This window comes from Staurois parvus, unplaced genomic scaffold, assembly GCF_062004578.1.
Source record: "Staurois parvus isolate SC_StPar_1 unplaced genomic scaffold, SC_StPar_1.0 ptg000106l, whole genome shotgun sequence".
Classification (NCBI taxonomy): Eukaryota; Metazoa; Chordata; class Amphibia; order Anura; family Ranidae; genus Staurois; species Staurois parvus.
The window spans coordinates 2,104,485-2,165,432 of record NW_028317902.1 but is presented as its reverse complement, the minus strand read 5'-3'; the positions used below and the strand labels follow the sequence as shown (position 1 = coordinate 2,165,432).

At 42.5% G+C, this 60,948-nt stretch overlaps 1 protein-coding gene across 1 annotated transcript; it reads right to left on the bottom strand.

Annotated features, from left to right (window-relative positions):
* Positions 1 to 9,155: 9,155 nt before the first annotated feature.
* STX6 (syntaxin 6) lies at positions 9,156 to 40,029 on the bottom strand. The gene is made up of 8 exons (XM_089671477.1): positions 39,829 to 40,029; positions 31,695 to 31,864; positions 27,645 to 27,739; positions 25,596 to 25,658; positions 22,961 to 23,083; positions 18,179 to 18,285; positions 16,775 to 16,869; positions 9,156 to 12,825 (listed from the first exon to the last, which is right to left on the bottom strand). Exons 1-8 carry the CDS (start codon positions 39,861 to 39,863, stop codon positions 12,749 to 12,751), a joined length of 765 nt encoding a protein of 254 aa, XP_089527603.1. The 5' UTR covers positions 39,864 to 40,029; the 3' UTR covers positions 9,156 to 12,748.
* Between the last annotated feature and the right edge of the window lie 20,919 nt (positions 40,030 to 60,948).

Here is a 60,948-nt window from a genome sequence, read left to right as displayed (position 1 = left end):
CCATTAATACCTATAGAAGGATCCACCAAGTACATCACCTCACCAAAGACACTTCAAGCTTCTTACCGAACTTCCAATAAAATTACTTTTAATAAACCATTCTCCACCTTTTTCCTGCTCTTTACCAGCGTGACTTGTGCAAAAAATAAGGACTAATATAGTGTGATATTGCTTATAAACAACACTTGAAAATAAAACATAAAACCACTCACCACCAAAATAGTGCATATCCCTTTAAATGATACAGATCCATGACATGCTAGTGTTTAACTGCTTCCCAACCGCCCCATAGCAAAAGTACTGCTATAGCACGACGCAAAATCATATATATATATATATATATATATATATATATACACACACACATATATACACACACACATATAATCATATACATATATATATGTGTGTGATTTTGAATTTTCGGGTAGGGGACACGCGCTGCCTACCTGCGCCGCTGTTGGCTCCTCGGCATGTCAATCGCCGATTCTCGGCCAAGATTGTTGGCAGAGCTGCCAGGGCAGAGGTCTGTATGTAAACAACAACACAGATCTCTCCCCTGTCAGCATGAACATGCTGCTTTGCATAGACCGCTTCCATAGCATCAGAGGGATCTCATTGTTAAAAGGCATCAGTCAGGAGACGGGTACAAAAGAATTTCCAAGGCATTAGATATACCATGGAACACAGTGAAGGAAGTCATCATCAAATGGAGAAAATATGGTGCAACAGTGACATCACCAAGAACTGGATGTCCCTCCAAAATTGATGAAGATGAGAAGAAAACTGGTCTGGGAGGCTGCCAAGAGTCCTACAGCAACATTAAAGGAGCTGCGGGAATATCTGGCAAGTACTGGCTGTGTGGTACATGTGACAACAATCTCCCGTATTCTTCATGTCTGGGCTATGGGATAGAGTGACAAGACGGAAGCCTTTTCTTATGAAGAAAAACATCCAAACCCAGCTACATTTTGCAAAAACACATCTGAAGTCTCCCAAAAGCATGTGGGAAAATGTGTTATGTCTGATGAAACCAAGGTTGAACTTTTTGACCACAATTCCAAAAGACAAGTTTGTCGCAAAAAACAACACTGCACATCACCAAGAGAACACCATACCCACAGTGAAGCATGGTGGTGGCCGCATCATGCTTTGGGGCAGTTTTTCTTCAGCTGGAACTGGGGCCTTAGTCAAGGTAGAGGGAATTATGAACAGTTCCAAATACCAGTCAATATTGGCACAAAACCTTCAGGCTTCTGCTAGAAAGCTGAACATGAAGAGGAAGTTCATCTTTCAGCATCACAATGACCCAAAGCATACATCCATATCAACAAAGGAATGGCTTCACCAGAAGAAGATTAACGTTTTGGAATGCCCTGCCAGAGCCCAGACCTGAATCTGATCAAAAATCTGTGGGGTGATCTGAAGAGGGCTGTGCACAGGAGATGTATTAGTTTAAGGGTGTGCTCACTTATGCAACCATATTATTTTAGTTTTTTTATTTTTACTTCCCTCCACCTAAAAGATTTAAAATTTTTTGTTCAACTGAGTTGTATAGTTTATCGGTTACATTAAGGTGGAAAAAGTTGTGAAATGATTTATCTTTGTCTCATTTTATTATTTCACAGAAACATGACATTTTAACAGGAGTGTGTAGACTTTTTATATCCACTGTATGTACTTACAAGCAGTGTAAAAACACACCTGAAACCACTTCCAAAATGGCCGCTGCTGCACTTCCAGCATCCACAATTGCGTCAATTCTGACGTTACTTCCGACCGGTTTTGTCATCAAGACTTCTTCCAAGGATGTTTTCCTTTTTTCATTATTTGAATTTTAATATCGTCTTCCTGGTTGCCAGGTTGTGAGGTTAAATGAAAGGTTTTTTTTACCTGATGCATGTCTGTCATCATTTTGGGAGGTAATATACCCACAAAGTCCCTTAGTACAGGGGTTAAATTTCAAGTCCAGACCTACTAGCCGGTCACAAAACTTACTCTCCACCAGTTGCCCCACCTAACCTTGCCCAGGTCTGCCCCAAATCCCACCCCCAACCACGCCCCCTTAAAGCTTATGAAATTAAATTTCTTTAGAATAAAGAGTCCAAAATATAAAACTGTACACAGTAATGTATATCCCCCTCCCCTGTACTCCATTATAGTGATATGACATGTATACAGTATGTATATCCCCCCTCCCCTGTACTCCATTATAGTGATATGACATGTATACAGTAATGTATATCCCCCTCCCCTGTACTCCATTATAGTGATATGACATGTGTACAGTAATGTATATCCCCCCTCCCCTGTACTCCATTATAGTGATATGACATGTATACAGTAATGTATATCCCAGCTCCCCTGTACTCCATTATAGTGATATGACATGTATACAGTAATGTATATCCCCCCTCCCCTGTACTCCATTATAGTGATATGACATGTATACAGTAATGTATATCCCCCCTCCCCTGTACTCCATTATAGTGATATGACATGTATACAGTAATGTATATCCCAGCTCCCCTGTACTCCATTATAGTGATATGACATGTATACAGTAATGTATATCCCCCCTCCCCTGTACTCCATTATAGTGATATGACGTGTATACAGTAATGTATATCCCCCCTCCCCTGTACTCCATTATAGTGATATGACGTGTATACAGTAATGAATATCCCACCTCCCCTGTACTCCATTATAGTGATATGGCATGTATACAGTAATGTATATCCCCCCTCCCCTGTACTCCATTATAGTGATATGACGTGTATACAGTAATGTATATCCCCCCTCCCCTGTACTCCATTATAGTGATATGATATGTATACAGTAATGAATATCCCACCTCCCCTGTACTCCATTATAGTGATATGGCATGTATACAGTAATGTATATCCCAGCTCCCCTGTACTCCATTATAGTGATATGACATGTGTACAGTAATGTATATCCCCCCTCCCCTGTACTCCATTATAGTGATATGACATGTATACAGTAATGTAAATCCCAGCTCCCCTGTACTCCATTATAGTGATATGACATGTTGTATACAGTAATGTATATCCCAGCTCCCCTGTACTCCATTATAGTGATATGACATGTTGTATACAGTACTTACTCCTAGTCCCATCGAGTCCCCCGCGGCGGTGAGGGTGTCTTCTCAATGGAGCCGAAGAAGTCGGAAACCGGAAGTTGTAAACCGGAACTCGGCTTCACAATGAGGCTTGGAGCGCAGGTGCAGTCGCTCCATGCTTCATCTGTGCTCGCTGCTCGCCAGAGAGGAATTTCTCCTCGCATTTGGCGAGCAGCTTTTTCAAGCCCTGCCTTAGTACCTTTCTGCCTGTCTCAAACAGTAATTTTTTTTTAATAAGGCAGATTATAAACGGCCATGTGAAGGGGACCCTTTGGTAGTTCATACGGTTTTATTCAGAGGTAAGTACAGTAACCCAAAAAGGAAAACTAAGGAAGAAAGAGGGACGTTACCTCACATCGAAGGACATTTGGGAACTGTGTACTTTGTGCCAATGATCCAGAACAAGTAATCAGAAAAGGACTTCTGACTTCCTCATCTACATAAGGCTACATGTACAGTGGAACCGCCGTAGATGTTAACTCTACTGGCAGCAGAAAAACGCTAAATGCGGCAAAAATGTGTAAACGCAGTACTGCATGTTATATTAATTTCACTGGCCACAGTTTTTGCCATTGAAATGAAATTCCAAGCACAAAACATGGCTAGTGCTTAGGCACGTTTACACGCGTTTTTGCCACATTTGGCTTTTTTTCCCAAAATGCTCCTCTCCTGAACTCAATTCTCCTGCGTTAAGGAGAGGGACGTTTAACTGCCCCTAACCTCTGCTGCTGCTAAACTCTGGTAAAAGCCTATTTTTGCATGGACGCATAAGACTTTTATTGAGCTGAATTCAGGGGCTTTGGCAAAAAAAACCAAAAACCGCTAAAAGCTCCTAAACTCGCGTTTAGGAGCAGCAGTGTATATGAGGCCCAATTGTTCTCAGTAATAAATCCAGCCAGTAGGTATAACAGCCAGGGAACTAGCATTTTCAGAAATGGGCCATTAATGGCGGTTTTCGCATGACAAGTTACTACTATAAACACACCACCACTACCCTGACTTGCAAATATTCTACAAGTCAGAAAGCAGTAAACCCTGTGAGCTCTGTCAGTTCAATTACCGAGTCATAAATTCAGGTGATAAACCAATTCAGATTTCACAGTAGCAGGAACTCCCAGAGATAATGGCCTTCCCCAGAGAACACTAGGAGCCCCCCCTCCAGTGTCCCTTTCTGTGCAGTGAGGCCCACACACACACAGTGGGAACACTAGAGGCCTCAGGCTTGTCACATTATAGTGGCGGCCTCCTGGAGCTTTTGTATGACCCCCCCCCTCCCCCTCCCTCCATCCAGCAGACACCAAGCACCTCTCCCCCTCCCTGCACCCTGGAAGACAAAGCACCGCATACATGTCTGCCCCTTCCCCCTCTCCCCGCCATCCTTCTGCCCCCAGGCTCAGTAACCAAGATTCCTGCCTGTAGATAGTATTGATAGTCATTTGCAGAGCTGTCATGTCTGCATACTGACCTGCAGCATCAGACAAGACAACCCCCAGCAGGTTATCAGCATTCCATTACACAATGCTCATTTCCAAGTCTACAGGCACATTAATTAGGGATAACCTCTCTCTAAACTGCTGAAAATAACTCATTTATTAGTGAGGTGAGAGGTGTCTTACGCATAATGTGGCGGGAAAAGGGTAATTACTGCATTGCATTGTAGATAAGGGATCAGCCTCAGAATACACATTTGTACATGTATTATTTATCCTGAGGGCTGGACAGCCAGACTACCCTTGGATGAGGTGGAGGCGGTGGACAGAAGAACCTGCACTGGGGGAGGCCAGCAATGACAGGCACAGTATTTCTCTCATTGCAGGTTTACTTTCTGGTGCAGTTTCTCACATTTACCTTAGAAGAACCCCTAAAGACATTTTTTGGTCTTAAGCCAGCTATACATAGAAAGTCCCTGCTGAACCAGCTGAACTTTGATCCATGTATGGGCAGGCTGGTTATACAGAAGTCAATTTAGCGATCGACTTTTGTGCAACCAGCTTATTGGGTTTTTCACGATTGATCAGCACAGTCGGTTTTACCCGCCAGCACTGAATGGTGTATTCTGACCATGGGGAAGTCTTCCTGTTGTCGAAAAACAGAAAGATTCGTCCATCCAAATCAAGTATGTGGATGGGGGGGGAATAAGGCCATTTTTTTTTTCATTCAACCTGCTGGTTGAACAAATTTATGCGCTGCCTAAGGAAACCCGTTGTACCGTCAAACACAACCCGTTCAAACAAAGGTAGCCACACCGCAACCAATGTACGTGAGTGCAGCATTTATGGGGATAAATTGACATATCACCTGTCAAACACCTCTGAAAGGCAATATAAGGATTTTTTGCAGGGGTGCAGCAATCTTGCCACAGGTCTAAACTTAGCTTTACTTAGAGCTAGACAGATTAATGGCATCATTTTGCTGGCGTGGTGTTGGCCCTGGAACTATACAGGCACCATCAGATAGGAGGTCAGCAAGTCACAACTCAAGGACCCCCTAGCAACCCTTTGAAAGAATCTGAGTGTTTTTTGGAACTCCTGTTGGTAATGGCGGCTACATGGCTAATGGCCATAAAAGCAATAAAAACTCCCATGGCCATTATAAAACTGAGGGGGGGATAATAAGCAGAGGTGCTTGATAGGGCCCTTTACATGTAGGCGATCTATTGTTGTGCCTTTAATATATGCACCTTAAGGTGTGTTGTGTTAAAGTGAACCTTTCCCTTTCACCAAAATTCACACCAGCATGCATTTCTGCATGCTGATGTGAAACCATCTAACACTGTTTTCTATACCTACACTTAACTTTTATGTGTTTGTTTCCTGGTTTCCCAGCTGAGATGAACGTCATGTCGTACACTGCATGCATGAGAGGAGGTACATGATGTGAGGCATTCCATCTCACACATCTGCAGTATGACAGTACTGTGACCTGAGGCAAATGTCGCTAGTGAACAGGTAATAAGGCAGAAGTAGGCAATTGGTGACTTTAAAGTGGTTGTAAACCTCAAACATGAAATATGAACAAAGCATATCCTTCTATAGTGTGTACTTGTCTCAAACCAGAGCATGAATTGTCATTTCAGTCTGCTGCCTCTTTCCTCTGCTATCAGCATGAATCACTTCTGACAAGTTTTCCAGACACCAAGACGTAAAAAGATTACAGGGAAGGGATCTCCAGCACACAGTCTGTGGTTGACAGCATAAACTCTGCTCATGTGTGCTTTGAGAAGGGGGTGTGTCCCTTCCCTCCAATCAGCGCTCACCGAGTCGTGCAGAGTGTAACTGGAGATCCCTGCCACCTGCTTTCTGGAAGCTCAGACAAGCTGAATAAATTCTGAACTTTGAATGACTGTAGAGAATACAGCTGATAAACAGGTACAACTTATGAAGGAGGATTTGTTTCATCTCTGTGTATCACCTGAGGCCAGTCACCTCACTGGGTATATAAGGATTTACAACCAAAAAGGCAGCGTGCGAGCAGGGGCACAGGCAGCACAGGGGCTTCATGAATGATGCTAAAAATGAAGACAAGGGCACATGGACCTGCAGTATATAAGTGTTATTTAGGTTCACACAGTTATACAATATTGGTGTTTCTTTAAAGGAAGGCGGAGGTAATGTGCACTTTCAGGCAGTTCATCTCATTTGAATGGGCTGTCAAAACACTGAAAATCGGATCTGAACAGTTGCTGTGCATTGTGGTGCTCTTCAACATATGTGCATCCCTTAGGGGTGCCACTGAAAATGAATGCTACAATAATGTACCAACACATGTATGGTGCAGTTCCACACATTGTGGTAATGTGGTCTGAACAAGTCCTTATCATAACATATCTTCTATCTAACTGAACGATCTGCTTACCAGCAGTGTTAACACTGCCGGATCTGCAGCAAATTTTTCTAGTCACAGTCAGTCAGATTAAAATATGAGTGATCATGGCAGAAGCTGACTGCTAATATTCTGCAGAAGAGCAAAATGGTATATGACAGAAGTATCCATGTCTCTATGTGAATCTTGAACAATTGCATCTTCTATCTCCGCCTTTCAGTACCTGCAGAGGTTGGCCAGGAAGGTTATCAGCCTATTCCCGGGCAAGTAATTTGCAGAAGTTTAAAATAAACCCTCTGTGGGTAATCAGTATAAAGATTACCACATTAAAGAAAACCTGTCATGACATATATGCAGGCTGGCACTGATGACTTTGCTTTCTGAAAATTCTAGCTCCCTGGCTGTCATACTGGCTCCATCACTGTTGTGAGTTCTGACTTCACTTACAGCAAACCTGTCCTTAGCCACTTGCAGCACTGAAACCAGTGGACTGATTTGATACATAGACAGGCAGCATTGTCAGGAATGGCAGCCCCTGTATTTCTCTCATAACAAATCTACTGTGGCCATGTGTGAAACATTTGTTCAGAGCCTCTGACAGAGGAAATGATCATTTAGGTGGATTGCCTTATCAGAGAAAGCCTTTTGAACTATTAAGGAACTCAAGAAGGACACATTGTCCAAGTCACTACTTCACAAGTGAGGATTAGTAAAATTATCCCGATGATCATGCTATCCAAGTCATTAGTTCACAAGTCAGGATTAGTAAATTCATCTTGATGACCTCAGTGTTATGATGGGGACAGAGGAGGTGGAACTATGTTTTACTGCTAAGGGAATACCTGGCCCATGCTCCTCCAAAGCCAAGTCAGGCCTGTGAATGGAGCCTTCTCTAGGTTTCTGACTCTCCAAAAACAATATTCTACTTCTAGAAGTGGCAGCCTACAAAGACCCATGTGATGAACACCTGAAGACTTTTCTTTAGAACCTTTGTATTCATTGTTGGATTAAAATTGCCTTGGAATTGATAGTTGATGCACTTTATTCTAGGTATCAGTTCCTAATTTGCTTTGAGGAAGTTGCTGCTTGTTCAGACCTTATTCTGTTCATAAAATCAGATCTAGGCCATTGACGTCTAGTAGATAAAACTGAGCATGTTTAGCCATGACCAAATCTGCTGATGTCATGGCTTCCTGCAGCATTCTTTGGCTCAAAACAATGGCTGAAAATGTTGATTCCAAAGAGTCTTTTGATTCCAAGTCCTTTTGCAGGCCATAGATGGGTCGTTTATTGGCCGAATTTTCGTCCGCGCGAAAAATCGGCCGATAATCACACCCTTATTGGGGCCAGCCCGTCGGCCATTTTTCACGGATCTCCTCATTTATTTTCATCGGTCATGCTGGAAAATCTACGAAAAACGGCAGTTTTTCGTGGACATGGGTGGCTGCATCGGCAACGGGGCCGACCGATCTTTCGTTTACTGTCCGAACATTCGGCCGATAAATGGCCAGTCTATGGCCTGCCTTAGTTTCCCTCCCATTTTCTGGCAAACAGCTTCTTGGGGCTTTACTAAGGGAAGTCATCAAGAAGGCCACCTGTGAAAACACTATATTCTTTCTGCAAAACCATTCCAGATATTTTGTCTGCCAAAAATTGAAATACGTTTGCAGTCAATTAAATAGGGTATCTTAAACGTATGCTACTGAGGAATTTATTTTGTAGTTGTTGGTCATCTCAGTTGCAACACACAAAAAAGAATCTGTTAAAACCGAGGAACAAAAACCATGTTATAGCTAACTGGGTCAGAATTGGGAACAAAACACATATCTACTCCAGAGAACTTTCATTCTTGTGTTTCATGTGTTAGACATGGCAATATGGTGGCAAAAGGTACTGTACCTTAACCAGGAAAACTGCTCCGCCATAAAAGAAACCAGTACTGGGTGCACCCGTTGGAGAGGAAGATGGTAGCACAGGACCCAGCTTGCAGCAGCGAAACAGCAGGACAAAGCTGGATATGCAAGTATGAATTGAGGATAACCTTGCAAACAGGGATATAAAAAAAATCATCACAGGGCTGAAGCTCCTCTTTAAGAATCTAATATGATTGGTTAGATCAGAGATGCTTTGTGAAATGCTAGTGAAAGAGTAAAGAAAAAAAAAAATATATATATATATATATATATATATATATATATAAAAGAAATACACTTTATTTCACTACTTGCATCTAATGGAAATTCACAGATTCAAATCTTAAAAATATGTTCATGAATTGGAAGTTTGTAGAAGGGTCTGAAATGCATTACAGAATAACAGGATTAAATTGACTGCCACTCCCAACCGTAGAGATCAAATCTCAAAGACTACCAGTTTCATGATCTAAGCAGCAGTACACATACACAAAACAGCAGTGGTGAGATAAGAAATCTTGAGGAACCCATTGTTTTCCAACATCAGTCCATAAGTATAAAAACAAAAAACGACACACACAAACAATGGAACGGTACCTTTTAAAAAAAAACAAAACAAAAAAACAAAAAACTTAACCTGTAGTGGGAATATTAGTAGTGTGTACAGTGCTATCTTTCAGGTAATAAGAAATACTTGCTTTCTTATACCTTGGTTTTATTTTTTTTTTTCATTTATTGATCATGGGCCCAAGGCATACAATGCCAATGCTATACTATACAGAATGGACAGTATTGTGCTTTTATAGTATTGTCCCTCTGCAAGAGAGAACATTTAATTATTTAATTGACTCAAAACCACAGCATTAATAGAATTGCGCACAGCAATCACACGTACATGCACCAGAGATTCTTTCCTCAATTCTCAATCTGATGGGGAATAAGCAGATCTGAAAAAAATGTTCATACTTTGCACATGCCTTTGCAAACTGCATGCATCATTTTATATTTTACTCTTCACACACAACTCTATAAGATCAATCCTGTAGATATATGGGGAAAGGTGATCAATTGTGGAAGGTTTACACAATGCAGCTATATGGCTGCACTATACCGCTTATATGGCAATCATTACAGGAATCCACAGGTTGAAAAAAACAAGTGCAACTAATCATGCACAATCCAAATTCACTCATGCAGATCTGCCTGAAGTAGGCTTTACAGCATATAAGTCTGTATCTGCTTTGAGTGATGTTTGTAGTAAAGCTGAACTCCCGGTGGGTTAATAAAAAAAACAATTTGTGCAGGTATATGCTCATTAGAAATCATTAAGTGTATTTTTAAATGCAGCTAGTGTAAGTACCTGAATTTGACATATTAACCTCTTGCAGTACCATGACAGCAGAGCTCACGCTGGGAGTGGGATAAGTAGCACAAGGAGCCAATCAGGTGTACAGAAAGTGATATTAAAGGCATATTTTCTAAAAATAACAAACATCATACACACCTGCTATGTGCAGTGGTTTTGTACAGGGCAGCCCCGATCTGCCTCTTCTTGAGTCCCCTGATGGCACTCCTGGCCCCTCCCTGCTGCTGAATACCCCCAGAGGAAGCAGCTTGCTATGGTGGCACCCAAGCAGGCTCGCTCAAGCCAATGAGGAGGAAGAGTCCCTGGAGAGCCGAGGTTCTTGTACACCTTGCTGGATCGCAATGGAGCTCAGGTATTAGGAGGGGCTGGGGGGGGCTGCTGCACACAGGTTTTTTTTCCTCTTCATGTATAGAATGCATGAAGGTAAAAAACACTGAGCTTTGACAACCACTTGAAGTGCTCATTTGCCAACAAAGAACACGCTGTAAAAGGAGAGAGCAGAGTGACAGAGATAAACTCATCAGTCTGTGGCTTCTCCTTCACCATCCACAGCCTGAGAGCAAGGACAAGGCCAAGCCGTATTACTGAAGTGCAGTAGAAATAGTTAGGTCTTCAGGTGGCTGAGCTGTGTAAAATTTAGGATTGGAAATAAATACAAATAAACTCTTGGCAGGTAAAAAAAGTTTACATTGAGCTTAGCTTTAAAAAATAAACCATCCACTCATTTAAAAAAAAATTCAGATTGAATCCCACAAGGGACCAAACAGAGCATTTGGTTCTGTTCTGATCTATGCAGTAGTTGATGAGCTAACATGGTTGACAGCGCCCCCCTCCTTTCCCACTTCTGTCTGAACACTCGGCTCACTAGTAGACAAATACTTCATGAAGTCTGATTGACAGTAACCATCCCTGCCAGAAGGTCTTACCCGTTTCTGGAACAGGAAATAAGGGTAAATATCCTCAATGGGACGAAGACAAAAAAAAATGGGGCTTTAATGGAGCAACTTCCAAGTAAGGATTATTTGTAGACGTGGTGATTATTGTGACAAAGGTCAGTTTTTGAACCCTGACAAAAATGTTCCCACAGCTTAAACAGCCATACTTTTTAGACATTAATTCTATCTAAAATAAATCCACAAAGCAGTCAAAATAGCCTTCATTTCTAGCACCAAGCAATAACAAAGTTCCTCATGAAGCCGGCAAGTTTGTCAGAACTAGCAAGGTTTTGTTAAATAAATAGCTTCATGGATGTCAGCCAATAAAGTCTCAGGTGACGATTCATTCACAACAGCCGGTCATGTCCCTCCCATGTCCAAAGGCTCAAAAACAGATTTACATAACGGATGCTGCCAACTTTCCATGACAGTTCCCAGAGTTTGGAATAGATGTAGTGTTTGGTTCAACAGAATGTGGTTAATTACAACACATATGGTACAAACAGACAGGGACAAAACACATTCAGTAAAGACATACAAGGCAGGCAATGGACAAAAGCTTGAGGTGGAGGAGGGGTATGGAAAGTGGCCTCAGGAATTGTAAGACAACACAGCCTGCCTATCAATAAAACAGATATAAAAATAAAATCAGTAGAGTGCACACAGATTCAGTCCTATTATCAAAGTCTTAGTACAGTTGTAAAAACCGTAATCTCACTCAATGGCACTCCCTATCCAGCTGTATCATTCCAGATATGAAGCATCATTGTCATACTAATTAAAATATCAAGAGACAAAATCATCAATCTTCAGTATCAAATCTCCTGGATTTCTAATGCCATGGTATCCACGTTCCCATACTGTAGACAGGGCCTTTGTTTCTGCATCCCTGGCTCTCAGAAAGGCATCTTGTTCAGCAGATGAGGACCTCCCGTCACAGATGTACTATGTGTAATAGCAGAATGAATGTGGGCATTGTTATAGAACGTATCATACGGTCTTACAAAAATAAAGCCGTGAACCGCAATGGTACTAGCGTTAAACAGATCTTGTGGCCATGTCCAGGTTAGATTCTGCCGGAAGCTGAAGCAGGCCTGTAATTTATTCCAGATGCTAATGGTTCCTAGCCAAGCAGCTTTGCAGTACCGTCAGGTCACATGTGGTTTAAATCTCCCCTTTTGAAAACAGCACACCCCGAAGCCACAAGCCCAAGGTTTCTCCTTTGCTTATGTTCCGGCAGACAGGCAAGCTCAGACGTGTTTCCTTTGGAAAGGAAGATGAGGCAGGAACACAGAATACAGACAGCAGTAATCCAGTGTGTAAACTGCTTAGGATAAAAGCAGAAAATTGTCGGGCACTCAGTGTGTTGTAGCAAGTTTCCGAAAACGAGGGGACGCTGTAGTCCTGCACCTCCTGAAGATGATGCTGTGGCTTGTAGCCACTTGGTTTCAAAAAAATCACAAATGCCCATTTGTCACAGCAATGCCAATTCACACATTAATACACCTTAGTTCATTGTGATACTGTAAAATGTATTGTTGGAATCTCATAGAAGGAGCCAGCTTGTAAGTCACAGCGTGAAGAAAAGGATCAGCACCACGAGCAGCAGAGCAAGGAGCACAATGATGGCGCACCACTGCCGTCGATCTGCAGACAGAACATAACAGTGTTATTAAGGTGCTACATACAAAACTGAAATTACAGATCGCTTTCCAAAGCAAAAGGTTATCTAGCAAGAAGAAGCCCAGACCCAGTGATACCCATCTTCCCTGCATTACCCTGGAGCCAGGAATCCTAATACTGTGTAAGCTCTGAGTCATGATAATGTTAGGGCCTGGAGATTGGCTGCTATTTACAGAAGGCTCCAGCAAAGCAATGAAGCAGTTGTAGTGCATGGTGAACATAAGAACCAAAGGGTGTCCATTTTTTTTAAAGAGAATCTGTCATTTTCCCTAATTTGGCAAAGGGACAAAATTATTTAAAGTGTTACTTAACGCACAACAGTAAAATTAGTCTGTATATGTAGTAAAGCTTGTTATACTCACTGTGGAACCTAAGGGGTTGATCTGCTGCATTGTGTAAAAAGGCTGTTTTGATCTTGTCTTCTCTGATCCTCCCATTCTTCTGCTGATAGCACAGAGCTCTAGAAACTCTGCACATGCTCAGTTTGGTGTGCATTACTAGAGGTTTTTTTTCTTTGGGAGGGTGCATGTGATCAGCACAGGGCCAATCAGCACTGTCCAGACAGAGGGTCAGGGGTCACGGAGCCTCATGGGACAGTCAGAGAAAAATGAAAGCTCTAACTAGTGCTCAGCCAGAGAGTGATAGAAGTCACAAGACTGCTATATACTGCTGATGAAAAAAAGCACTTAGTAGTTTATATTTGCTAAAATAATAGCATTTCCATGTTCTGAGTACTGTGGGAGACAAGATATAGTGAATGCAGGGTCCTGGGTTTAGTAACACTTTAAAGTAAATGTGTCCCTTTAACAAAATGGTGGCTCTGCTCCTCTGCTTTTAGGCACCCCCAGGTGCCTAAACTTACCTATACCTTGACCTCCGTGCCCCCAATGTTATTGTCAATACTTAACCACAACCAGCATTGAAGAATGAGAGAAGTTACTACTTTCTTTTATCATGAATGGCAAGAATGGTGCCAATGTCATACTGTATTCAACGGTTTCTTTATGTTAGGACAGGTACACTTTAATGAGTAAAAAAAAGCTGAATTGTACCACACATACCATATACACACACACACTTGCTCTACATTAGACAAAATATATGCAAAATAGAGCTGCGAAACATGGCTGACTTTGTGTGTTATCCAGTTCTTGCCTTAGGCTTGCCACAGGCAGGCAGATGTCTTCCTTAGAACAGGTGGGGAGACATCTGGCCATATTCAAAAGCCCCGGGACCCAGCACAATTCCTCCTGCAACTTGGCCTACAGTACCTGCATAGGCGAGTTCTTTTTTCCGTTTTCTTTTAGAGAAAATTTAAAGATTGGTCCGTTCCCACAGAGATATGAAAAATCAATGTGTGCAATAACAAAGCATTTTCAACTGTTACAGGTGCTTAACATAGCTCCTAAAGGTCTGATCTTTGCCCATTAGGCCACTGAATCGGGGTGGGAACAACATGGCATTACATCTTGTATACAAAGACTATAGACACATAAGCCCATTTAATACCCATTTCTGCTCTCTCCTCTTTGAGTAACAACACTGCAGCAAGAATGATCAGATGTTTTTAAGTATTTTGTGGTTTGTCTTCAACTTTTTTGCAAATAAACAGGATTGACATAAACCTGTTTTTAAAGCTAGGTCTTCAAACTGTCCAGAGACCTTAGCAGTAGGCCCCATTTTTTTGTTTTGGCAGCTAAGGCATTCACTTATCCAAAAAGGAACCCAGCTCTGAAATACAGCTCTGTCCTTCCCCTGACACCTTTTATTGATTCCTTAATGTCATGAGATGTCTGACTGACCAACAGTAAGGGTGAAAGTTTCAGAACCCCCACTGTGCTTTGCAGCTTCCACAATGGAATGTCCAGGCACCTCTAGAAAGCACTGTTAAAGCCTATGGACAGTATGAAGATGCTGCAGTAATCCCAAGTTTACATTACATTACACCAGCTCACTGTGTCAATGCATGTGTGTACAGGGCTTTATTAGGACCAGGCATTTCTTAGGAGTGCTGTAAAAGTTCCCAGCTGGCTGTGAGGTCTGCAGTCACTCTGCCACTGATCTTTTTCCTATTTCTCACTTACCATGACCTGTTCTGCACAGTTTCTCTGTGTGGAGGCGGCTATCTTGGTAAAGGAGCAGGGATTTTCCCCATGCTTCCTTATGGGAGAGCTTTCCCCTGATTATTGGTGATGTAATATTCATAAATGAACAGGAGAAATGGAAAAAGCTCAGATCCACAGAATGAATGAAGCAGAAGCAGGGAGATCCTTCTACTGCAGCTTTCTCTCCAGCAAACAGAGCAGGATATTAGTAATATCACCAATTCTCGTGACACTAACAGTCAGAAGCAGAAGTGCCTAAGATGATCCCAAAACAACAGATACACAGCTGTGGGGCTTGAGGCACAGAAGTACACTACTATTTTTTAGGCACAATCTGGGGTAAAATGTATATTTCCCAGGGTACTGTTAAGGCCTCATGCACACTGGATGTTTCTGAGGCTGCTTCTAGGGATGTCAGGTGTTTTGTTTTTTTTTTTTCCTGCCTCTAAACTCTCCTGCATATTAGCTTATATTATCCATGCACACACAGGCTTTTAGCAGCATTTAGTGACAGGGGCTTTTAGAGACAGAATAAAAACCCACTGCCAGTGCATCCAACAGTAGCAGAGTTTTGGCAGAAAAAAACACTTGACGCTTGTAAACACGTGTAAACGTGTCTAAACGCATGTTAACGCCAGGCATGTTTAGCACGTGAGTGTTAATTAAATTCAATGTCAAGAATAAACTTTTACTCTGGCCAATTAAATTAATGTCCAAGCGCTTGATGCCTGTAAACGTGCCTAAATGTGTTACACACTTTTACAAGCATTAGGCGTTTTTTTCTGTCAAAACACTGCTGCTAGGAGGAAAGACTTCTAGGATAGTTAGCATAACATTCTGTGTGCATGAGGCCTTAGGGCACAATAACAATTTTTAGATATTACCTATAAGATAGTACATCTTCACTTACTGAGTTCAGGCCTATTTTAGGGATGCCTTGATTCACTTTTAGTTTTATGTACATCAACAAAGAGGGGTCTATTTTTCAATGTTTTCACTCAAGGTTTACAGTTTTTGTGTTGTAGGATTTTTTTTTTTAATTTTCAGGCATATAAACAATCAAAGAAACACAAACAGATAACAAATATCCACTTATTTTGAAATAGTAATGTCTCTACATTCCTATGATGCTATGCATGAGAGTAAAGACAGCATGCGCACAGACAAAGCCTTCAACGCACAGTACCTGAATTCGGAATATTATGCCTGTGCTACTTTACACTCATAGCAGCGCTTAGCTGCATACAGCCACCTTTACCAATTCTTGTCTATGGGTGGCTTTACGTAGCCCTGGGACATTATGGACACCAGAAATATGCAACATATGTAACGCAGAGTTCCACCCAAAAGTGGAAGCTTTGCTTGTTTGTCACCTCCCCCCTCCACTGCCATATTTGTCACTTTTTTTGGGGGGGAAGGGAGGAGTGGATACCTGGTTTTGACAGGAACCCGCTCCCACTTCCGACTCAATTCGCCACGGCGAAGTGAGCCAGAAATTCAGCCCTCCTCCTCCCTCCCGCAGTCTTCTGGGGCACTTCACAGGTCCCAGAAGACTGCCAGACCAATCAGGATGCACAGCACGACTCGAGCATGCGCAGTGGGCACCCGGCTGTAAAGCAGCAAGCTGTCACAGCCTGGTGCCCACAGTTGAGGTGCTGGGGAGAGAAGGGAAGGTGTAGGTGAGCACAGCACTGGATCCTGGGACAGGTGAGTGTGTGTGTTTATTAAAAGTCAGCAGCTACAGTTTGGCATTTCTACCAACTTTCCTATTAATATGACCATATTTCGTGGACACATTTCTAACTCACCACTAGTCATGTGAGACACCTTCGCCAGCTTCTTTAAGACATTGTCCATACGAGACTGTGCTGTGTCCAATTCATGTGAAAAGTCATCCAGCATCCTTAAGTGAAGAAAGATGACAAAGATTTTTATCTGAAAATGTTAGTACAATTTCAGGTGCACTATACTTAAAGTAGTTCTAAAGGCAGGTTTTTTACCTTAATGCATTTAATCCATTAAAGTGTTACTAAACCCAAAACAGTAAAGCCAGTCTGCATATGCAGTAAAGCATGCTTGTTATACTCACTGTGGAACCTAAGAAGTTAATCCTCTGCATTGTGTAAAAAGGCTGTTTGATCCTGACTTCTTTGATCCTTCCCTTCTTCCAGTGCCCCCCTCTTATCTCCCGATAAGACATATTGTGTGGAGACTCTCTGTACATGCTCAGTTTGGTGTGTGTGGCTAGAGAGGTTTCTTTTTTTTCTTGAGAGAGTGCATGCGATCAGCACAGGGCCAATCAGCACTGTCCAGACAGAGGCCAGGGGTTCTGCATTCTCCTAGAGCAGAAATAAAACATCTTGTACAAGCTTTAACCAGTGCTCTGCTGAACACTGATAGAAGTCACAAGACTGCTCTAACTGCAGATGAGAAAAGGTATTTAGCAGTTTATATTTACTAATATAATTGCATTTCAATGTCATGTGTACTGTGGGAGACTAGATGTCCTTGGTTTAGTAACACTTTAAGGTAAAAAAAAAACCTTCTGGGTGCAGCTCCCCCCTCTTTTACTCACCTGAGCCTCATCACACTCTAGGAATGGGAATGAGAGCCATGGGCCTCTCCTCATTGGCTCTCGACATTGGCTCCTGCTAGCCAATAAGAGGGGGGGTTGAGACACGCTTAGTGTGTGAATGGACAATGTCAATTCACAGGAGCAAGAGACTTGCTATTGGGGGCAGCTGGTTGGGAGAGGAGCCAGGACCCCGCCCCCCCCCAAAAAAAAAAAAAAAAAAGGGGGTCGGGGCTTCTCTGTACAAAACCATTACACAGAGCAGGCAGGTATAACAGGTTTGTTATTTCAACCTTTAGAATCACTTTAATAATCAGATATTGTGATGTAATTGCTACACATAACTAACAAATTTGAATATAACTCCATAATGTCAGCCTTTTGTCAACCTAAAACGGCTGATGACTTATATTGTATATTGCCCTCCACTACAAATTAACTGCAAAGTGAAAGAAAAGATTGCATGTTTATATACAAATGTATGATAATTGGTGAGTTCCAACAGTGCTTTACAGAAAAAATAGAAGATTTAGCTAAAAGCTGAAAATAACATATAGCAATGAAAATTATTTGTTTATTTTTCACTCCCTCTACCATAACAGGGCAGGCCTTCAAAGCTTCTAGTTCTTTGGACACTCACACAGCTTGTTCATCCAGCTCATTGCCAATGCGTTGTGACATATTCTTCAGCACTCCAATACTCCCAGATACCAGGTTCAATTCCTCATCCTGCTGCTCCATGATCAGCTAATGTAAATGAAGAGATGTCAAAATCAGCAGTCATACTGACATATTTAAAAACACCTTGGGCAATAAATAAACAGCCCAAAAAAAGCACTTGAAAGCCTCAGAGGTGCTTCCTAGTTCAAACATAGATTACCCATACTGGAAAAGTTTTGCAGTCCATAATTTCTTGTACAGACACCGCAGAATAACAAACACAAATTTTGGGGCCAATGGCACAGTCAGTGGTATGATTGCAAAGATCTTTTTTAGCCATCTCTAAGGCTGGCATTCTGACCACTACCATAAGTTGAAGATGAAAGAGGGGGAAGGGGTGGGATCTTTCCATTGACTACAAATGTCAGGGACACACACACGACTACTAATGTCAGAGACACACACACACACACACACACACACACACACACACACACACACACACACACACACACACACACACACACACACACACACACACACACACACACACACACACACACACACACACCTCAGCAGGGGTTTTCCAAACATAATTACAAGGGTTCCTGAGGGGTAAAAAGTTGAGTAAGGCTGGTTTAGGCAGCCCTTAACCTCCCTGGCGGTATTCCCGAGTGTAGCTCGGGGTAAAATGTCAGTGCCAAAAGCGGTAACCCCGAGCTACACTCGGGCTTACCATGCGGCGCTGCTCAGGGAGTCCCAGCAGCGCTTACCTTGTCCTGCGCTCCCGCGATGTGTCCCCTACAGCGTCCCCAGCCATCTCCTCTGGCTGATGCCGGCATCCGCCTCCTGTGTTCCGGTCCCTGTGACGCCGGCGGGAAATTTGAAAATTTTATTCAAAACAATTTTACATAGTAAAACATTGCTGTTTCAACCCATTTCACATACATTTTGTCCCTAGTGCTCTGTCCTGTCCCCTGTCTGCATTTTGACTGTTCTTTCTGCCTGGAAACTTAGAAAAGTCCATGGCGTCCAAAAAGTGTCCCTTTAGGTCAAAAGTGGGTTTAGATCAGCTACAGAACAGCGATAGTAAATCAGAACCACTTGATTCGTGGGGAAATCCGTCATCAGACACTGAAAACGATTTTGCGACTTTGCTCAGCGATGTGCGAACTTGGCGCTATATTTCAAATTTCAGTGTTTTTGGTTTGATTATATTTTTGAATTAAATGTATTATTATATTATTATTTTTTATGATTATTTATTAAATTATAATTTATGATTTTGTGTTTCAAATTTTATCATACCCGGGATGTTTAATAGACTCTTGTTCGGACAGATTTCAGTGAGTTATTCCTAAATATTACAGCCTACAATAAAAAAAACTACATATTTCCATGCAAATTAATGGTACCGCTTTCAGCACCAAAAATCTGAAATAATCATACCGCTAGGGAGGTTAAAGTGTACCTTTCAGCTCATAAAAGTGTACAAACAGTTTGTGAATCCCCACATGGTCTTTTGTACACCCAAGTAACCCCCTCATTCCTAAACGCATGCTAAACAGAGAACCTTGACATTTGGACTGACTTACATCTGTGCACCCCAGAGCTAGATCTGCCTAGTAGTGGTGTTGCTTTAGTCTATTGAACGGAAGGAGTAGAGGGAAGAAGCTGTCACTCCCTATATAGTGTGCTACTGGAGCCAGGCACTTGCGTGACACACAGAAAAATTACAGATTAACAAACATGCTTGAAATCTGGATGCCCTGTTGCTTGCTTTGCATGCATTTATGACTGGACAGTTCCCTTTAGGATGAAAGGTAAAAAAGTAATGTATCTTGCAAGGTATGTGATTTCACTAATCACAAAACCGTGAAAATACAGCTTGGCTTCATCTGCAGAGCTTGAAATAATACAAAAGAGAGAAAAAAAAATAATCCTGACTGTAGTGCTGCAGACATCTGGAACTATGGAATTATAGGCCACAGGCAGGCTATCCGAATATGATCATTATGATCTGGATGGAGTTGTGTATTTAGCCCAGTGCCCATTTCACAATGCATTCATCACAGGCACTCCACAGGAGAGGTAATCTGCAGAATAGAGGTGGATTTACACTGCGTGATACAAAACCATTCACTCTTCCCGACACAATTCTTTTAAGCATTCATTAACCCAGCAGTGCAAAAGACTTATGTCCTTCCCGCTCACTTTCTATAGGAAAAGCACAGAGGATGTCCTGGTGCTGGGCAGCACAGACTTGAAGACACATGTACAGTGATAACGAGGTATTAACTGTGAGCTCCTGCCTACTTGTCTTGTTTTCTTGTCATAGCAAGGTAACGTTTACATGGTTTTCATCTCTTTGAGAACCAATTATTAAGAATGATGGAGTGGTCTCAATAGAGTTGTTTATATTGCCACTAATGTGATGCCAGAAATTTGTGGTTGTTGGTGGGGTGGGACCCAAAGAATCTACCATTTGTTAGAACGTTGACAAACCCTTTATATCGTTTGATATCTCAATGTTAATTTTCCCCCATTTTTTTTTATTGTGCTAATTAAACCCCAGTATATTCCACCAAGCCTTTTAAATAGAACACAGCATAAGCAACATAAATCATGACTGAAGCAAAGTGGTATACAGAACCCATTAGAAACAACTTACCATTCAACAGAAAAAAAACACAAAGAAAAAACAGGCATACATAACAATTACCCATATACGTAAGCAGGGGAGGTAAGGGGCTCTTCTACATATAGCTTTAGGTATCAGATACAGCTCACAATAAGGTCACAAGAGGTGGGGACCCATCTGTGTAAAGGTTACTATACAAAGATCAATACTGTCACACAATAAGGCAAATCAATGCTAATTGATTGGCTTTGCGTTGCAAAAAAATCACATCAGAAGATTGCCATTCACATCCCTAATAATCTCTGTCTATTCTTTAGTAAGAAAAGCAGAGATAAGCCAGCACTCCTTGACATAGCCCAAAAATTGTGCATATCCAGGGAGTTCAGGATTGCTCTGGTTGCAAACAATCAGATGTGACCATGCACTCTGTAGACACCTTAGTACATCAAGGTACCACTCATTTGAGACTTTTCAGTTTTACTGCAAAACACGTAAAAAGTATTTAAACCCCAACAATAAAATTCTCTTCTTTGCTCCCTTTTGGCCTGTTAATTGTATACAGTTTTGTTATATCTACTTGATAAGTGCAAAAAAAACCCCAACACTTTTGATCATGTCACAAATTCAGGTCCTGTATTCTGTGCATTCTGCCTGTGCAATCTTAAAAGGTGTAAAACACCAGTGCCTAGCTCACTTCCTAGGACTTCAAAACACTTTCCCCAGTGTTATGAAGAAAAGAAGAGAGGTATTCCGTAGTTTGGAAAAAGACAAATGAGCAGGGCTGACAATATTCTCTCCAGTTTCAGACAGTGGAGTTACATTTACTGATGCAGCTCTGCATATAAACCAATCTGCTTTCAGGTTTTTTGTCAAAGCTTAATTGAAAAAAGCTGAAGTTAGAAGCTGATTGAATACCATTCACAGCTGCACCAGATTTGTACTCTCTAGCTTAAGCCCTCATGCACACTGGATGTTTTGATAAAGCTGGTAATGTTAGCTGTGTAAAGTCACGTTAAAAACGTCAGTTCTTCAGCTTTTTTTTAGGGTTTTTGCATTAGTGTTTAGCTGCAATTAGCACTATTTTACCACGTTTGCGTTTTTTATTGTTAGAGCGTTTTTACAGCTAAAAACGCCTCTAGAAACCCACTAGTTTTGGGTTTTTTTTCCTGCCAAAAAACGTTGATTACAGCCTATGTGTGCATGGACACATAGGATAATATGGGGAGTTTATTGACTGTAGAAAAAAAAAAAAGCGTCAAATGTCAAAAACAGCAGCTGGAAAAATTTCAAGTGTGCATGAGGGCTTAGTAAGTCAACCCACTGTGCTGTCAACGACAACAGGACGTTAGGAGCAGCATTCCGATCAGGAGAACACTTTTTTTTAATTTACTTGCAGGGTCTTTTACCTTTTTACTGCCTCTGTCTACATATGAAAACGATACTCCTGTTACTTATCATCGTGCATGCCGTAGTGAAAGCAATAACTCTAGACCCATTATTCATGGTTAACTTTAAACTGTGTCACCTATGGAAAATATAGGGTACCAAAGTTTGTTGTCATTTTATTTTATTATTTATTACAGGTACTTATATCAATTTAGGCAGCACCTTACATATATATTGTACATTCACATCAGTCCCTAACCCTCAAGGGGCGTATAGTCTAAGGTCCCCAAGTCACATTATTTGGTGGGCAAGTGCATATTTATGGCTTGACATGTTGGGTATCTATTTACTTGTGCAACCTCACCTTTTATATTTTGCCCAAAAGTTGGTTTATTGCATTTGTGTGCCCTAAAATTAACTTTAGTGTATTTTTTTACTGAAATTGTACACTTGATAAACCATTGTGCAAATATTGTGTGACAAAAAATATTGGAACTATCACCATTTTATGCTCCAGGGTGTCTGCTTCAGAAAATATATACTGTTTGGGGTTTTAACTAATCTTTAGGCCCACATGTGTGCAAAAAATGCAAAAACCGGCTGACAGGTAAAGGGTTAAAGGAACAAAATACAGGAAAATGTGCATGTGTTGCAGAGATGTACTGCATTTTTTTCATTTTTTTTTTTCCCTGACACTATGCATGCCATACTCTCCCTGTATTACAGACATCTTACCTGTTGTTGTGAAACCTGCCCCTCTAAAAATTGTGAATTTGCCGACTGGATCTCTTGGTCCAGCCCTTTATACTTGTCTGGTTCACTGTTCCAGCCCCGTCTTGTCCCTTCTCCTAAAAGTGCCTGCAAAATCACATTATAAATGGTTAGCATCTGGAGTATTAAATTCAATTACTCTTAAATCTTAATGAATTAATGTATCAGTTTGACAAAAATAAAACGTATGTAAAACCAGTGAGAAATACCGTATTTTCCGGCATAAAAGACGACTTTTTAACCCATGAAAATCTTCTCAAAAGTCGGGGGTCGTCTTATACGCCGGGTGTCGTCTTATAAGCCGGTATCGGAGGAGGAAGACGAAGACGCTGAACTGGAAGAGACGGATGACGCTGAGCTGGAAGATGAGATGACTGATGTCTGAGCAGCTGCACTGTCAGGACCTTCCATCTGCCCCTCTACAGCATGAGGATCTGGAGATACCAACCATTCCCCCATGACCAACCCTGAGCGCCCCCTTAACAGAGCACTTTGATTGGCTAAACTTACCGGTACTTCCGAGCCGGTGTAGCGGCAAGGTCTCCCATGAAGATCTGTCCCCCTTGAAGCAAGTGCGCATGTCACAGTTTTAGGCATAAGAAGCCGATCGCCGATCAACAACATTAGCATCGAGCTGACGCAGTTAACCCCTTTTCTGCTGCACCGCTGACCACACTTAAAAACACTGCTGATCCTGCGGATCACTAGCAGCCGCCTATGCTCCAGCAAGATGGATCAAAGATGCGTATTGGGGAGCATCATCGATAGGAGAGAGGACAGTTACATGGGGGGGGATTGTGACATGGGGAGTACAGTGATATGGGGGGGCCGTGACATGGGGAGGACACTAACATGTGAGGGGGTCAGTGACATGGATGGCCATAACATGTGGGGGGGGCAGTGACATATGGGGGGGCATGACATGCGGAGGACAGTGACATGTGGGCAGCCAGTGACATGAGGGGGGGGGGGGGAGGGGCCTGCTATGGGGAGGACAGTGACATGTGGGGGGGTCAGTGATATGGTGGGGCCTGACATAGGGAGGACAGTGACATTGGGGGGGGCAGTGACATGGGGGAGGACAGTGACATGGGGGAGGACAGTGACATGGGGTAGTCTTATACGGCGAGTATAGCCCAAACCCTATATTTTAACAGGAAAAGTAGGGGGTCATCCTTTACGCCGGAAAATACGGTATATAAACAGAAAAATAAAAGTCAACAAGCTCAGGGAGTAATTGTTCCCGTACTTTGAGCATATATTGGCAGCTGTCTCATGGGTTAGCTTTGCTTTCTCTTGGATTATCAGTATCACAATGCTATTAGAATAGGTTGAACTACATAGACTTTTTTGCTGGTCCTATTTACTAAAAGGTTTTGCAATATACAACTTTCTACTTTCACCAGCATAACTCAGGGAGATTTGCTTGTCTGCAGAACTGGCAAATTAGGTCAAATACATGAATGGACAATTTTTTTGGGAGACTGGGCTAAGTGTACCCCCTATGTGATAGCACTATAAAGAGATTTTAGGGGTCACCTTTGTACCCCATTAAAGATAATCAAGCACATATTATGCTTGATCAGTTTCTCTCTCAACCACAGAGGCCAGGAAATGACAACTCAGAAACTGGAAGTGACAAGAAGTTTGGCATTTCTGGCTTCATTCAGTGAACAGACAATGAGCGAATGGATGCATGCTAGTGTAAAAATCCCAACTGCAGCAACCTATGGCAGACCCTAGTAACACTACATTGAGTGGCTGCAGCTCTGGTATGCAGTTTAGGCATGGACACAGAAAAAAAGTCAGGTTCCAAGGTTAGTAATACACCAAACATTGCAACATGGTATGGGGATGATTTCAGACTAAATTTGTCAATGGACTAAGGATGCATTGACAACGCAAATGCGAGTATGCGATCAGCTGCAAGAACCACAACAGGGTTTCTTGCACTTAGCAGCAAGTAGGAAATCCCATTGAAAGCAATGGGAAGCTGCCAGATCTCACGGCTAAACATACCCACTCGTATGTAATTGCTCAAACAATGATCACATGCAAGTGATCTGTGCTGAACAGATGCAGTCTGCATCCAGGGCCGATCATTCACATGCGATTGCTGCTTGATTGATTACATGTGAGTGGGCACAATTAGCTATGAGAGCCAGCAGCATTCCACTGCTTACAATGGGGCTACCAACTCACAGCTAACCGCTGGGGTTCTTGCAGCCGATTGCACACAGGGTGCATTTGCAAGTGCGATTGCACCCTAAAAGGTGTTTTTTAAATTTTGGATAACATTAGCTTTAATAACCCTTGCTTCTTGCTGGACCTGTTCACAATGTAGTGATGTATGAGAAGACTTATAAACATGGTGAAAGCTTGACATCTACAGCAGAGCTGTCTCCACCTCGGAGTTCTAAAGCAAAGCAGACCTAGAACATTATTTAGCATTCACAGCACAGACAATAAGTCTAGTAACTTGAGAGCACAGCAAGTGATGCATACACATACTCCCTCCACAGTATGACCTAGTACTGTTCACCAAGGAGACGACACGTCACAGACTCAAACAGCTGCGAGAAAGTGCGAGCGAGCTCACCTGCCGGTTTTTCTTTTCAGCTAAGGCCTGAACAGATGGACTGGTCATCTGATCCTTCATTTCCTGCGTGGGAATACAAAAAAATTACTTTGTCAGTTACAGTTTGAAATTTAAATCAACGGATCCTCAAGCTTTCAAGAACTGAAAATGGAAAGCTGATTTTGCTTGTGACAACAAATGGCATTGCTAAATAAGACAAAAGAAAAGTGACGAAAATCTTCAAATTTTAGAAATGCACTTCAAACAAATGTTCAGCTAGTGAATCAGACAGGAAATGGTCAGCACTCTGCATGGTATTCACATGACAATTCAAAGTAATCAGACAGCCATAAAAGCACACGCTTTTACCTTCTCATTTCCGACTGAAGTCCAACTCCAACCAAAGCCTTTGTAATTTTATATCAAACTGGGAAGGGTTGCTGCTTATGTCAGGTCTGAATTCATTCCTGACATGTCAATTTACTCTACAGATCAACTATAATTTTTTTTTTAAAAAGCTGTAACCCATCATTAAATGCAGTGACTTTGCAGAGGCTGAGAGGTTGATGTCAGTCTGCTGCAGGCAGGAGGAAGCATTTACTCAGTTTTATTCCTCTCATACTGCAACATTTGTAGAAAGTTACAGGGTGAGAGGCTGGAGCTGACCCTGGATGGTGCGTGAACAAAGATGGTGCATTATCCTTTTAACAGAAAAACAGATGAAGCCATCATCAGCACTACGAAATATGCGATATTCAACAAATACCTGGATGTTTTACGCTTACAAATGTAGAAAAAATATATATCTGATGCTAGGGTCACTTTAAATGCTGTCAGTGGAGGACATATCTCTTCCTGGGTCTGTTTTATATCCATTGCCTGGGTAGGAAGAGAAGGGAAAATACCCACATTGGCATGCAGACAGCAATATAATCCTTACAGAGGTTCTAATCCATCCCTACTCTATATGTCAGTATCTCCACTAGGTAGATTTTACCAGACAGGAAGTAAAGAGAAATATCTCAAATGTGGACACAGACAGCAATAAAATGTTGGCAGAAATTTTAACCCTTTCACATTTTGTCCAAATCAAAAAAAAAATATATGTGTCTGTGTTTGGAAAGCTAATGTGAATATTCCCATCGCACACGTTTCTGGAATGGAATCAGAGGTAGAGGGTGCTTCAGCAAAAGCCAGATGGAGACATCATAGGTCAATGTACATATTTGCCAGCACACCACGGATCATCAAATGTCACCCAGAAAAATGATCGCATCATGAAGAACAGAGTGCCAGTGATGTGATCGTTTATCAATAAAACGTTTGGACCACATTTGATGATCTGTGGTGTGCTGGCAAATATGTACATTGACCTGTAATTGGGAAGGGTAGCTACTTATGTCAGACCTCTTTAAAGTGGAGCTACACAGATTGCAAACACTTAAAGGGAAAGTACATTCTATTTTAGTGCACATATAGTATTTTGATATTATTGCAGCTTACACCTAAAAGTATTTTCTGATACGACTCAAATTTTAGATGCTAATTTTCCCATGTTTTTGCTATTTCAATATAAGTAGATATTTATCGATTAGTCACCTTCATATCTCATTTTAAGAAAAACTCATATCTATTTATACTTTGTAATCACATATGTACATACGTACACTACATGTGGATAGCCAAATTTGTATAATACAATCAAGGAAATATATTACAATTCCCAATATGTTATAAACTATTTACTCAACAGTGACTACCGTTGATACAGCATAGCTTTCCTTTAAAAGTCTTAATAAATACTGAGCAGATGACAAAATAACAGAAGGATCAACTAACTGCTGCTGCACAGTGAAGATTTTGTAAGGGTGACAATGAGTAGACACATGCCTATTTTTCCAGGGACATACAGGCAAAAATATGAAAGGCCTCTGTAATTCACTTTGCAGGTGAGATCCAAGCAGACACCAAATACCTGTGGGAAATGGCTACACTTTATATAACCTTCTCCCTGATCCTTCACACAAGGCAAAGCTATGCATCCATTCACATCCCTGCTGCGATTCTCACCTTGACACACTGCCGGGTTTCGCTGATAAAAGCTTTTCTCTGCCTCATCTCTGCTGGATCCAGACTGAACTTGCGAGGATTGGATTCAACAATACGTGAGTAGAATAAAGGAAAACACAGTAGTAAACAGAGGCAACAACTGATTGGCTTCAGCTCTACTGTACCACAAGAGCTGACTGAACCTACGAGGATAGCAGGACTGTCTTCCTGTCATGGAACAAAAATGATTCCATGCTATGTTGCTCATAAAAAGAATGGTATTTAATGCAACTAGCCCTAATCATCATTTCTATACACCATACACCTTCAGTAAGGTGTCAGAAAACATGCATGAAAAGAACATGCCAAAGCAGGACAGAGAAAAATATCTCCTGCACAAATAGCTTGCTGCATCTGGTCACTTGTGACCTTCATCATTGTCTGTGAAACCTAGGGATGCACCGAAATTGTGGCCACTGAAACATATTGGCCGAAAATAGCCGAATGCTGATAGGAAAAATTTAGCCGATACAGGGGACTTTGTGTACTACAGAAGTGAGGAGGGGTGGGGGGTTGGCGGAAAAAGTCAGGAGAGGAGCAGTGTATACAGTGACTGGCCATCACTATATGTCAGTGCTGGTCTTTAAATGTAATTACCGGCTTTTTTTTTTTTTCTTACTATAGCTCAGAGAATCAATTGTCACTTTCCCCCCCAGCTAAAAGAAACAAAGTTTCCTTTTAGTTTATTTCCCTGAGTTAAAAGAAACAATCTTTCCTTTTAGTTTCTTTCCTGGATAAAAGAAACAAAGTTTCCTTTAGCTCTGGGGAAAGTGACAGCTAATTCTGTGAGATATAGTGAAGAAAAAGAAAAAAAAAAAAAGCCGGCAATTTCTTTTCAAAAATCAGCACCTACATATAGTGACAGCTAGTAAGGGAGCCTCTCTGTATACACTGCTACGTCACTGTATACACTGCTCCTCTCCTGCCCCCTCCACTGCTCCTCTCCCCCCTACAAAGAGGACCTGTCACTCATATGTTATCACATAGGGGACTATTGGTCCCCTAAGCAATAGCAATAAAATCATAATTTAAAAAAAAAAAAATATATACATGAAAGTAGAAAAAAAAATTGTAGCATCCCCACCCCCACATATGCAGACATTTCAGTTTTGGTCCGGTTTTCGGATACATGCATTCTGAATTTTCGGTATCAGTTTCGGCACCAGAGTTTTCATTTTGGTGCACCGCTAGTAAAATCCTAACTGTAGTTTTACATACAGCAACCCTGCACAAAAAAAAAAAAAATAAATAAAATAAAATCAGAGAATAAAAACTGCAAAAAAAGAATCTCAATACTTACCTTCACAGGGTCTGTACCCAGTGATGTATTTAGGTTTTGTGCTGCCCTAGGCAACACAAAAATCAGCCACCCCCCCTTCCCCCACAGAGAGAGCCTGAGCCCAACCAACACCACATCCCCCACCCCCCTACTTAAGAAAGCCTTCCACTACCACCACCCTCATCCCAACCCACCACCCAGCGAGAGAGAAAAAGAAACTCACCTTCACAGCTCCAGACATTCCCTGGAATGAGAGTCAGGCTCTGCATACACTGTCAAGCATTCCGCAGCCTCTCTCGGATCCCACCTGGTCCCCATGCCACATGTGTCCCTTCTTCCGGGGAGCAGTGCTGCCCCCCTAAAAAATGCCGCCCTAGGCAAATGCCTTGTGGTAAATACACCCCTGTCTGTACCACTGAACACTGCTTGGAAAAGGATGTGTTTATTGTGATACCGTTGTTTGCGTTAATAAAGCTCCCCAGCCCTAGCAGAGAACTCCATGCTCAACATTAGTTTGTAAGTAAAGTACGCTGTGCTCTGTTGGAGTGCAGCAGTCTCACCGCCAGCCATGTGTAATGGTGGTGCAGCAATCAGGAAAGCTTGTGTTTCCCGCCACCCCACAGAGCAGTGATATTTAGCTACAGATTATGGCTAGACTTACAAGGCTAGAATCTGAGCAGAATCATCCTGCTCAACTGCCAAACATTTGAGCTGCAGATGGCCCTGTGGAAAATTCTCATCAGAACATTGACTGCAGCCAATCAGATGCAGTCACTATTAGGGTATTCAGACAGCCGCAGGAGCTGCAGCTGCTTGATTACAAAAGGTGGCAGTGGAGTTTCCTTAATCCACAGTTTAGCACAGACAGGGAATGTATTTATTTTCCATTTTTTAGCCCAATCGAAAAGTGTTTAACTGCAGTTTTCCACTTTTAGCGGTTGATTTCATCACTTACTGAGCATGCAGCTCATCTTTTAACCCTTGCCTATGTTCCAGTTTAATCAGGAACCATAACTGTTGCCCCAGGTTTCCTATTTCAAAGTGGCTCCTTTGAAGCCACTTTTACATGCAGGGACAAGAGCTGTGTCTCCCTATAGCCTAGGATGGTAAGACACTCCCCGCTTCTCCCTTCTCCAAACTAACAGACTGGCTGGAGACTACATTCTACACTGTTAACTCCCTTCTGAGAAGCCTGGAAGTTCAGGGAAGCAGCAGAGGCAGAAGGAGCTAGCGGCACTGAAAGTTGTAAACTGCAAGTGCTTTGGTATGAATTTTAACAAATAGTTTACTGGGAAATATTTATTTTGTTGTACTCAGTATATTAAACTAAATAATGCTGAGGGGTTTATACAACTTTAAAGCCGGTCACTGACTTTTTTTTTGCTGGGGTTGAGGGAACTACATAATGGTGAAGCTGATATCTGGATCTATTGGTGTCTTGCCAACTTGATACTTGACACCAATTTGTAATGTATTGCACTATGCTTTAAGGCTGCATTCACACTTGAGCATTTTGTAGCTCAAAGCTCCAAAAAAGCTCAACCTTAAAAAAATCAATTGTTCTCTATGGTGCCTGTTCGGGCGATCAGATGTGAACAGGCACCATAGAGAACAATTGATTTTTTAAGTTTGAGCTTTTTGGAGCTTCGAGCTCAAGTATGAATGCAGCCTGACAGATAGTGAATACCATTGATGTGGCCTTAAAGCATGATTTATTGAACACGGCATTTTTTCTGTACACATTTTCCATGTAGTGAATGGAACATTATTGTAGCTTGAGTTATGCTTGCTCTGTGCAGTGTCCGGAAAAAGTACATGGAGTGCTGGCAACTCAGCTGACAAAGTAAAATGTCAGACATCTGTTTTCACTAGCCTGTTCAAGGGAGACAGTAAAGTATTTGGAAGTTGACTAGTTGCTGTGGGCAACAAGAGCATTTTTCCTGTTTTTTTTTGGCTGGGTTGGAGGAGTTTTATTAACACAAACAATAAAAACAAACACGTATATGGGCAACAAAAGCATTTTTCCTTTTTTTTCTTAATTAGTAGAAGTGGTTTTGAAGCCTGATGGGGTTTTTTTATTCTATGCATTAAGGTAAAGAACCTTCAGTGAGCAGCTCCCCCCTTACACTCACCTGAGACCAATCTGGGTTCAAAGATGTGCACGAGAGCAGAAGCTCTCCAAGGTCTCTCATTGGCTCCTGATGCTGTCAATCACATCCAGTGAGGAGGGAGTGGGCCAAGACGCGCTCTTTGTGTCTCATTGACACACAGAGGTGGCTTGGAAGCAAGGATGCATGAATGCCTGCAGAGCAAGTAGCTTGCTTCGGGGGCACTCAGCAGGGGGAGGTGCCTGGAATGCCAGCGGAGGACCCAAGAAGGGAAGGATCAGGGCTGCTCTGTGCAAATGAGTCAAAACCTTAATCACTTTAAGTCTGATCCACCTTATATGGACAATGTTTTTAGGTCTGTAGGCTAGGTATGACCATTATCTCCTATCTGAACCTTCAAGGGTAATCACCTGTCCCCTTCCTTTTAGCCTATCAACATGAAGGGCTGCCTGAATGTGCATAGGACAGGATCAGACCAGGCAATCATGAAAAGAACTTTTATAAATCAGAATGAACTATAATTCTGTGCCTGCACTGCCAGCATTTTAATTTTAAAAGTGATAGAGCAACTTTGAATCCTTGTTAAACGCAAACTATACATAAGGCACAATCATAAAAGGATATTAATCGTCTCATCGAGGTCCTCAAGGTCCCACTCAATGCTCCTCAGATTGTTACGTAGTTCATTAGTGGTCCAGTCCAGCTCCTCCCGGGTAGCAATAGAAGGATCCTGAAGAAGATCTGTCCATCGCTGAAACAGACCCTGTGCTGTGTTCACTGCTTTTTGGACCTCCCTGAAAAATGTAAAATCAACCAAAACCAAGTAAGTGCCAGCACATGATCACACTAGGCAAATATCTTGACACCAATGATTCAAACACTGTTATTGAAAATTTATCAAGGTCTGATAGGGGTATGATAGTGCTGGATGGAGGTGAGTAGATATTAAAACAACTAAAAAAAAAGAATAAAGTGCATTTTTCTTGCCAGAGTTTAGTTTGTAGTCCAGGTAAGTACTCAGTTCTGGGCCTAGGCTATTGCCTCTTGGACCATGAAAGTCAAATTGCTCAACAATGTTGGGGTATGTGGTTTGGAGAAAATCTGATAGAACCAATGTGCATTGGGGGAATGAACAATGACTTGAACAAGGGTCTATAATGCAATCTGGGTGAAAGAACACAAAAAGTCCTACTCAAGGCTGGATTGAGGTCAGGGTTTCCTAATGGCAATGTAAAGAAATCTAAATTTAAAGTAGAGCTCCACCCAAAAGGTTCCGCTTAAGTCCTCTTCCCCAACTCCCTGTTAAGGATTGATTTTGACAGGTACCCGCTCCCATTTCCACTGCGATCACCTAGGCAATCAGAAGTGGAAGTTACCTCCCCCCCTCCCGTAGTGTTCCGTAACCGGATCCAGAAGACTATGGAACCATTCACAAGGAGCAGTGCTGATCAAACTTGAGCAGTGGGTGCCCACACTAAAGATGCCGGGGAGAGAGAACGGCCGGTGAAACAGCTGAGCACACCGCTGGATCGTGAGACAGGTGAGTGTCTTTTTTTTTTAAAAGTCACAATAGATCACCTATTACCTGTTTTAGATTTCTGGTGGTGAGCCCAGCCCAATCAACTACTTCCTATGATACATACGGACACTACCAATAAAAAAACCCTGTCATGTTCCTGGTAAACTGATCATATGGTGTGTGATGTTTTTTATCTCCCTCCTACCCAGAGCTGGCAGTAGACTAATGTCTGTGTTAGCCTGGTGGCACGTAGCTTATTGAGCACCGATTTTTCTCTCTCTTTTATCTGAAGTATGGCAGCCCCACAGTACACTGATTATGGTGAAGTCTGACCAGGGCCGGATCTAGCCTTTTCGATGTGGAGGTGCAATAAAAATTGTCAGGGGGACAGAGGATGGGAGGTCAGCAGAGCAGAGGACAGGGGTCACTGCTAGCCAGGCAGAAGACAGAGGTCACTACTGGCAGGGGAAAGGACAGGGGCACAGCTCCTTCTGCCATCTCTGCACTGCACACAGCCTTGGCATAGGCAGCAGAGCTCCTCCTCGCCACAGTATAGTGTCAGTCAAGGATGGTATAGTGTCAGGCTAGGGCTGTACAATGTCAAACTAGGGTAGTAAAGTATCAGAATAGGGCAGCATAGTGGCAGCGTAGTGCAGTATAGTGGCATATTACGGATGGCTCATCTGGTGGGCATAACCCACCCCAGCACCCCCCTAGATCTAGTCATGAGTCTGACCATAATCTAGACCAATGTCTCCATACTGTGGCCCTTTGCTTGTTTATCCAGCCCTTGGAGAACTATTTCATCCACTGATACCAACAATGGGACATTTATTATTTATTTATTTCAGGTACTTATATAGCGCTGTGTATTTACACAGCGCTTTACATATATTGTACATTCACATCAGTCCCTAACCCTCAAGGGGCGCACAATATAAGGTCCCGGACCCTAACTCACATTCATACATACACATACTAGGGCCAATTTGGACAGGAGCCAACTCACCTACCGCAATGTCTTTGGAGTGTGGGAGGAAACCGGAATACCAGGAGGAAACCCACGCAGGCACAGGGAGAACATGCAAACTCCAGGCAGGTGGTGCCGTGGTTGGGATTTGAACCAACAACCCTAGTACTGCCAGGTGGAAATGCTAACCATTTAGCCACTGTGCTGCCCATAATCATTTCCTGCACTGACACCAATGAAGGGGCACATTTCCTCCCACTGACACCAATGATGGGGCACAATCCCTCCCAATAACACCAACAATGGGGCACAATTCCTCCCAATGACACCAACAATGGGGCCCAATAACACCAACAATAGGTCACAATTCCTCCCAATTACACCAATGATGGGGCACAATTTCTCCCACTGACACCAACGATGGGGCGCTATTCCTTCGACTGACACCAAAGATGGGGCATTATCTATTCCCACTAACGTCAGGACCATTTCTACTCCCAACAGCCAAAGTTCCGTCCTCTTAAAGTCGGAAGGACAGTAAACTGTCCCTTTGTTTAGAAAGTTTGGAGATCCCTGCACTAGATTACATAATGGTTCTAGAAACACTGGTATGCAATTAAAGTAAGATGAACAAAAAAAATTATATATATATTAGTTTTAACTGAGACCATTATGCAATGTCTGCTTTAGACGTTGACCTAAGAAACCAAAAGTAAACAACATTTAAATAGCAATAATTTCCCATAGAGACACATCCTTCCTCTGCACTCAGAATAAAAGAAACCTATTCCACCATCTCACAAATCCCAATTTAGATTTACAGCACACATTTCATAGCATTGTAGTGCTATAAAATGACTCCAGCCCCCACTTGACAATGTAACGTACACCATAAAATCACAGGAAGTACACTTCGCACAAAGTAGCAAACAGAAGCAATCTACACCTCTGTAGGAGAGGCTAGCAACAGGTATTCAATCTGTCACATCGCCTTACATGGGATCATCATAAGGGAGCCCATTTACTTTCTGGCATTGCTGTTCGTTCCAATGTTGCGTTCCACTGAGATGTCCCTAAAGCACTAGATCACTTTTATCCACATACGTATGTAGGATAAATGCACAATTTATGTGCATTTTACACACTTTTTACCTGTGGTTCCATTGATTTCTATTAGGTAGCATGGTTCTGCCTCGTTTTCTGAAAGTGCACCAAAGATACAGCATGCAGGACTTTTGGTGCACTTTCACAAAATGCAGCATAAATGCACAACCTAATAGAAGTCAATGGTACAGCAGGTAAAAACGTATTTAAAAACGCATGGTAAACCACGCACACATCCAAGATGTTGCCAAACTGGTGAGCACCGGCATCAACCTGGCCTAATACTGCACAAATCATCACATCGCATGTGCACTGCAGGACATAGACTTGAACAAAGTATCTTTCTGCGACACTTCAATATAGAAAATAAAAAGTAAACGCCTTGCGTTGTAACAATGCAAAATACCCGATGGACACCAGACTGCTGTAAACGAGCCCTAAAACCTTGTTCTCATTAATGTAAGCCCTTCAGCTATAATCTAAATGTGTGTTGTATGGAGTATTGTGTATGAAAGTGTCTAAGGCCTCACTTACAAAAATGTGCCATTTGAACTGTGTTTGTGAAGCATTCTGAATACTAATCAAAGCGGCTATCATTAAATAAAATGGTTACCTTACCAGACACTTTTCTCAATCAAGCCCCCCCCCCCCCCCCCCAAAAAAAAAAAAATCAAAAACATGGCACTATTCATGTAAAGGACAAAAGGAAGGGTGGAGTGCAGGGACTTTCAGTAAAGTTGTTCTAAAGGGAGGTTGGCAACCAGTCGATCGACCACGGGCAGGTGACAGGTAGATTGTCAACAGGTCCCTGCACCATCAACCCTTGCCTTGTAGTTGCGAGTCCCTCCCTCTCCTTCCCCCAGCCTCCTCCGCTGCTGTCATCCTCAGTGCACAGAAGAGAGGAGTGGAAGGTCGGTCCTAGCAACCAATTACCAGCTTGAGAATATGAAAAGTTCATTTGGCCAGCTCCTCCTCCAGCTCTCTGTCCTGAGCTGTGATACCTTCTGCTCTGGGGGGGGGGTGAGGTGCAGAGGACACTGCTATGGGTAGGGCCATCCCCATAGCAGTGCCCTCTACCGCCCTTCAGTCTCCTCTGCCCCCTTTTTCCCCCATAGCAGTGTCTTCTCCCCCGCCCCCCCTTTCCTCCCATGAACAGGCATTTTAAAAATCTGAATTCTCACCAAGTGGCTAGTTATTGGGATTTTTCTAAGTTCTAAGAAGTTCTAAAGTTTGCTGCCAATGGGGATGAGCTGTAAGGGCATTTTCACACTGGAGTGCTTTTACCACGATAAAATATGCCTTTCCAATGCAACAAAAGTGCATGAAAATTCTTCCCCTTCACATCCTAGGTAACTGTTCAGGTTTCTGCGCTGCATTTCTGCACCACAAATGCACCTTGCATTGTAAGTCAATGGGAACACATCTGAGTTCTTTTGAGTCACATGTCCATCTACAGGTGCATGCTGGGAGTAAAAAAAAACAGAAACACGTCAAAAACAAATAAAAGTGGAACCTTAGTCAGAAAATTAAGCTCTGCTAGATCACTTCAGGCTGGCCCCTTCTGCAGATATAGCTATGTAAAAAATTAAAAATAAGTTCCTATACTGTGTAAAATCCCGTAATACACTGTCTCACCCGGCTCTGCACATGCTCAGTTGCTCTCTATTTTTCAGCACTGTATTGAAAAATGTAGAAGCCGATCTGCTGACAGCCCAAAGATTTACTGCTGTTCAGGGGTTCTAGGCTTCAACAAAATGGTAACCTCCAGCAAGAAGAAACAGGAACAATGATGGAGACCATTTACAGCACACACTAATTTTGGTAGCATAATTATTCATGTGGAATGTTCCTAAAGAACTTTATTTTTTATCAAGTTTATAAAAACTTTACCATAAGATTAAAGTTCCGCTTTAAAAATGTGTAAAAAAAACATGAAATGCGTTTTTGAAAAGAAAGAGCAAAGCACATTTATAAGTGCACAAGTGTGAAAGGGCCAAAGGCTACATTCAGACAGCCAATTATCTGGAGCCATGGGTAACAGCTGACAAGAATCTGTAGATTATCACAGATGGCTGATAAAACACTGCCTTCGCATATCTGACTGATGGGGGCTGTTAAACGTATACTCTGTACTGCTGCTGTTCTTGTGGAACCGCTCATCCCGGCAGTTGCGCACAAGTGCTGATCGTGGACGCAGCCAGTTTGTATGTGTCCATTGGACAGAGCGGTTCTGCATCCACAGGCAATGTTTAGAATTGCTTCACACTAGTGCAACTCCAAAGTTGCGCGATTTCCGGTGCGGATTGCTTGCGTGGGTTGCCGCTTAGGTTGCATTTGCATCTGTGCACTTCTGAACGTGTGACACACATTTTCTTTGTGAGTTTCCATGCGTTGTGAAACATGCAGATATGAATGCAGCCTAAATGGATACACAATCTGAAAAATGCAGCAAAGAGCGCGTTTTCTGTGCGGGTTGCTGCTTGTTCTGAAACATGCAGATGTGAATGCAGACTAATTGTTAAATTACATCCCAATCGCAGTTAGCAGACGCAAGTTTTACCGTGTGACAAAAGTGCTACAAATTCGCAAAAAAAATACACAACCAAAAAGGTTTCTGGGCTACTTTGGGCCATTTGCTGCAAAGGCACCCTATGCGCGATAAATACACAAACAATTGCGAGTGGGAACGTGCATTTCTGCTACACTCAGGTGTGAATGGAATGTGCTAGAGGATGTTTTTAGGGAGCAAGGATGACCAGGGAGGAGAGGTGAGGGTTAAAAAAACAAAAAAAACAAAACACTGATCCATCAAAGTTGCATTCTTATCTATACTGATGTGACTTGAGTCACCGCAATAAACAGCACCTATTAAAATTAACCACCTCATGACTGCACCATCGCCGAAAGACAAGTAAAGTATGGTAGCCTAGGTCTGGGAGGGTGTCTATAGCAGTCCTGACAGGACCCCGCCCCCTGTGCACCCCTAATGCGTGTTCTATGATTGCTGTGTCCTTTGGATAAAGCGGATCACAGATCGAAGCTAAGGACCAATCACAGCGGCCCTGTCATCAGCTGTGTACGATCACAGCTGATAACATGTGAACAAACTTGTTGGTTATCGGTATTTCCTTTCCTCACGCACTGTTACTGTGCAAGGAAAGGAGAGCCAATAACCGGCAGTCCTGACAGCACACATTTACACTGATAATCAAGACACTGATCACCAGTGTCCTGATTATCAGTGCAGCCCCATCAGTGCCACCTATCAGTGCAGCCTCATCATTTTCCATCAGTACAACCGCATTATTGAAGAAGAAAAATTACTTATTTACAAAATTTTATAACAGAAACTAAGAAAAACATGTTTTTTTTTTCAAAATATTAGGACTTTTTTTTAGCAAAATGATTAAATGCCACCAAAAGAAAGCTTTGCCTATTAAAAAAAAGATAAAAATGTCATATGGGTACAGTGTTGCATGACCGCGCAATTGTCAAAGTGTGACAGCGCTGAAAATTGGCCTGGGCAGGAAGGGGGTGAAGGTACCTGGTATTGAAGTGGTTAATGTGTTTTGACTTGTCATGCGACTTTCTGCGTCACATCAGACGTTGAGCTAGTAAGAACTGAGCCATAAGCCTGGTACACATGATGAGGAAATAGGAAAAAACAATTCTTTGGAGCGATCATCAGATAATCTGATCGTTAGAATCTGAGAGCCGATCATGACAGTTCACGTGAAAATATCCGAAGGGACCAGCACAAAAATGTTTCTCATACGATAACAGAATGAACAATTTTCCTATAATTAGTATAGTATTTGTACGAAAACAAAGAATGACCAAGCCCGTGTATACTCAGAAAGGAAAGACTACAACACAAGACATCACTTCCCAAATTGTATTCTGTCTTAGGCTACGTTCACACTAGCGTTGTGTGCAGGCGGCAGAGAGGCATTTGGGAAGCGTTTTTACCACTTCCCAAACGCCTCTGCCAATTCTGCACATTGCAGCACATGGTGCTGTTCTAACGGTAGCGTCGCGGCGCGGCAAAATGGACGCCTCTGGTCGAGTCAGGAGGCATTGAGGCCTCCTATTCTAGCCTATGGTGCCGCTCCGCAAATGCCCGGCCGGCGTTTGTGGTGCGGTTGCGGAGCAGTAACACCATTCAAACTTCATTATAGGCGTTTGTGGCGTTTTTAACGCTCGGCATATGCCTAGCAACCGCCGCTAAACTGCGCATGTGGCGTTTGTGGAGCGTTAAAAAATGCTCCGTAAACGCTGGACCAACGCTTGCCAAACGCTATAGGGGCGTTTGGCAAGCGTTGGTAAAACAGCCAAGTGTGAACGAGCCCTAACAAGAACTTTCATAAGTTTAGTAACCTCTTCAGTTTCCATAGAAGACTAGAATAAAAACAAAACCAGGCGACCATTCATTCAATATTCTCATCCTGAGTCCAAGGCTTTAGCCAACCCTACCTGCAGATAGTCAGGGGTGTGAATTTAGTCTGAGCCCTGCTTCACAATGATGCAAATTGTCATGTGATTTGACTGTTCAAATCACATCCAATGATCGGCAATTCTAATTGATTCGTAAAGTAGTTCCTGCACTACTTTTGCCGATTTGGGGTGCGACTTTCATAGCCATCGGTGCCTGATGCCGCACAGGTGTCTAAGAAGTCGCACCCACAGTTGTAATGCCATCCAACTTTCAAAGTCGGATCTGGTGTGAACCAGGGCTTAGGGCTCATTCACAGCAGCAAAAATAACGTTGCGTTTAGACACGTATTTTCTGCGTGAAAGATCCTGCGCACAATACACACCTAAAGTACCTGCGTTTATGCGTACAATCTGCGGCTGTGACCTACGCTTTCTGTGTGCAACTGAACGCAGCGCACGCTGTGGTATGCCGACGCAGCGCTGTGTGTGGACTCATTGATCTCTATAGTGCCTCGTCTATCTCTTGTGCGCGTTTCTCCTACCTGTGTGAATGAGCCCTCCAGGACCCATCACAGAATACCTGCTAATAAAACCATTTTTAGAGATAAGCAGCCCTCCTCTGTGCTATACAAGTCTATGGCCCCCTGGTATGGGGCCCATTCAGATCCTCCACACTGGTCCCCTCATACACTGTATACCCCCCTCCCATTCACGGCACCGCCATTCCTCACCCCTTCACCACGAAGAACGGATCCTCCATGGACATGGCTGCCTCTCCTCCCCGGGTACCGGGCGCCCTCCTCTTCAATGGGATTCCCCGAGCAGATCCCACAACCGCACACAACACACAGCTTGGGCCGCCCCTGACTGACGTCACTTCCAGGCCGGCCTGTGTCTACAGAGGTGTGTGGTCCTGTCCGCCTGACTCCGAGCATCCGGCCTGTGCTGAGCTGCCCCTGATACAGCCTGCCACTCATCCCCGTCCCTGTGCTGAGCTGCCCCTGATACAGCCTGCCACTCATCCCCGTCCCTGTGTGACTGAAACCTACTGCACACTGCGGAATGACAAGGTTTCCAGCACACAGCACAAGGATGTGAGGGCGGAAGTCTGCTCTTAGATGTGCTATTATCAGATAATTGTAGTAAAAAAAAAATAAACACTAATATACAAATATACACTATGTTGTCAAAAGTGGGCAGCACAGTGGCTAAATGGTTAACACTTCCGCCTGGCAGTACTAGGATTGTTGGTTCAAATCCCAACCACAATACCACCTGCCTGGAGTTTGCATGTTCTCCCTGTGCGGGTTTCCTCCGGGTACTCCGGTTTCCTCCCACACTCCGGTTTCCTCCCACACTCCAAAGACATGCTGGTAGGTGAATTGGATCCTGTCTAAATTGGCCCTAGTATGTGTATGTATGAATGTGAGTTAGGGGCCTTAGATTGTACACCCCTTGAGGGTTAGGGACTGATGTGACTGTACAATATATATGTAAAGCGCCGCGTAAATTGATGGCACTATATAAGTACCTGAAATAAAAGTATTGGGACGCCTGCCTTTACAGGCCCATGAATTTTAATGGGTTCCCAGTCTTAGTCCATAGGGTTCAATATGGAGTTGGCCCAGCATTTGCAGCTATTACAGCTTCAACTCTTCTGGGAAGGCTGTCCACAAGGTTTAGGAGTGTGTCTATGGGAATGTTTGACCATTCTTCCAGAAGCACATTTGTGAGGTCAGGCACTGATGTCCGATGAGAAGGCCTGGCTCACAGTCTCCGCTCTAATTCATCCCAAAGGTGTTCTGTTAGGTTGAGGTCAGGACTCTGTGCAGGCCAGTCAAGTTCCTCCACCCTAAACTTTCTCCTCCATGTCTTTATGGACCTTGCTTTGTGCACTGGTGCGCAGTCATGTTGGAACAGGAAGGGGCCATCCCCAAACTGTTCTCACAAAGTTGGGAGCATGAAATTGTCCGAAATGTCTTGGTATGCTGACACATTATGAGTTCCCTTCACTGGAACTAAGGGGACAAGCCCACCCCCTGAAAAACAACCCCACACCATAATCCCCCTCCACCAAACTTTACACAATGCAGTCAGGCAAGTACCATTCTCCTGGCAACCGCCAAATCCAGACACGTTCATCGGATTGCCAGACAGAGAAGTGTGATTCATCACTCCAGAGAACACGTCTCCACTGCTCTAGAGTCCAGTGGTGGCGTGCTTTACACCATTGCATCCAACACTTTGCATTGCACTTGGTGATGTAAGGCTTGGATGCAGCTGCTCGGCCATGGAAACCCATTCCATGAAGCTCTCTACGCACTGCTGTTGTGCTAATCTGAAGACCACATGAAGTTTGAAGGTTTTTAGCTATTGACTCTGCAGACAGTTGGCGACTTCTGCACACTGTGCACTTCAGCATGCGCTGACCCCGCTCTGTCATTTTATGTGGCCTACCACTTCGTGGTTGAGTTGCTGTTGCTCCCAGTTGCTTACACTTTGTTATAATACCACTAACAGTTGACCGTGGAATATTTAGTAGGAAGGAAATTTCATGGATGGACTTATTGCACAGGTTGCAACCTATCACGGTACCACACTTGAATTCACTGATCTCCTGAGAGTGACCCATTCTTTCACAAATGTTTGTAGAAGCAGTCTGCATGCCTAGGTGCTTGATTTTATACACGTGTGGCCATGGAGGTGATTGGAACACCTGAATCCAATGATTTGGAGGGGTGTCCCAATAGTTTTGGCAATATAATGTATTACATCTTTGTCCAATGAGAAAATCCCTTTCGTCTTCCCGTTCTGCAGATACAACAGGAAGTGAGAAAAAATGGATAATAGTAATGGATATACGCTCTACAGTGGTTATTGTGCACGTTCACATCCTAGACCCCATGAGCGAGCCCACTAGGAAAAAATAAAACAAATGGCACTGTCCTAACTCCAGTCTATGAGGGTCTCTATATCAGAGTATACGCTGAGCTGTAAGGTTGCCACCTCATCCCTTTAAAACGGAGCACATATTAATTACACAGGTTCTGAGGCTAATGTAAAGTGAAGTTCCTCCCAAAAGTGGAAGCTCTGCTTATCTGCCTTCTCCTCTGCTGCCATATTCGGCAGGTAGGTGACAGGTACTCGCTCCCACTTCCGGCTCAGTTTGCCACGGCGAACTGAGCTAGAAGTTTGGGCCCAGAGGACTGTGGCCCATTCATAAAGTGCAGTGCACTTTGCGCATGCACAGTAGGAAACTGGCTGTGTGGTCACAAAGCTTCACTGCCAGTTTCCCTTAGTCAAGATGGCGGCACCAGTACCAGACAGCCATTTGAAGAATCAGCTTGGGGTGAGGACACTGCTGGATCCCTGGACAGGTAACTGCCATAATATTAAAAGTCAGCAGCTACAGTATTTGTAGCTTCTGACTTTTAATTTTTTTTTGGCAAACTCCACTTTAATGCAGATAAGGCACTTAATATGTGTTTGGTTTTAAAGGGATTAGGTGGCAACCCTACTGAGCAGCCATACCATTATGACCACCAACAGGTGAAGTGAATGGCATTATCTCCATACAATGGTATTGACATGTAGGGTAGAAGGTTGGTACTTCCTTCATGTTCCCCATTAACTCGTTGGGTGCCAAGTGTGGGCCACATAGGAGGACTAAAAAAAAACAAAGGATTTCCCAGCACATTTACTGACCATCCTGCAAAACATCCAAAGTGGCCCTGTCTACAGTTTGTGTTAAAACAGAGGGTTTTGTTTGTACACTTCTGTAAATATTTACGTAAGCCGCAGTGCCCACGTCAAGGGACCTCTGTATGTACTGCGATCCTAACTCCAAATTTCTAGAGCCTGGGTAGTAAGTGTGCTGGAAAATCCTTTGTTTGTTATGTGCATTGCCCCTTCCATGTGCACCTGGCTGCAAAGGCCAGTTATAGGTTGGGGTTGTTGCCACTTTTTTTTGTACAGTTAGACAAATTGGGTGCAGGGATGCATGGGATGCCTTCACTGCCATTGTGCTCTTGCTGGGCGTCGTGTGTTCCTGTGCCTTTTAGGAGGAGTGGGCTCCCTCCAGGCACACCTGTCCTTAATCTATCCATTCTTATATGTGCTCCTGGAAATTTAGAGCTAGGACCTCAGTATATACAGAGGTCCCTTGATGTGGGCACTGCAGCTTCCGCAAATATTAGCAAATGTATGTAAACAAAACTCTCTGTTTTTCATGTAAATTGTTAGACAGAGCCACTTTGGTTGTTTTGCAGGCTGGTTGGTGTGTTTGGAAATGCTTTGTTTGTTTGTGATGTGCTTTGCCCTTCCATGTGGTTCTTGCTGCCAAGGCCAGTTATAGATTAGGGTGATTGTACACATAGGAGGACTACCCTGGGGTGGATTCTTCTGGGCTACGCTAGACATCTGTAACAGGGTTACTGCCTCACACATGGGGTACTTTTACTCTGTGCCACTTTCATCAATGCCCTAGGACAGGGCTGATGTCACCGTGGGGGAATACTCAACCTTAATGTAGGCCTCTACTCTTAGAGATGAAGGTTCAGTGTGTACATTACATGATAAGTGTCCTCCAGTAAACTATCGGGTCCCCATGTAAATGTACATCTTCCCATTGTAGACTTGTGTAACACCCTGCTAAAAATGTCTAAAGCAGGATGTTGAAGCCAACACAAGATGGCTCTGTCCTGCAGAACAGTAGCATTCATATGTTGAAGAACAGTCATATGGAACTTGTATGCTGAATTGCAGGACTTTACTAAGGAGCAGTGCATTTGTAAACTACATTTCCCAGAGGAGCTGCATTGTGGGTGGGGGCATATAAAATATATATATATATATATATATATATATATATATATATATATCAAAGCCCGGGAGACTCGACAGGGAGTGAGAGGGGAGAGATCTAAAGAGAGGAGTGCGTTGACCACCTGAGGACTGGACCACGCTGCGAGAGGAGAGAGAAGGGAGGCAAGGAGAATCTTCTGATCGCTGACCTTGATGCTTGATCCAGAGAGCTGATCTGCCAGCAGGTAACCAGACGAAACGCTGTATTATTTACATTCCTTCTCGTTGTGCACCAACTGGGCCCCATCACGCATGCAGAAGACTCTTCATTGTCTTTAAGAGAATATTGGTTCGTTTTGGGATAAAGAGCTCTTATCTCATTTCAGGTTATCTCCCTGCCATCAGGTCCTGAGGGCCCAAAGTAAGCTAGTCCACTTGTTTGTTAGCTCTCGTTTTCACTGGGGACTGTAAAGCCACCTCAAGTTGAAGGTATTGGGGGTAGTTTCTGAGAAACCAGGCCTACTAACACTAGCTATAACTCTGATAAGTGTTGCCTTTTTCTGTTTAAAGTTGACACAAGTAACAACTGACTTTACCTATGCTGTGTAACCAAGCTGCATTGAAATTTGCTATAAACTTACTATCAGTTTACTACAATCAGTGTGTGAGTTTACTTTCTGGTGGTAATCTATTCTGGTTAAGAGGGAATGGTGGTGTCATCAGAGGTTGGGCTTTCAGAGAAGGGTCCAGAGGAACAGGGAGCCAGAAAATAATCCTGCAACTCCTAAGGGAGTAGTGCAACACTTGAAATTAGGAGGGACCGGTTGAGCCTTGTCCACAGCCACCTGTCCAGTGTTTTCCACTACCATTCCCCAGTAACAGAGTGGGTCCCACTGTGCACCTTGCACAGGCTCACGGGCACTTGACTTAACTCTTGAGCTTTTGAACCTCTGTATAGGATGCAGGACCTCTAGGGTACAAGTCTTAAGGGTAAAGTCCTCCTGCGCTGAACAAGTAGTGTATATACACAAGCAGCTATCACCTATTCCTATACCAAAGGTTCAAAATAATAATAAATAATGATGGTGAAAAAGTAATAAATATATTAAACAAATAAATTAATTAAATAAATTACACAGAGTGCTAAATAAGTGATAATCACTGTGATAAAAGTGCAAAGCAAAAAAAAAAAGGTCTTAAATGAAGACCTATACAAAGTGCAAATACACACATGTGCAAAAAACGTCCATGCAAAAAATGATAGCTGTAAGTGCTTCAGTTGTCACTCCGAAAAAACTTCCTGTGTCAGGGTGCCATGCTGACCCATGTCCAAAGCCAAAAGTGCCTACAATGGTAATGTGAGCAGAACTGGATAATGGAGCAATGGAAGAAGGTGGCCTGGTCTGATGAATTCAAGAATGGTTTGAGGAACATAACAACATGTTAGAGGTGTTGACTTGGTCTACAAATTCTCCAGATCTCAATTCAATTGAGAGGTGCTAGAAAAACATGTCTGATCCATGAAGACCTCACCTTGTAACTTACAGGACCTAAAGGGTTAGTTCACCTTTCCCCAAAAAACTGTCCATGCAGACAAAAGGTGTCTGTAGATAAAAACAAACTGTGCAGCTCTAACTAAAGTTGAATAATGCCCTTGCTATAGGTGTAGGCCATGTACGTACCTCCTGAAGCCTGACTGGCGTACTCCCAGGACGTTGCTAAAAGAGGCCTAGTCATTACTGCTCACCTTCACCATCACAGGAGTGAGCTTTTTCTCTGATTCGCATGAACTATCTCTCCCCTGATGTAGTAGCTCTGAGCTTAGTGTATGACGGCTCACTCCTGTGATGGTGAAGGTGAGTAGTAATGACTAAGTCTCTCCTGACAACATCCTACCAATGTCCTGGGAGTATTTCAGGTACTATGAATGGATGCTAAGGTAACGTATACGTACTTGTGTGAGAGTGTAAACTCCTTGAGGGCAGCGACTGATGTGAATGTACAATATATAAATTACTGCATAAATAATACATATTAATAATATAATTTAAAGATCCCTGCAAAAAATAGATAAATATACATGTGTCATTGGACAAGTCTGAACCCAGCTATAGACACTGGTAAATTTCGACTTTATTTGTCTTCTGCTGAAAACTGAAAATTTGAAAATCCCTCCACCTTCTTCCCATATTCATACTTAAGAGAGTTATTGCACATTTCCTGAAGTTCAACATGAAGATTCTGATCATATTCAATGGTTCACACCTAAGCATTGTACAGCTGCTGATACGCAAGAAAGTATACGAGCCATTTTTGGTGCAGAATTATATCTTTTTGGGCCCGTATATTTTAAGCGGTGTGCCTAAAATGTGCTATACAAGTATTTTAGTGTATTATTGAGACTTACAAATGATCTCCTCCTCCTATTATCAGAACTTGTGTATTGTATGATTTCATATCTTGTTGGAACTTTATAAAACCTCTCCCCCTACAGCTCCAAAGAACTCCTGCCTGCAGCTGCAGGTCCCTAAACTCAGGATTACACAAGCAGGAATCAGCAGCATAAACAGTACAATCAGACCCTCCATGACACTGAGATCTCTGTTGGTTTGCACTCCATCTGGCCCCTTGCAACAAGGGTAAAGCTGCAAGGCTCCATCCAGCCAGCTTCAGCTGCTGCTCTGTACTAGTAGCAAAGCTGGAGCCTGGTGTGCATCACTTTTAGGAACTACCAGCATCTACATTGCCACTCCAGGAGCCAGCAGGAGTGCAGGACAGTGCACTCCTACCAAGCCACCTACCCCATCTGCTCCAACACCTAAAGGCCCCTTTCACACAGGGCCGAATGCGCTTGCTATCTTCTTCTGTCCACTGATCCCCCGCTGAGCAGAGCAGCCAGATGACAGGTCTGTGTCCGCTCCGCTTATGCAGAGCAAACACAGACACAGCTTTCACAGACCGGATGTCCATTTACATCCAACTGCCTTCCTATCTGATCCACCCAGATGGCGGTGAACGAATCCCCATCCATTTGTTTTTGGCGAATTGGATTGGAGGTAGACAAATCCGTTTACATCCTCCGCTCCATAGAGGAGAATCAAGGGTAAAATTGGGTCTGCCTGAAAAACGGACTGGCGGACCTGATCGGACCGATCGTGTGAAAGGCTCCTTAGTTTAGCCCTCAGAGCAGAACGGAAACCAGGGCATATGTAAGAGTCCAACACCGACACGGAATGAAATAAAATTACAATTCTTTATTCTTGATCCATCCAGACATAAAAATAATCCATCCAATAAAATGATTCATCCCATAGCTAATACAGTCTAGGGTTTGTAGCACCATAATTTTTCTATTTAGACAGAAAATCAGGGCCCGGCATGAGGAAGGCTGCAGCCCGGTGGTTGAACCACTGCTCTATAATATTCCCTTTTGCTCCTACCCTGACAGCTACATAAAAAGTTAAGTATGAAGTTGAGGGAAGGGGTGGAGGAGCTGGGCCAGTACAGACAGCAATTAGACATTCACAGAAGAGGAGAGGGCTATGACATTTAAGGAGGAGAAGACTGTGGCAGTGAGTTGACAATCACTGGACTGTCAAATCTGTGGCAAATTTAAGGGCACATTGCATTGTAAAAAAAAATAATTTACAGAAAGGAAAAATGCTGCAAGTATTTAGCATACAATACTTTATACTTTGCTCTTTTACCTGCAATGTTGTAAATTGATGACAGGGTCTCTTTAATATGCTGAAACTGATTGCAGCATCGGGGCAGCTAGATTTGGTGGTACTTTGCCTCTCAGCTAATGATGGATTCCTGCAGACAGCCATGGATATGATGCAGAACACAACACACGTTTTGCATTCAGAAATGCGCTTATAGCCATAGACAGTGTTCCAGGCACGGTGCCCTGACACAGCCATCTTAAAATCTCTTGCAGCAATTAGGTGTACAAGCTATTTTTTGAAATCACAAGTGCTAGGCTAGAATTTCATTTTGATCCAAGGCAACAAGAAATGTTCTTTTACTCTCTTGTCAATGGAACTGACATTTAATTTGGCACATACCAGAACATAATGGCTACCTACAGATGTTGGTCATTTTAGACATGGTCTGCTCTTTTTATAGTTTACTATGTGTGTACACTGCTGTCCTGACATCTCCTTTTATCTTGTACCACTGGTACTTTATGTTGACCAGGAACAGCAAGAGTGTCACACTTGAGATAAAAATAAAGTTGACTTCTGTCATCAGCATTAGGAACATAAATAGAGGGTGGTACACATTCTGTGACCCTTCATTCCTGTTTTTTTCTAGTGTAGAGGAAAATGATATTATATTATATAAAATTATTATATTATACGATCTGATTTTTTTTGTTCAGCCTAACCGATTCCTCCATCTGCGCTACCAGTGTAGATGGACAAATTCCCCTGGAGGAACTATGGTATTCTGACTGCCGGCAATTATCAGAATACCCAAATAGTGTCTGCTACTGATTGAATTCAGCATCTGTTTGTCAAACAATTTTCCATCCAGCTCCTTCAATTTGTTTAATCAAAGGATGTTGGGCAGGCGAGGACTGACAGGGCCACCCACTAAGCAGCCACCCACTTGTGCAAGGCTGCAAGGCTATCCTTTTTTGTTCAGTCTACAGGCTAAATGGAATAAAGTCTAACTGATTCCTTCATCCATGCTATACAGAGCGGAAGGACAAATCTCCTGCTGTGGCTATTGTATTCTGACAACTATCAGAATACCCAAACATCAGCTTCATGTGATTGGATGCAGCTGCTGATTGACCAAAAGTTTTCCACCCGACTCCTTCGATTCTCCAGTCGAACAAAAGATACTGACAGGACCATCATCTGGTAATGGCCAGAATTTGTACAGTGCATGGCCAACGTAAAGTAAAAATGAAGGCCAAACTTTAAAAAATGTTTTGGCTAGAGTAAGGGATGGTTATAACCCCGGTCAGGTTTATTTTTGCCATCTCTGGCCCATTGCTGAAACTTCAGATCACTTCCTGTCCCATAGCCAAAACAGGAAGTGGGAGAAAATCCCTCCAAAATGAGCAAATCCCTGGTCTTCAGGGTTACCAGAATTAGTGTACCTATTAGAAGAATTCCCCTCTATTCCTTTTCTGGTGACAACCCAAAATTTGTGATTGTCTTTTACTTTCACTGCTGGTGATAGTGGTAAACATGACAAATAGAGAGGGTTAATCTCCCTAAAGGGGGCCCAGACAGCAGTAAGAACTCGACAGATGTTCTAATCCCTCTACACTTTATTGAAATCTGGGAAAAAAAGTTTTGCCTTTGTTTATAGTCCTCCAGATCTCCAAATTCCTTTTTTTCTTTTGCTGCTGTGATCTGATTTCATGTTGGAGGGTGGCTACCTTTGTTCTCCATGGTCTCGCTGTTTGTAGGAATATAGCCAGCCTCTTTTGTTTGCTTCCGGGATGGACTACAGCAAGATACATTACTGCAAATAAGGTGTACTCCTCGTTCCAAACAGAAGCGAAGTGGAAGAAGAGAGGTTCAGGATCTCACAGAGAATTTTACATTGAGGCAGAAAAAAACACTTTCATGAAATATAGGGGGGTATTTTCTAAAAGTGGAGCATGCAAAATGTCTGCATAGAAACCAATCAGCTACCAGGTTTTATTGCCAAATCTTAAAGTGGTTGTAAAGGCTGAAGGTTTTTCTACGCATGAAGGTAAAAAACCTTCTGTGTGCAGTATTCCCCCCCCCCCAATACTCACCTAGGCCCCCTCGCAATGTGCACTGGAGTCTCGTCTATATTGGGACTCCCTCTTCTCATTAGCTGAGACAGCAGCCATTGGCTTACGCTGCTGTCAATCACAGCAAGTGAGCCAATGAGAAAAGAGAGAGGGCGGGGAATGTACACACGGAGCAACGGGTGCCTCCATAGCAAGCTGCTTGCTGTGGGGGCATCCAACAGGAGAGAGGAGCCAGGAGAGACTGCGGGGGACCCAAGAAGTGGAGGATCCGGGCTGCTCTGTGCAAAACCACTGCACACAGCAGGTAAGTATAGACATGTTTGTTATTGAAAAAAATAGAATCTGATTGGCTACCATGCACAACTGCACCAGATTCTGAGTGCACCAGTTTTAGTAAATCTGCCCCATAGAGTAAAGACCCATTAAGGATATTGTTTAGTGTCACTTGTATTGCTGTGTGGACTGAATGGCAGGACTCTTATGAAACATAAAGGTACTGGAAATAGATAGCTAGTTTGACAATTATGTACTTTAGCAGTTTTTTCCTGCTTATGTTAAATTGTGGAAAATTCCCATCACTTCTTGACCCAGAGACACACCAGAAAGTGATTAGACTTACTTTAGTAGGACGAGGCCATCTTAACCCCTTGATGCTGAGCCCACGCAAATATGCGGCCTCTCTGCATCTGGGCCTTGACGCCAAGCAGCCGCATATTTGTGTGCAATTAGAAAATACATATGTGCTGAGAGCGCGTGCCCTGCGCGCTCCCAGCACGTATGTCCATGACTCATGGAAAGGTTCCGATCTCTGCTTTCGATTGGGACCTTTTCCGATCATGTGACCACTGTGACGGTGAATCATGGCGGTCACATGACCCTAAAACCCCGCCTGCCTCCTGGCTTCTGAAACTCTTTAAGGACCGTGAGGCATTGGCGCAAAGTAGTTAAATGGTTGTCACCAGAACAGGTGTCCCTACTAAAAGATTCCCCTCTATTAGGGTTCTGCTGGCAGCTGTACAATTTTGAATTTCCCATCACTTTCTGATCCAATGTCAATAATACTGGGAGCAAATAGAGAGCATGAATCTCCCCAGCAGGGGTACAGCAAAAAAACCCTATCTAACCGTTTCTATTCTATACAGAATTAAAAGAATACACTTTGGCTATAGACAAATTGCAGACTCTGTGGTTTTCAGATCCTTAATGCTACCGAGAGCGTCACTACGTGGTGAGATGGTGTTGCACCCTGCAGCATTCTCCTGTGAGCTCAGATTGGAGGTCAAAAACTTGACACCCTGGAGTTACAGGAAGTGGCTTGAATGACGCATTCAACCCGAAAAACAAGCATTGCTAGATCAATGATTGGGCGAGTCTACAGGGGACAGCTGCCTTTTTATTTTTAGGCTGCATTGGTGGCAGCATTTTTTCTGTTTATGCCGAAGCAGGACATGGCCTTTAAACATAAACACTTACATAAAGTCCTAAAATATAGGATCTGTAAGATAGAAAATTGTCTTGTTTGAGGGATCCATGTTGTGACCAAAAGAATGCTTTATTTGCCAAAATGTCTTAGAACCTAAATGGTGGTAGAGTGTCATAAAAGGAATGTGGTTCCTACAGAATGCTTTAAGACTTTGATGTACAAAGTTTTCACACCGATATGTGGGAAAATATTATATCTGTGTTCTATGGTTTTGACTTTTGTATAAATCTGATTGAACGTGGGCTAGAGTTTATGCATACTGACCATATGCGTCATGAAACTGCAGAGGACCAAAAACTGAAGATGGATGCCATATGGCTGGACATTGAAGCTTAATTTGTACAGCTGGCAGATGACCATATCATGCAACAGAAACAACTTTGCAACTAAAACCAACTGAATTCCACAAGTCTTCCTTACCTACAATATACCTCATAGACAATACACCACTCTGATATGCTTTACATTACCTAAACTGATCTTTTATATTGGCCACCTTATGGAAATCCTGATAGGGCTGTGTCCATGAGCATACATATACTCTGATGGTCCAGTATATACATTTTAAACAGAATAAGACTTGATCTCTTAAATCAACCAATTTTAATTTTCTGAAAAGCTTGTAAAGCAGGGAAGAGGAACCATAGCTGAAACCCAATATCACCTTTAAGCACCAGAAGTAATGGCTTCCAAAGTAAAACCTATTTAAATATGCTTCAACTCTTAAATTTGACCTAGTTTTGACCCTTACCAAATCTAGCATCTATAAACTTACCCTCCAAAGTGATTCATTATTATAAAAAAGAGAACTAAAGAAAAAAAAACGATTAAAACTTATCCGTGCCTCTACCTGCCCTGTCGAACTTTGCTGCGCAAAGACCTAAGCTTTCTGAAAGATCTTCACGCATTTGGGTGTGTCATATGTCTGGTTCCCTGATGTTCTCTGTGGCCCTTTTGTCTCTGCTGTGTTCAGCAGTAAAGTAGGGGCTGTTGGAGGAAACCACAGAGGACAGTGGGTGATACCAGCATTCATGGGAGGTGGACACCAAGGAGCTAGAGAGTAGGAGGTCCTGCGAGGAGCGAAGGGCACGGGTAGGGTGGTATTTGGGTATCAGGTCAGTTAAGTAGTTTGGGGCGGCGTTGTGAATGGCTTTGTAGGTCAGAGTTAGTAATTTGAATTTGATGCGCTGGGCAATCGGGAGCCAGTGAAGGGATTGACAGGGGGGGGTGGCAGATGTGGAGCGGTTAGTGAGGTGGATGAGTCTAGCCGCTGAGTTCAGGATAGACTGTAGTGGGGATAGCGTTTGTTTGGGTAGGCCAGTGAGAAGGGAGTTGCAGTAGTCCAGGCGTGAGATGATGAGGGAGTTGTTTAGTAGTGTCTGGGGTGAGGAATGTACGTATCTTGGAAATGTTGCGGAGGTGGAGCCTGCATGATTTTGATAGTGATTGGACATGAGGTTGGAAGGAAAGGTTTGAGTCCAGGGTGACACCCAGGACTTTGGCGTGTGGAGTGGGATTGATGGTGGCGTTGCTAGTCATGATGAAGAGGATGGGGGGGGGGGCGTGGGCTGGGGGGAAAACCAGGAGCTCGTTTTTGGACAGGTTTAACTTGAGGAAATGGAGCAACATCCAGTCTGATATGTCGTTCAGGAGGTGGGCGATGCGGGCGGAGAGAGAGGGGGTGAGGTGAGGGGTGGAGAGGTAAATTTGTGTGTCGTCGGCATAGATGTGATAGTTGAAGCCGTGGGAGTGTATCAGTTTGCCAAGGGAGGAGGTGTAGATGGAGAAGAGGAGGGGTCCGAGGACAGAGCCTTGGGGGACTCCAACAGAGAGGGGGAGAGGGGGGGAGGTGGCAGCGTTATAGGTGACGCTGAAGGAGCATTGGGATAGGTAGGAGGAGAACCAGGAGAGAGCAGCGTCCCTGATGCCAAAGGATTGCAGTTTGGTAAGGAGGAGGAGGTGGCCGACTGTGTCGAAGGACACGGAGAGGTCGAGGAGCAGGAGGACTGAGTAGTGGCCATTAGCTTTGGCGGTTAGCAGGTCGTTGGTGATTTTAAGTAGGGTGGTTTCGGTGGAGTGTAGGGGACAGAAGCCAGACTGTAGTGGATCAAGGAGGTTGTTATCAGTGAGGTGGGTTCTTAGGCAATTGTAGGCTAAGCGCTCAAGGAGCTTGGAAGTGAATGGTAGCAGGGAGATGGGTCTAAGGTTGCCAAGTATTAGTCAATTTCCTTGCAGGAATAGTTTTACTATTTTTTTTAATTTTTTAATAGTAAAGGAATTGCTTTAATATGACATTAACTTAAAAGTATAACTAAAGGCAAACTTTTTTTTCTTTTTTCATTTTAGATAGAGTAAATAGGGATAAAAACACCTGTCAGGTTGTTATTGTCATTTGTGCTCCCTGTATGGGAGGTTACATAGTTACATAGTTAGTCTGGCTGAAAAAAGATAAAAGTCCATCCAGTTCAACCATTAAAAAAAAAGTTATAATCCTATATCCACAGTTGATCCAGAGGAAGGCAACAAACCCCCCCAGCAAAGCATGATGCAATTTGCTCCTGCAGGGAAACAAATTCCTTCCTGATCCCCTGAGAGGCAATCGGATATTCCCTGGATCAACTTTACCTATAAATGTTAGTATTCAGTTATATTCTGTGTATCTAGGAAAGAATCCAGGCCTTTTTTAAAGCAATCCATTGAGCTGGCCAGAACCAACTCTTGAGGGAGTCTATTCCACATTTTCACAGCTCTTACCGTGAAGAAACCTTTCCATATTTGGAGATTAAATTTCTTTTCCTCTAGACGTAAAGACTGCCCCCTTGTCCTCTGTGATGATCTCAGGGTGAATAGCTCTACACCGAGTTCACTATATGAACCACTGATGTATTTATACATGTTGATCATATCCCCCTAAGGTTCACCCTTTCTATTTGTACTGTTTACTGTTATCCAAAGAGAATGAAAGTGAAAGAAAATCCTGAATTTTGAGTTATCACCAGGACTAGAATAGAGGGAAAAACCTTCCAATGGGGACAGTTCTGGTGAGTCTGGTGACAACCAGGACTCCCAATACTTTGGAGAGATTTCCTCCCATTTCCTGGGTATGGGACAGGAAGTGAAAATAACTGTCCTCAATAGGACACAGATGACCAAAAAAAAAAAAAACATGAAGGGGTTATAGCCTTCCCTTACTATATACAAAATATTTTAAAAAAAAATTCACACTAGCATTTTTTTAAGCTCCTAGAAGCTGTTATCAGCATTGCTTTCTGCTCCTAGAAGCTATATAGTGTTATCATATGTGTCCATGCACACTATTTTAGGCTAGTAACGTTTTTCAAGCTTCAGCATTTAGGAACAGAAAAAAAAATTGTTTTTGTAGAGATTTTGGGACTGTTTTTCCAGCAGAAAAAAATGCTAAATGCTCCTAAACGCTACTAAAATGCTCCCAATAGCTTTTTGTCTAGCTTTTTTTTCTACATGTACTGTAAAAATGCTACTAAAACACTAATGCTCCTAAAACGCTACTAAAAAACGCTATTCCCAGAGTTTCTTTAGCTTAAAAAAATGCTAATGTGCATGGAAGTTCTATTTTAACTCCAAAAACTCTCTGTGCATTGATAAGCACTTTATTGGCATCAAAAATACTGTAGCTTACAATCCCTGCACCAAGATATTATCACTCAGAGATCTTAGATTAATTAATAGATATCTAACAGGCAAATATGGCTTCTCTCAAATAGTGACATAACTACAAACTATACATAAGATGGCCATAGATGGAATTTGTTTTTATGATTAGCTAGGGGGGCTGATCGAAAAAAAAACTCTACAAATTTCATCCATCCACACAAGCGAGGTGGATAAAGGAATCCTTCTAGCTGGAGCATTGTATTCTGACAGCGGGACTCCTCCATAATACTCCTCCAGAATACACTTATCAGTGGCTGCAGCAGCTTATCGAAAAATGATTTCCAACATTCCCATTTAACAAACTAACAACTGACTTCTGTCGAATAGGGGCAGCCTGTTGAACCAGCCAAGTTTCAATCCATCTATGTCTAGCTATAGAAATGCAGTTTAAGTACATGAATGGCATTGATATTTGCATTAAAGTGGTTGTAAATCCTTCCATATACCCAGTGAAGTGCCTGGCCACAGGTGATACACAGAGATGAAACAAATAGTACCTGTTTATCTGCAGTCTTCTCTTCTCTATGGCTGTTCAAAGTTCAGAAATTATAAAGCTTGTCTGAGCTTTCAGAAAGCATGAGGCGGACAGCTGAAATTACTCACTACAGGGCTCAGTGAGGAGAGCTCTGAGAGCTGATTGTAGGGAAGGGAAGGGACCCCCCCCCCACCACCTCACACAGCACACAGGAACAGAGCCAAGGCTGTCAATCACAGGCTGTGCCCTCCACTGTCACCATTTTTCTCTTGGCGTCAAAAAAATTGTCAGAATTGATTCATGCTGATATCAGAGGAACAAAGCAGCAGACAGAGATGTCACTTAGTGCTCTTAATTGAGACAAGTACACACTATAGAGGGATATGCTTTGTTCATATATCATGTCTGAGGTTCACAACCACTTTAAGCTTGTCTTATTTTCATATACAATATATTAAAGCACTATAGATTTAGTTCACATACATAAGATGCCTTCTTGTTTGGGCTTTGTCAGTGTACAGCTTCCCAATGTTCCCACATATTGACCATTGCATAGATCTGCAAAACACTGAAAAAATGAGTGAAGGTCCCCAGATTCCAACAGTGGAAAGGGGCAGACTGGTCCTATCCAAATCAGTGGGCTGGATGGGGCAGCCAGACCTGCACCTTATATCTGATGATTGCATCTTAGCTTCCTTTCTCTTGGCAACATTACAGCATGTGGGTTGTTATTTACCATACAGTATAATTAAGACTCCAAACACTGTGTAACTGTGCAAAGATTTTGCGCCTTTAGGGGTCAACTCTCAGCTTCCAGGATCACAGCTTGTAACTATGGAGTCATAGTAAACAACAAGTCATTCACATTTCAGTTAATGTGTTATTTCACACACAATTGCTGCAAAGGGTTGGTTTGGCCATATGTTTATATAGAAGCTGTTAGAACATAACCACCACAAAGGAATTACTAGAGTAATGTGTACAGGGCTAACCCAGCCATTGTGTCACATAGGAATGTCACAAACACTGCTGTGCACACAAATAGACCACAACTTCTCCATGAATAGCACAGACATTTGTGGACATTGCCATTTGTTGTGTGGCTCAAATGTAACAAAGGCCAAATTTGCCTAATGGTGTCATATTGCTTTAAATGCTTGGACAACATTAGTCTCTGTACATATGACATCAAAGTGGCCTTTACGTTCTTAACATACTCCAAGTACCTTCTGACACCTGGAGTTGATGGTATGTATGAAATGTAATAGCTCCATGTACAAGAGTGTTCTGTAAAGTGTCTAGTTTGTGTTGCACTGAATTAAAGGGATGTCACCAGAGATTTCATGTCAACAGTAATCTTCCAAAAAGATTTTATGTGCATTTAACGTATTTATGCATGTTATTTACCTGTAAAAGCTTCCCTTGTGTAGACATTCAAAAAGTTTGAGACTGCAGCTGAGTGACACCGACTTGAATGGGATGTCAGTAGCCCCAGTAAACTCAGAATTGACACTCCATGGGATTCTCCTTAACGCAGAAATGACACTCCATGGGATTCTCGTTGACTCTTCTCCCAGTTGCTGCGTAAAAGTTTATGTAGGAATGTGTGTGGAGGAACCATTAACTATTAGGAGTTACTCTATATAGTATATATATATAGTTACTATAGAGTTTTTCTCCTAGCTATAATGACCCTTCACCCTGAGCTAAGCAATCCCCCTTCCCCGGATGTATACTTACTAAGATCCTTGGTCTTCACCACAGCAAGTAATGCTGGGCCAATGACCCTAGTAGCCTCTGGGCTACTTTGATGTAAGCTGAGACTAGGTTGCGGTGCTCAGGCAGCAGACAAGAGAAGACTTAATGTCCAGGAAGAAGTTAAGGCAGGCGGCAGGCAAGAGGGTAGTCGGGTCAATGCTAAAGCTGAGGGATGCAGCAGACAAAGGTGAAGTTGGGGTCCAAACAGCGGTTAAGGCAGACTGTGGTCAAGGGAGTAGTGAGGTCCAAGCAGAAATCAAGGCAGGCAAGGTGCATTTGCAAGAACAAGCTGTCGGAAATAGGGGCTGGAGACAAGAGAAGACTCAAGGGATCCAGGTCAGCAGTGGGTTATCAGAACAACAGCAACCTCATTGCACCGGAAAAGAAAATGTTTAAATACCCTCCAAGCACACTGATGCACACTAAGGCCTCATGCATACAGAACATTTTTCGAGCCACTTTTAGAGGCATCAGTTGTTTTTTTTTTTTCCTGCTTCCAAATGCCCCTCCATGTTATCCTATGTGTCCATGCACACAAAGGCTTTGAGAAGCGCTTAGTGGCTGGGGTGTTTGCAGGCAGGAAAAAAAACCCAGGGCCAGTGTGTCCAGGAGCAGCAGTGTTTTGACAGAAAAAACGCTTGATGTGTGTAAATGTGTCTAAACGCTTTCTTCAACAAACTCTCACCAAGAAATACCCCACCGAAAAGTCACACTTTCACCCTTGAAAGTAAATTACTGTAAACCTTTTCTCAGATAACCTCCTTTTTCTTAATTTTTTTCTATATAAAACGTGTCCCAAAAAAAAGAAAAGAAAAACCCAACAACCTAATCCCACATAGTCCACACTAATAATGATATCCACAGAAATATTAATGTTCAACATATAATAAATCTTCAAACGTTATATAAAGTGTCCAATTCAATTCGCCAATCCAGATCCAGAACACCTAAAAAAAAAATGAAACTGAATATAGTGTATTACCTTCATAGACCACACAATAATAATTAGTGACACGTGATTCATGCACAAAAATTAAATATTTTCCAGTGTGCACTCTGTTAACGTGAAAAAAAAAAAACATTTGTAAAATATAAAGTATATTCTATTCAAATAGATAAATCCACACAGCACTCTGTGAAATTCAACACATCAAAAAGTGAATATTAACACAAAAAAAATATATAATGTGAGCACTCCCTGACACCTCACACTAGTAGGATTATATGCTATTACCCTCTTAAAATCACAACAAACAAATCAAGATGTGAATAGTGTTTATATGTCAACTTCCATTATGCATCACAGGCAGGGGCGGACTGACAACTCATGGGGCCCCCGGGCAATAGGGGATCATGGGGCCCCTGTGTCCTTGCCCAAACTCAAAAAAACCTATGAAAAAGGTACCAGCGGCATCTCAAGGGGCCCCCTACTGACCCCGGGCCCTCGGGCAGTGCCCGAGTTTCCAAATGGTCAGTCCGCCCCTGATCACAGGTGAGGTGAACATTCAGTGAAGCCACACACTGGTAGGATTCAAGGCAATTACCCTCTCGCAGCATAAACCAGCATTTCAGGGTACACTCATTGTCAGCTTCACCCTGCGGGTATGGAATTGGGGAAATTGAAAAGGGCATACCTGCATGGTGAAGATGACAATGAGTGTACCCTGAAATGCTGGTTTATGCTGTGAGAGGGTAATTGCCTTGAATCCTACAAGTGTGTGGCTTCACTGAATGTTCACCTCACCTGTGATGCATAATGGAAGTTGACATATAAACACTATTCACATCTTGATTTGTTTGTTGCGATTTTAAGAGGTTAATAGCATATAATCCTACTAGTGTGAGGTGTCAGGGAGTGCTCACATTATATATTTTTTTTGTGTTGATATTCACTTTTTGATGTGTTGAGTTTCACAGAGTGCTGTGTGGATTTATCTATTTGAATAGAATATACTTTATATTTTACAAATTATTTTTTTTTTACATTAGCAGAGTTCACACTGGAAAATATAAAATTTTTGTGCATGAATCGCGTGTCACTAATTATTATTGTGTGGTCTATGAAGGTAATACACTATATTCAGTTTCATTTTTTTTTAGGTGTTCTGGATCGGCGAATTGAATTGGACACTTTATATAACGTTTGAAGATTTATTATATGTTGGACATTAATATTTCTGTGGATATCATTATTAGTGTGGACTATTTGGGATTAGGTTGTTGGGTTTTTCTTTTCTTTTTTTTTTGGGACATGTTTTATATAGAAAAAATTAAGAAATAGGAGGTTATCTGAGAAAAAGTGTCTAAACGCTTGTTAATGCTAGGCACGTTTAGCGCTTGAGCGTTAATTCAGTTGAATGGTTGGATACATTTTTTATTATGCTGGCCAATGAAATTATTTAACGCCCAAGCGCTTGACACCTGTAAATGTGTTTAAACGCTTATAAAAGCATTAGATACTGTTACAAGCGTCAGGCATTTTCTTTTTGCCAAAATGCTGCTGCCAAGAGGAGGAGTGTTTTTAAAATGTCCTGTGTGCATGAGGCCTAACTCACACATGCCAACATACACGAACAGCCATTGTAACATTAAAAAAACCCACATATGTGTGCATGTGACATGATGCAGATGGACAGGATGGGTCATGCCCATGGCTGAGCATACATGGATCCAAGAGGTACTGTAACAGGTACTCAATCCTAGAGAGGTGGAGATCTACCTGAACAACCAGATAAAATTAACCATTAGCCGCCCGGCCAATGGCCGTTTGGTGGCCGGAAAAATGCATTAGATTACCAGGTGGACGCCATATGGCGTACTCCCGGGCATGCGCAGTTTGTGCTCTTGCAGAGCTGCGCAGCGGCACAATCTGTCACCGGCCATGTACCTCGGACACGGTCGATGACAGATCTGAGTACCGGCCCCCGTTGCATACAGTGGATGGCTTCATTCATGCCATCCATTGTATACTAGTGTTTAGCTGTGAATGGTCACAGTGATCACATGCACATGTCATGTAATTAGCTGTGGTCAAATCACACCTAAGCACAAAAAAAAACAAAAAAAACCCTAAATGAATCGATGTCATTCAGGTAAATGCTTGCTTATAGCAAAGTGATTCTTGCTATAAGCAAATTGTGTAAAAAAAAAAAAAAAATACTATCACTTCCCAAAAGTAGTACAATGTTACTATGTAACATTGTACTACTTTGGTCATAGTAAAATATGAAAAAAAAATCTTAAAAGAAAAAAATGTAATAAAAAATTAAAAATAATACTGTCACCAGTCAGTGTCCCTGATCACCGCCATGCCAGTTATATGATGACGCTGTACTGCACTGGTGACAGTATGTAAAAAAGAAATAGTGAAAATAATTGTTTTACTTTTTTTATTTTCCGAAAAATTATGACAAAAAAAACACAACTTCAAAAAACTCTCCATGCCTCTTATGAAGTACGTTGGACTGTCTACTTTGCAAAAAGGGGTCATTTGGGGGATATCTGTACTGTTCTGACATTCTTGGACCTCAAGAAATTAGATTGGCTGTCAGTACTTCAGGATTGATCAATATTCAGATCTATCCCATAGTTTGTGAACTCTATAACTTTCCTACAAACTAAAAAATACATCCTAATTTGGGTTATTTTCACCAAAGACATGTAGCAGAATACATCTTGGCCTAAATTTCTGAAGAACAATTATTTATTTGCAAACTTTTATAACAGAAACAAAGAAAAAAGTGTTTTTTTTTTAATTTTCAGACTTTTTTTGTTAATTTAGCAAAAAATAAAAACCCCGGCGGTGATTAAATACCACCAAAAGAAAGCTCTAGTTGTATGAAGAAAATGATAAAATTTTAGTTTGGGTACAATGTTGTATGACCGCGCAATTGTCA

Coding starts and splice junctions, on each gene's coding strand:
- STX6 (XM_089671477.1), bottom strand. CDS start 39,863: ATGTCCATGGAGGATCCGTTCTTCGTGGTGAAGGG. Junction 25,659..27,644: donor AAACCCGGCAGTGTGTCAAG/GTGAGAATCGCA, acceptor ATTCCCACGCAG/GAAATGAAGGATCAGATGAC. Junction 23,084..25,595: donor CTGAAAAGAAAAACCGGCAG/GTGAGCTCGCTC, acceptor GTGATTTTGCAG/GCACTTTTAGGAGAAGGGAC.